We start from the raw sequence: 72,089 nt of genomic DNA on the forward strand, positions 1-72,089 counted from the left end.
TTTTAGAGGACTTTAGATCATTCACTTGGAATGTCACCCGATTAAAAGATTTACAAATGACTATTAGGTCAACCTTAATCCAAATGATTTATCCTAGACTGATACAATGATTAGAGAGTAACAATAAGGCTTGATATGATAACAACTTATAACACACTTGTAGATTATAGATCTTTGTTTTAGTCCTCCATTCTGCTTAGCTTTCATACACTTTAGCTTTGATAGCTTGTTAACCCTTCAAGCATCCATACCCTCAAGCCTTCTTGCTTTGTTTGCCAATGTAGTCTCTTCTCTTTGTTTACTGAATGAAGCAATACCCTAGACTAACATGACAACCCTTGCTTCTGACCAACCATCTCTATAAAAAGAGAATTAAGATATTTTGTCATTCATCCTCCATGATCCATTTTAGGGTTAGGTTAGATTAGGTAAGATTCAATGAATCTACCCCTCATTTCATTTCATTCCCTTATAGAAACTTCTCCTTCATTTCTCTTTGAATTCACCCTTAAAATGGTTCACCATGAATTCTGTGCCACAAGCTCATCAACCTTATCTTCTACTCGGTTCACATAATCCAAGAAATCAAACTTGTCAGCTCAGATTCATCAAATTCTTGATCTTTCTTATAATGTTGACACTCAACATTAACTGGCTTCTAGTGCTCGACACATACTGCGTTGCTTGGCATCCAATGTCAAAACACTTAGCACAAACTAAAGTTTACTAGTGCTCGACATCAACTAAACTTTACTCGACTTACACTGTTTCACTCAACTTACACTAAAATTGACTTTGCTAGGCTCCAACTAATTTTTTGCTCGGCTTACACCAACTTTGGTTGGCACCTGTTGTCAACTTGATCAAGATTGGCAAGAAAATTTCATTTAACTTGTTCTTCTAGACTTACTCAATGTAATCCAACCTTTGCAACCTTAAGTAGATTATCAGTGCACTATAATATCACTATCTTAACTTATTATTGTACTCCTTTTCATATCATAACTTAATCTTTCCTCTAGGTGCTATTGTTACCTCATTTGATCAAATCCTCTTCATCAATCAAATAAATGATAGTACTTAAATTATATAAGAAATTGTCTTACCAACAAGTAGCAAGTTTGACATCAGTGGGAAAAAATGATTGAAACACATTTATCATACTTATATCAACCTATTTTCAACAATTTCTCTCTTTGGCATTGATGGCAAACCAAACTGACTAGACTTAATCAGTAAGACCAACAAAATACCAAAAAGAAAATAATTCTTTGTATTGAAATCTCTCCCTTTATCAACAACTTCCATTTATGTCCTATCACCATAGGTGTACTTACTGGCTTGAAATATTTCAATCCAAAAGTTTTTAGTGTCTCCTTTACATACTTTGACTGAGTGATGTATATACCATATTTCATTTGATGTACTTTCAAAATCACAAAGAACTTGACCTCTCCAAACATAGACATCTCAAATTCTTACGTCATTTAATTATTAGAAGCCTTACATAAAGTATCTTGACCTCCAAATATGATATATCAACAAAAATCTTAGATATCAAAATACCTTTGCCTTTCTCTGTCTTCAAGTACAGATTGCTATTATCATCAATCCTCTCAAATCCAATTTTCACTAGATAATTATGTAGTCTCTCATATCATACTCTTGGTGCTTACTTCAAACCATATAAAGCTTTGTGTAGTCTACATACCATGTTTTTATTGTTAGCATCAACAAATCCTTTTGGCTGTTCTATATAAACCTCTTCCTCCAATATATCATTCAGAAATACAGACTTAAAATCCATTTGATAAAATTTGAAACCTTTGTATGCAGAGTAAGCAAGCAGAGTTCTTACTCCTTCCAATATTGCAACAAGAGCAAATGTCTCTCCATAGTCTATCCCTTCTTCTTGTGCATATCCTTTACAAACTAATCTTTCCTTGTTCCTTGTGACTTCACCATTTTCATCTAGCTTGTTTTTGTAGACCCACTTGGTACCAATCACATTTTTCTCTGTTGGTCTAGGAACTAGAGTCCATGTCTTATTTTTCTCAATTTGTTCAATCTCTTCTTCCATGGCTTTACTCTGATCCACATCTTCTAAGGCATCTTTCACTATTTTAGGCTCTTGCATGCTAAAAAAATATGTATCATTTTTCAACTTGTTCCTTGTCATAGGTCTAGCATCTTTATCTCCAATGATTTGTGCAATAGGATGATGTCTCTTGACATACTTGGACAATCTTGATTTAACTCTGGCTTCTACATTTGGTCTCTCAACTTTTGAATCACTATGTACCTCTGTATCAGGTAGTTCAACATCTCTTTCATGTACACTAATTTTAGAATCAGAATGTGCCTCAACTTCATTCTGTAACTCAGCACCTGAATGTAGCTCGATTCTTGAGTGCAACTCAACATTCATAATATGTGACTCAGTAGTCAGTAAAACTTGTTGTTGGTTTGCAACTTGATTTACAACATCTTCATTAGTAGGCATACCTTCATAAAAGTATACAAATGATTTGTATTCTTCTAGTTCCTTCATAGGTTTAGCCTCATATACTTTTGTATATTCATCAAATTTCACATTTACACTTTCCACAACTTTTTTAGTGTTAGTATTTAAACACTTTAGAAGCTTTACTTCTTGTGGAATAACCAAGAAATATTTCCTCTTCACTTTTTGCATCTAGTTTACTATTCCTAAAATCTTTAAAAATATAGCATTTGCTTTCAAATACCTTAAAATATTTTACATTGGATGAGTATCCATACCATAGTTCAAAAGGTGTTGAATGAGTACCTTTCTTGACCTGTACACAATTTAAGGTATAGACAGTTTTAGTTACAACTTCTCTCTAGTATTTCAAAGCAATATTTTTCTCCATCATGAGTGTCCTAGCACAATCCATTACAAACTTGTTCCTCCTTTCAGCAATTCCATCTTGTGGAGGGGTTCTAGGAGCATATGTCTGTCTTTTGATTTCTTTGTCATTACAAAACACCTCAAACTCATTTGATGTAAATTCTCCTCCTCTGTTAGAGCTCAAACATTTTACACTTTTACTTGTTTCCGTACCAACACTTGCTAAGTACCACTTAAACATTCAGAAAGCATCAGATTTATGTTTCAGAAACATAATCGCCATCATTCTAGAATAATCATCAACAAGAAGCATAATGTACGTATCTCCTTCGTAGCTTTGCACTTCAATTGGTCCACACAAGTCAGTATGAACAATCTCTAATATTCCTTTAGATGTATGAGTCTTACTCTTAAAACTTGATATTGTCATTTTGCCTAACTGAAATTTGCAAATTATAGGCTTCTTCAACTTAAGCAAACCTTTGACTCTTCTCATGTTACTAATAGTAACCAAGTTATCAAAATTAACATGACATAACCTCTTGCACCATAGCCACACATCATCACATTCTACAACTAAACAAGTAGCATCCTCTATATCAAGGTAGAATAGATTACCTCTAGTTTGATCACCTTTCCAATCAATTTTTCATCAATATCATATATCTTAGCAATTTTGTTCTCAAACTCAACCTTACATCCCAAATTATTTATTTGTGACACTCTCAACAAATTATAGTTAAGTCCTTCAACATAGTGAGCATTGTCACATAAAATATTTTCTAAGAGCTTAATAGAACCTTGTCCTTTTATCAGACATGGTGCATCATTACCAAACCTTACACTATTTCCATCATAATATTTCAAGGTAATAAACTTAATTTTATCTCCAGTCATGTAATGTGAACACCCACTGTCAATGATCCATCTATCATTCTCGTTCACACAAGACACTAGTGCAGTTGCCTCATCCTCATCAGATTCATCCTTCATTACAACATACACCACTTCATTATCATGATCTTCATATCCATCTTTTGTTTCCTCTTCATCAATGTAGCAAGACTTCTTGCCTTTTTTTTTGTAGTCTTTGTTTTCTTCATCTCTTCTACTTTTGTACTTGTCACCGTCTCTAAAATTCTTCTTCTTTGGACATCTAACAACAATATGACCAACCTCATTGCAATTGAAACACATGATATGTAACTTACCTTTAAACTTGCCTTTTCCCTTTGTGAAATCTCCTTGCTAATAGTGCTTCAAGTTGGTCTACATCTTCCTCATTTGTATCACTATCACTTGACACATATTTTGTCTTTTCCTTCTTCTTGTCATCAGGTTCCTTTAATGACAACTTAGCTTTGAAAGTAGATTCAATATTTTTAGGTCTGTAATTATCCAAGTTGGATAGTTCAAAAGTAGTGAGCCTACCTACCAGACCTTCAAGAGTTAGATCATTCCCTAGCATACATTTCAGTTCTTGTATATCTTGATTTATAGATACAATTAGTAATTTGATATCACAACATGGTGAATAACATGGAAACTCTAAAGGTAACATTAATATCTTACTTACAAATAATACATGTTTAAACAATGATGCAATCCTAGACTTTGATCTTCTATATTGAACATTGCTATTTGTGTCATCTATTTCTCATGATGAGTTCCTATTAGTTTTTTTGTTATTAAAAAAGAAAAGTTTGATAGGGAGAGAGATGTGAGAGACCTAGATAGGGAGAGAGAGTGGTGAGATATATGTAGGAGTGCTACAAGATTTAATTTTATACCAACCTTCATATTCATAATGAAATCATGTTGAGGTATGCATATCTCTTTTACTTGAAGATTAATGTTATGACATATCTTCCTCAAATAACTCTCCCTCTCTCCTTTTTCATTCTATGCTTCTTCCCCACCTCTTTCCCTTGTTTCACTCTTGTCTTCTATCTATCCATATCCACTTCTCCTTTATTCTCTTACTCATCTACACCACCTTCTTTCTCCCACTCTCATGCCTCTATCTCTACCTTAGTCTATTTATCTATACCTAATTATGTCTATCTATTTATCTATACCTAATTATGTCTAGCTAATTAATAATCATTAGAGAGGTGGAGGGGGAGACAAGGAGAAAGGGGAGGGTGACAGAGGGACAGATAAAGAGGATGGGGAAAGAGAGGGGTGAGATATATGGAGGTGGAATAAAAGAGTATTCCTACCCTCTCTCATGTGACATAATAATTGAGAAAATAAGAGAAAATAATTGGGTAAACCACAAGCCCAAAAGCTCTCTATTTTGTGGACGTAGCCTAGGACAGGATAAACCACAAGCCCAACAGATGTCTATTTTGTGGATGTAGCCTATGATTGGATAAACCACTAGCCAAAAAGATTTTTATTTTGTGGATGTATCCTACGATTGGGTAGACCAAGATTGGGTAAACCAACACTATATTACCATTTGTGGATATAGCCTAAGATTGAGCAAACCTATTTCTTTAGACATCTACTCCTTTATATTTTTATCTCTCTCTAACCAACACTATATTATCATTTCTTTTTAAACATTTTTATTGTATTATGTGTGCTAAGGGGTCCTTGGATCCCTTAGGACACACATTATGTGATCGAATGGGTTAAGGGAATACATTTAATTAACTAATTCAAGATAACATATAAATAATTCACCAATTCAAGATAACATATAAATAATTCTCAATGGTAACACAAAGACATCAAGCCTATGTATTTGAAATCCATAGGATGATTATTTCCTTTGTTATGAGAATGATATCAAAAATTTATTGTTGGCCATTTTTGCCCTCTATTCAGCCCATCCCTAATAATCGATCTGAGAAATCTTCAATGGGCTGGATTCTTTGTTGTGGGTTAACACACAATTTTTAGGAGTTAGCATTCGTGTTAACCATTTTCACTATTTTAGAAAGTGATTGTCATGCCCTTTCCAAAATAGTGAAATTCTCTATTTCGGAAGGCTTCCTTTATTGCCTTTTCAAAAGAGAGAATTTTGCTATTTTGGAGAGCTTCTTTCCTTGTCTCCACAAAATAGAGACATTGGGTTGTGACAAATGGGCTTGTGCCACGTAGCGGTGGGAAAACTTGTGTATTATCCTAGTTTTTTGTCATTTTAGAAGGGTCATTTTTTGCAACCCATGAAATCACAAAATTGATTATGCCTCTTCCACTGTGCATTTGGAAATGTTCCATCCAATAGGTTTTTTCCATGTGGCACTGGGAAAACATTTTGTGTTATCCCATTAATGGTCCTAGCGAAATGGAAAAACAAGTTAGGCTCTTCCTTCCTTATATGTCATATGTAGGTTAACACACACTACAGATGGTTAACATGTCGGGTGTCTCATTTTTGCTATTTCGTAGTACCATTTTCATGCCCTTTGCAAAAAATAGTTAAATTTAGCTATTTCATGAAGCTTCCTTCCTTGCCTTTATGAAATAGTGAAATTTTGTTATTTTGTGAAGCTTCCTTTCTTGCCTTTGCAAAATAGCAAAAGCTTCATTCCTTATATATCATAGGTGAGTTAACACACACAATCAATGATTAACATGTTGTGTTGTCCATTTTCACTATAATAATTTTAATAATCTTTTATTTTTATTTTATGGGTTGGATTCTTTGTTGTGGGTTAACATGCGATTTATCAAGGGTTAACATTTGTGTTAACCATTTTCACAATTTCAGAAAGTGATTGTCATGCCCTTTCCGAAATAGTGAAATTCACTATTTCAAAAGGCTTTCTTTCAATGCTGGCTCTTCCACCATGCATTCAAAAATGTGCCAACCAATTTTTTTATGCCACGTGGCATTGGGAAAATATTTCGCATTATCCCATTAATGCTCCTAACAAAATGGCAAAACTAGTTAGGCTCTTCCTTCCTTATATGTCATAGGTGCATTAACATGTACTATTGGTGGTTAACATGTCAGTTCTATTTTCTATATTTTGCGGTGCCACTTTCATGACCTTTGTGAAAAATAGCTAAATTTATCTATTTCACGAAGCTTCCTTCCTTTCCTTTGTGAAATAACAAAAGCTTCCTTCCTTATATGTCATAGGTGGGTTAACATGCATAATTGGTAGTTAACATGTTGTGATTAATATTTTTGCTATAATAATTTCAATAATCTTTTATGTTCCTAAGGATGGAAAAAAATTGATGGTAAGGAGAACTTTGTGTGGTGAAACAATTGATGAAGAATCTATTGGCTATTTTCACACAATTAGGTTCATGGATAGTTTAAGGCCCCATAAGATCATATTTTTAAAGATAGATAAGAGAAAGAGAAAGATGAACCCCACATTTCCTTGTATGTCTCTTTATCTCCCTTACCCATATCTCTCTCCCCCTCACTCTCTCCCTAATCTCTTCACTCTCTTTTCCTACTATTGCATATCTAAGATACAACTTCCTTCAAGTTAAAAATCTCCAATACATGACCAAATACAACCATATTAGAAACTACTTAACAACTCATTTTTCTTCTTAAATGGAAAGCATATTTGGACACCTTAATTAGAGTTGGTTATGAGATCACCATATGTTGGGAAAATTCAACAATCTATTCTTCTTCTTTATTGGAGAGGATATCTAAGGGACCTTTGTGTGTGTGTGTGTGTGTGTGTGTGTGTGAGAGAGAGAGAGAGAGAGAGAGAGAGAGAGAGATGGTACTACTCTTACATCATTGCTTCTCTCTTATTTAAGGTTTATGGTTATAGAGTTTTATGTGTGTGTATCTAAGAGAGATGAGGGTATTTAAATAGAAAAAAATAGAGAGAAGTGAAATTATCTAAAAATAATTGAGAGTAATAAGGGAGAAATATACTCTCTCTCTTTCTCTCTTTCTCTCTATTTTCCTATATCTGATTATTAATGAACTTGTCTAAACGTCTACACATATCTCCCTTCCCGCTATCTCTACATCTCTTTATATCTCTATATCTATGTCACAATGTATAGATTAGGTTTTATAACTAAAGAGAGTGATAGGGGAGAGGGTTAAGGGCCTAGGGATTAAAGTATCTGGTGCTAAGCAACTATTATGTGGTTTACAGTTTAAGGTTGAGGGTATCTAATGTCTACACCTCCCAACCTCTCTCCCTATCTACCCCATCATAGAATAAGATTATGTAGAAGTCAATATATTACATCATTGTAGATAGGGATTTATACATGGGTATATACATCTCCTTCCCCCTCTACCACTCTCTCCCTATTTAAATTTGCTCCCTCTTACCTATCACTCTATCCCTCTTCTCCATCACTCTCTCCCTCTCTTCCTCTCCCCAACCTCTCTCCCACAACATCCTACCATACACTATCTCTTTCCTCCATGATCCCTTTAATGTATTTCTTTTCTCATCTCTCACTCTCTCCCTCTCTCATCCATCATCCTACTAAAGTGAATCTAAAGTTAATGAATAGCACATGAAATGGGATTTTCTTGTACACACACACACACATATCTACTTATTTATGTTTTCCTATTTGTCTATATCTCTCATGATAAGTTCCTATTGGTTTCTTTGTTATTAAACAAGAGACGTTTGATCTATTTCTAATGTCTTGATATATTTTGAAGACCTCTTTCTCTTGTATTTAATGAAAACATTCAAAAAATTTGTCTTCTTCAATAGAAAGAATATCTAGGGAACCTTTCTTGGAGTTGGTTATGAGATATGGTTAGAAAGATGGGTAATTATTTGGATAGGTGAGAGACCAAGGGGGACACAACTAAGGTTATGGTTATGGATACAATAACCATATCACACTCTCTTTCTCTCTACCTCTTCTCCTTATCACTCTCTCACTCTCTCCCCCTATGTCCTTACCACTTTATTTTCTATCGCTACCAGTTGTACCATCAATCTTCCCATATAGAATAGAGAAAGAGAGGCAAGGAGGGTGGGGAAAATATATAGGGGGAGAGAAATAAGGTAGGAGGAATCCTATTTCTCACTATTTAATATTTTCCATTTCATTTTATCTATCTCTATATCTACAACTCTCTCCCTCTCTTCCTCTCCCTAACCTCTCTCCCTCTTTCCCCCATCATCCTACCATACACTCTCTCTTTCCAATTATCCCTTTCCCCTCTTTCTTTAGCCATCTCTCACTTTCACCCCCATCATTCTACCCTACACTCGCTATTTCCTCAAAGGTCTTTCTAGTGATTTTTGGCTTTATCCTCTTTGGAACTTCCTCTTTCCCCATATCTCTCTATCACTCCATAAATATCTTTATCTCTTTAGTATACTTTTCTATCTCTTTATATCATCCTCTCTCTCCCACTCTATGTCTCAAGGTATGCATGCCTCTTTTTCTTGAATTTGTAGATAGGATTAAGAAAACCAAAGAAATGATCTAGGAAATGAGTCAAAAGAGGGGCAGAACATAAAATAGAGAGATAGAAGTAAATAATACACACAACTCCGTCACTCACCCATAACTATAAAATACACACAATAACACAAACTATTTGTTGCAAAATAGCGCCAACCATCTTAATTAATTTGAGGTGAAATCAAATGATAGAAAAGTAAACACCTTTCTCTTTTTCTATACCTCTCTCTCTTTCCTTTCCCATAAGGAGTGGATATGATATCACTTTCATAAGGTTGAATTACATGTCCAAAAGTTTTAATTACATGTCCACAATCTTCCTCTTTGACATTGATGGTAACACCTTAAGTTAGCATGCAATCCAAAAGTGTTCTCTCTAAATTTCACTATACAGCTCCCTCTGTGTTAAGTAGCAATGTGGATCTTCATTAATATCCTTCATTTCATTCTTATTATCATCCATCATCCATATCAAACCATCAACAATGTTAGAGTTGATTCTCCATGCTTAATGCTTATACGAAATGTAATCATCAATTTCCAATTTCCTCTTTCATTCTATACTTCTCTCCCTTTCCTATATATATATATATATATATATATATATATATATATATATATATATATATATATATATATATATATATATATATATATATATATATATATATATATATATATATATCCCTCTATTTATTTTTTTAGTTAGTTGTCTCCTCCCATTCTCACTCTCCCTCTCTTTCCCTTATCTCTCTCTTCCTATCTCACTCTCTCCCTCTTTTCCCTCCATGGTTAGAAAGATGGGTATGTCATTCCCTCCATACTACTTTCCCCCTATTTCTATTCTCTACCTATTTACCATCCCTTTCTCCCTCTTGCCCATCTCCTTATCTCTCTCTCACTAGGGTTTTTCTTATTCCCACTTTGGGTCATTCCTATTGGTATTTTTCCACCAATACAATATATCTGCCATCACCAAATCATAGACTCGTGGATATAATTATACTCTTGAAAGCTCAAAGGGTTGAATACTTGAATGCTCATGTATGGTTGATGAAGATCTAATTCCTCGATGAACCACTCCACTAATGAAGAAATAAGATATATCTTGAGGGGAAAGTGCATAAATGATTAAGACTCCTAGGAACACATGGTCTCATGTGGTTGGTCAGAGGGGGTCATAGGGTTTAGGGATTATGGCCAAGTATATAGTTTAGAGATTATGAATTTATAGAACTTGGGGTTCTAAGAATAGGTAGGGTTTAGCATTTCCCTATCCCTCTACCCATCTCTTCCTTCAACTTCTCAAATTAAATTAGAGAATAATTTATTTTCCCTAAAGCTTGTGAAATCAACATTGAACCCTAAACCCTATCAAGAAAGGGCGAGGGAGATATAAAGAGGTGATGTGAGAAAGAAGAGGAAGATAGGGGTAAGGGTTTTGAGTAGGGAGGTCTAGAGAGAGGAAGATAAATAAAGAGGGGGTAGATACATAGGGATTTTTATGTGAGTATATTACCTCTAGATAGATAGAGAGAGAGAGAGAGAGAGAGAGAGAGAGAGAGAGAGAGAGAGAGAGAGAGAGGCATAAGAAGATATGGAATGAGAGGTAGACATGGAGGGGGTGAGAGACTAAGGGAGAGACATGATAGAAAGAACTTGAGAGAGAGACTAAAGAGAAAGCTTGTGATATTCAACTTTTAATCAAATAATATCTTTACTCACAAAGGTCCACCTCTCTCTAGCTCTCTCTAAACCCTAAAAGTACTAAAGCCAAAAACCCTAAACCCTATAACCATAAACTCTAAAATCTAAGTAATTTCTCCCTCTTCTAGTCTTAATCGATTTGATAACTAATCTAAGAAATTTTTAATGGGCTGGATTCTTTTCTGTGGGTTAACACGCAATTTTTTGGGGGCTAACATTTCGTGTTAACCATTTTTGCTATTTTGCAAAATGATTGTCATGCCCTTTTCGAAATAAAGAAATTCACTATTTTGAAAGCCTTTCTTTCTTGCCTTTCTGAAATAGCGAATTTCTCTATTTCAGAGAGCTTCTTTCCTTGCCTCTACAAAATAGCGACATTGAGTTATGATAAATGGGCTTATGCTAGGTGGTGGTGGGAAAACTTGCATGTTCTCCCCATTTTTGTTGACCCGCAAAATTATGAAATTGATGCTGCCTCTTCCACTATGCATTGGGAAATGTGTCAACCAAAATTTTGTGCCATGTGGCATTACTAGGAAAACATTTTGTGTTACCCCATTTTCACTCCTAGCAAAATAGTGAAACTAGTTAGGCTCTTACATGTGGCAAGGTTTACATTGCATGTTATCTCATCTCACAATTTCTTTTGTTGATTGTGTAACTACCTCTAATCAATAGAGTCTTGGTAGATCATCATGTGGTGATGAAAAAGAAGATAAAGAGATTAAGCATCAACTAAGTGTAGGAGTCATAGAGGTGTTAACACGTGTTTTAGTAGGGGTTAACATTTCATGTTAACCATTTTCGCTATTTTGGAAAGTGATTGTCATGCCTTTTCCGAAAAAGTAAAATTCGCTATTTCGAAAGGCTTCCTTTTTTGCCTTTCCAAAATATAAATTTTTTCTATTTTGGATATCTTCATTCCTCGTCTCTATTAAATAGCGACATCGAGTTATGACAAGTGTGCTTGTACTACGTAGCGGTGGGAAAACTTGCGTGTTATCCCCATTTTTGCCATTTCACAAGGGTCATTTTTGGTGACTCACAAAATCCTAAAATTGATGGTGCCTCTTCCACCAGACATTCGCAAATGTGCCAACCAACAGGTTTGTGCCACTCCTCTTTCCTTCCTATATATCTTTATCCCCTTCTCTTGTTCTTCATATTTGTTGTATCTCCCTCTCTCTATTTATAATGTCTATGCCTACTTATTTATGTTTTCCTATTTGTCTATATCTCTCATGATGAGTCCCTATTGGTTTATTTGTTATTAAACAAGAAATTTTTGATCTATTTCTAATGTCTTGATCTATTTTCAAGACCTCTTTCTCTTGTATTAAATAACATCATTCAATAATTTTGTCTACTTCTTCAAAAGAAAGAATATCTAGGGAACCTTTTTTGGAGTTGGTTATTAGATATAGTTAGAAAGTTGGGTATGTCATTTCCTCCCTACTACTCTCCCCATATTTATATTCTCTACCTATTTACCATCCCTCTCTCCCTTTTCCCCATCCCTCTTTCCCTCTCTTCTTGTCCCCAACCTCTCACCCTATCTACACCATTATCCTACCATACATTCTCTTTTCTCCATGATCCCTTTCCCCACTTTATTTATCTGTCTGTCACTCTCTCCCTTTCTTCCCCATCTCTCTCTCTCTCTCTCTCTCTCTCTCTCTCTCTCTCTCTCTCTCTGTCTCTCTCTCTCTCTCTAGGGGATATAAAAGAGTAATAAGAGATTAAAGAGAGGTATTATTTGAGGGATTTAGAGACCTAGGAAAAAAATTGGTAATTATTTGGTAATTTTGAGGTATCATTTCTTTGTTGTATGTATTTATAATAGGAGATTTTGTTTGATTAATCTTTTATCTCTTTTGTTTCACCTTGATGGGTATAATGAATGCATGAGGAAAAGAGTAGGAAAGAGTAAAAATGGAGAAAGGTGAAAGGATTTAAGGTTTAGAGATTATGGTAATACGATTTAGGGTTATATGTACTAATATATAGTTTAGACCTCTGGGCTGGATGGTTTAGGAAGTTAGGCTTAGGTAGGCTTTAGGTTTTAGGGGACCAAGAGATGGGTATGTGGCCCAAGATTGGGTAAAACCACTTTTAATCTTTGTGTATTATATTCAATTTAAGTATGCTTTATTCCTTTGTAGTATTGGTTATGGTTGTATATGAATTGGATGAGATTTACTCCAAGAATAAGATAGATGTACAAGTTAATATATTACATCATCATAGAACTAAATGTGTGAATCCTGAAACACATGAGATGTAGTTCACCTTAGTACTTCATACTTACAACCGAACCCTATTGAGGTGCACACAAGTCTCTTTTAACTAAAGAGAAAGGTTGTGATATCCAACTTTCAATCAAATAATAACTTTACCCACAAAGGTCCACCTCTCTCGCTCTCTAAACCCTAAAAGTACTAAAGCCTAAAGCCCAAAACCCTATAATGACAATCTTTAAAATCTAAGTCATTTCTCCCTCTTCCCCACCTCTCTCCATGTCTCACTCCATCCTTCATATCCCTCTCCCTCCTCCCCTTCCCCCCCTCCCCCCCCCCCCCCCTCTCTCTCTCTCCCCCTCTTTCTCTCTTTCTCTACACCACAAGCCCTAAAATTTAAATTATTTCTCCCTTTCACCCTATAATATTTTCTCTCTCTTTCTCTCTCCCTATGCAAGTTGTATCTTCCCTTGATGATAGGGTTAAGGTTAAATATTGATGGTACAAGGTCTAGGGAACATAAATAATTCACTAATTCAAGATAGCATATAAATAATTCACCAATTCAAGATAGTATATAAATAATTCACCAATTCAAGATAACATATAAATAATTGACCAATTCAAGATAGCACATAAATAATTATCAATGGTAACACAAAACCATCAAGCCTTTGTATTTGAAATCTATAGGATGGTTATTGTCTTTGTTTTGAGAATGATCTCCAAAATTTATTGTTGGCCATTTTTGCCCCCCATTCAACCCATCCCTGATAACCGATCTAAGAAATCTTCAATGGGTTGGATTCTTTGTTGTGGGTTAACACATAATTTGTCAAGGGTTAATATTTTGTGTTAAATATTTTTTCTATTTGGGAAAGTGATTGTCATTCCCTTTCTAAAATAGTGAAATTCACTATTTCGAAAGGCTTCCTTTCTTGCCTTTCTAAAATAGTGAATTTCAGTATTTCAAAGAGTTTCTTTCCTTGCCTCTACGAAATAGCAACATCGGGTTATGACAAATGGGCTTGTGCCATGTGGCGATGGGAAAACTTGCACGTTATCCCCATTTTTGCCATTTTTCAAGGGTCATTTTTGGTGACCCGCAAAATTGTGAAATTGATGTTGCCTCTTCCACTGTGCATTGAGAAATCAACCAATAGGTTTGTGTCACATGGTATTGGGAAAGCATTTTATGTTATACCATTTTTTCTCCTAGCAAAATGGCAAAACTAGTTAGGCTTTTCCTTCCTTATATGTCATAGGTGGGTTAACACGCACAATTGGTGGTTAACATGTTGTGTTGTCCATTTTCATTCGCAATGCCACTTTCATGCCCTTTGTAAAAAATATTAAATTTTTGCTATTTCACAAAGCTTCCTTCCTTGCCTTTGTCAAATAGTTTCACTATTTCGCAAAGCTTCCTTCCTTATATGTCATAGGTGGGTTAACACACATAGTCAGAGGTTAACATGTCCTATTGTCCGTTTTCTCTATTTTACAGTGCCACTTCCATGCCCTTTGTGAAATAACAGAAAAAATTTATTTCGTGAAGCTTCCTTCCTTGCCTTTAGCAAAGATTCCTTTAGTATATGTCATAGGTGGGTTAACATGCACAATTGATAGTTAACATGTTGTGTTGTCTGCTTTCACTATTTTGTAGTGCAACTTTCATACCCTTTGTGAAATAGAAATATTTTGTTCTTTTGCAAAGCTTTCTTCCTTGCATTTGTGAAATAGAGAAGTTTTTCTATTTCACAAAACTTCCTTCCTTATATGTCATACACGGGCTAACATCCACAATCGATGGTTAACATGTCATCTTGTCCATTTTCTCTATTTCATAGTGCCACTTTCATGCCCTTTGTGAAATATAATTTTTTTGCAATTTCAAGAAGCTTCCTTCCTTGCCTTTACAAAATAGAAAATTTGTTTTGCTATTTCACAAAGCTTCCTTCGTTGCCTTTACAAAATTGATGTAGGAGCATCTTGCATCCAAAATAAAGGGGGAGCATGTTGAATGTAAAATTTAAAATTAAAAAAAATAAAATAAAAAATTGTGGAGGAGAGAGAAAGTGACGAAAATAGAAAGAAAAATTTAAAAAAATAGAAAATGGAAAAAAGGGAGAAAAGAGGAATTTCTATTTTCAAGGTGCATAGGTGGCATAAATAGAAAAATAAGAAAAATAGTTGTCATTCCATTAATCGAGGTGTGTAGGTGAATCTTAGAAGCTTTTGGAAAGTTCCTTAAATCATTCATTTAATATTTGTTGTGATCTATAAAGGAAATGTAATTTTCCTAATTGGACCACATGGTGGTGCTTAGTTTTATTTAGGTGGAATTCTAGAAAGTTGTGGATAATGTAGAAGGTTGTGGATATTGTAGGTGGAATTCTAGAAGGTTGTGGATAAATCATGCATTGGGTGGTAAGTGCCTATTTAAGCAAGGCATATGAGCATTTCTAATCAAGCTTGGGAAGGTGAAAGCTTTGGAAGGTCAAGTAGAAGTTCTTGGGTGGAAGCTTTGGAGGAGAAGGCTCTTAGTTGGGAAGTTCTTCTTGGTGAAGCTCTTGGTGTGAAGACTCTTATTTGGGATTTCTCTTATGTTGAAGAATTTGTAAACTTCTTTTTGAAGAAGTCATATCTATGATATCATCTTGTGGATGTTGTAAGAATTTTTAAGTATAATAAAATTGTTTGGGAAGCATTTTGTCTCTCTTTGTCTCCATATTGTTGCACTCTTGGTTATGAGTCGGTAGGGTGGTGTGGCCCTTCATCAAGTGGTATCAGAGCGGGAGTTCTTGAGTGTGTGGACAGATCGTCGAATGTGAGGCCGTTTACACCAAGATTTGCAAAGAAGGTTGATCTTGTGGCTGATTGATCTTTTAGATTGGTGGATTTGTTGCTTGGGGTTTGCTAATTTTTTTGGAAGATGCCTCCAAGAAGATTGGACCCTAAGGAAAATGATGACCTTAGTGAAGCTATGGAAGAAAGGATCTTAGAGAAGATAAGAGCAGAGCTCAAATCAAAGATTACATTGATGAAGAGTGACATAATTGTTGAAATTGTAAGTGCTTTGGGTGGTGTACCTAGGCATGTGGGTACTGAAGGCAGTTATGACGAAGTTGCCGAAGACTTTGAAGCTGCTAGTGAGGATAGAAGTGATTGTGAGGAGAGACCTAATGGAATTAGGGCTAGTTAGTTTGCTCGACCTGGATCTCAGTTGAAGCTGAAGCATAAGATGGAGGTTTCTAATTTTTCAAGTACTTTGAATCTTGAAGACCTGATTGATTGGATTGGTGAATTAGAGGACTACTTTGAGCTTGAGGGTATTGAAGATCCATTGAGAGTAAGGTTGGCACAAACTAAGTTGAAGGGACATGCTGCTCTTTGGTGGAAGGAACTACAAAGAGATAGAGAAGAGGAAGGTGAAATGAAGATGACTAGATGAAAATTGATGGTGACTAAGTTGAAGGCTAAGTTCATTCCTGCTGATTATGAACTTGAATTGTTTAAGAGGTTGCAGAATCTGAAACAGAAGGATATGACTGTGAAGGATTACACCAAGGAGTTCTACAAGTTGACTATTCGATCTGGGCATAGAGAATTGTCAAAGGAGAAGGTAGCATGGTACATTAATGGTTTGAGATTCAATATTCAGGATGAGGTTGGTATGCTAAATATTTCCTTAGTTGAGGATGCTTATCAGTATGCTTTGAGAGCAGAGGAGAAGCTAAAGAGGAAGAATCAAGGTAGTTCCCAAGCGAAGGAGAAGCAAGATAGTTCGGTACAAGCTAAACCAAAAGCAAAAGGTGAACCAAAACCTATTGAACAAAGAAGAAAGATAATTGTTTCAAGTGTGGTCAAGAAGGGCATAGATCTTTTGAATGTTCTATTGGTAGGACGGCTACTATTGTGAATGAGGTTGAAGTCCAAGAAAGTCAGCCTGAGGAAGGAGAATTTTTTTTGTCTTGGCGAGTACTAATGGGTAAGAAGACATTGGATTCTTGTTAGAGGACTAGTTTGTTCAAAACTTGTTGTAAGTCTGGTGGGAAAATCTGCAAGGTGATTATAGATGGTGGTAGTACTGATAACCTTGTTGCTGAGGAGATGGTTCAAAAACTTGGTTTGAAGAGATTAAGACATCCTTGTCCTTATAGGATTGGCTGGTTGCAAGGTGAGCATGCTTTGGAAGTGAGGGAGCAATGCCTTGTTGATTTCTAGATTAGGCAGTATAAGGATCAAGTATTGTGTGATATTGTGGATATGAACAGTTGCCATGTATTACTTGGTAGACCTTGGCAGTATGATTGCAGGGCTATGCATGATTATGTTAGGAATGTATTTACTATTGAGAAAGGTGGTAGGAAGTTTTCCTTGATTCCTTTGCAGAATGAAGCGCTTGGTAGGAGAAACCTGAGTATTGGCAGTCGAGTTGAGTTGGCAGATTTTGAGAAGATTGAAAATTAGCGTGGGAAGCATACCTATGGGACACTTGTGGTGGATGTGAAGGAGAAGAAGAAAAACAAGGGAAAGAGTGTGCAAGTTGAAGATTTGGAGGACATATATGTAAAGAACCAGTTTGGGATTTATGCACTGAATCCCAAAAGATATTCTTCCAGTTATTAGAACATCTTTTCGGACCTGGGGAGTCTGATGCAGGAGCATCTTGCATCCACAATAAAGGGGGAGCATGTTGAATGTAAAATTAAAAATCAAAAATAATAATAATAATAAAATTTAAAAAAAATTGTGGAGGAGAGAGAAAGTGACGAAAATAGAAAGAAAAATTAAAAAAATAGAAAATGGAAAAAAGGGAGAAAAGAGGAATTTCTATTTTCAAGGTGCATAGGTGGCATAAATAGAAAAATAAGAAAAATAGTTGTCATTCCATTAATCAAGGTGTGTAGGTGAATCTTAGAAGCTTTTAGAAAGTTCCTTAAATCATGCATTTAATATTTGTTGTGATCTATAAAGGAAATGTAATTTTCCTAATTGGACCACGTGGTGGTGCTTACTTTTATTTAGGTGGAATTCTAGAAAGTTGTGGATATTGTAGAAGGTTGTGGATATTGTAGGTGGAATTCTAGAAGGTTGTGGATAAATCATGTATTGGGTGGTAAGTGCCTATTTAAGCAAGGCATATGAGCATTTCTAATTAAGCTTGGGAAGGTGAAAGCTTTGGAAGGTCAAGTAGAAGTTCTTGGGTGGAAGCTTTGGAGGAGAAGGCTCTTAGTTGGGAAGTTCTTCTTGGTGAAGCTCTTGGTGTGAAGACTCTTATTTGGGATTTCTCTTATGTTGAAGAATTTGTAAACTTCTTTTTGAAGAAGTCATATTTATGATATCATCTTGTGGATGTTGTAAGGATTTTTAAGTATAATAAAATTGTTTGGGAAGCATTTTGTCTCTCTTTGTCTCCATATTGTTGCACTCTTGGTTATGAGTTGGTAGGGTGTTGTGGCCCTTCATCAAAAATAGAGAAATGGGATAACACGAAGGTTATGGAAGATACCCTAATGTGTTAACCCAATTAGTAAAATAAATTATGGGATGGGATAACATGGAGTGTTAATCCTACTATGTGGAGAAACCTAACTTGTTTGGCAATCACTAGAAGGAATTGCAGGATGAGATAACAGGCAATGTTAATCCTAACATGTGGAGAGGCCTAAATTGTTTCACCATTTTGATATGAAGAATGTCTACTGAAATAGAACCTAACCAGGTAGAGAAGACTATAATTTGCATGGGTTCTCGTAGAAGATAGTGTTTAAATGAGGAAGGTGAAGATATACATAGGCAAGGGAGTAATAGTGTTCTCTTAGTAAATAATTAGCAATAAAGTATCCAATAAAAGCTTAAGACATTGGTGAATAAGAAATAAAGATAATGAAAAATATGATAGAGAAGCATAAAGATGTAGAGAGGAGGAAGGGAGAGAGCGTGGAGTGAATTTTTTTGGAAGAAGTATAAATAAATAAATACAAATATATGAAGAGAAAGAGAGGATGAAAGAGATATGTGGGATAAAAGAGTACGTGTATGGTAAGATGATAGGGGGGGGGAGAGAGAGTGAGAGGTGGGTAAAGAAAGAGTATGTATTATGTATTTCAACAAATATATATTATAATATTGATATATGAACAATTAATATTAGTATTACAACTAATGGTATCCAAAGTGAAGACAACATGTAATGTTATCCAAAGTTTATTGCTAAGAAGTCATGTTACCCCCCTAAGCTTTGTGCCTCACTTTGTTGTGTAGTTCTACCTAATGCTTTGTAGCTTAGCTTGTGGATGTGCAAGGTAAAGGTGGTGAAATGATTTGTTTAAGACATGTTTAAGGATTATTGATGAATTATAGTGTGTTTCTCAATATATTTTAAGAAAAAAATTCAAATTTCAATTAAAAATAATATTTAAGAGGTTTCTTAAAAATAAGAACAAACTTTACCACTCGTGGGGCCACTCACTTCACAATTTGTTCCACAAATTTTTTAGCAATTGTTGCTAAAAAGAAACTAATCAATAGCATGAGGACCTTCCCTTAGAAAGAATATTGAACTTAAGTCTCAATAATCCAAGGCTATAATAGCATAATGTACATATTGATTTATTTTTATATAAGGGTACATGTGGTTTAGGAAGGCGATTTTATGGATACATATTTGGTAGGCAACTTGCTTGGAAGATCACTAGTGAAAAATGTACTATTTTGGGGGAAATCAATGGCTAAGTAAGCAAAATATTACTTATCCAATACTAAGGAAAAAACACTCTAATAAACATGATTTTACTACATAGATTATGCTCAGACATTGGAGTAAAATTCATGGTAATAAGGATCAATTGTGTACTAGAGTGCCACAATATTAACAAAGATCCCTATGATCTTTTATGCTTGCATGAAGGATATGATGTTTAGTTTCACTTCACATTTTACATATAATGAAGAATAGAAAGGTACAAATTTAGAAGTTTAACACCTTGAAAAGTGTTGTTGATTCATTGACTTCAAAATTCAAATTCAAAATCATCCTCTAACATATCAAATATGCACTTACATGGCTAAACCACACATTGAAAATCATCCTCTTTAGAATCCAATTCAATATTATTTTAATTTTTACATTAATTATACTAATTTATTAATCCTAACTCATCATCCCTATTTGTCATTGTGATTCAATAGTTTACCTAACATATTTTAATTTATGTAAGTAATTTATTTTTTCTTACACTTCTAAATGAAATAAATATTGAATTTTAAGATTTATGAATGTAATAAATCATTAAACTATCATTTATTTTTTGCCATAAATCTATCAATTGTATTGGTATTGTTATAATAGTATATTTAGTTTAAACATACAGATCAATATTATAAATCGTTTAAATGGATGTTGGTTCAGTCCATGGTGAAACAAGCTTAATGAATGACTAATCTTGAAGGCAACTCTATAGCTACAATGAGTATTAAGTATTTCATTCATTATCATGAAAGATAAATTCTTGGAAACAATTGTTAATAAAATATAAATCAATAAATTTTATTAAAAACTACTCAACTAAATGTAATTACCAATATTACAATGTAACTTATTTTCCAATAATTATATAAAAAAATTCAACAAGGTCCTCTAAGCCAAACTTGCATTAAATGAAACATTCAAATAAATAAATTACACATTTGTCATTGTTCAAGGCTACTTGAAAAATCATCAATGTAGTATCTCGTTCCTCTTGCAATATGCAAATATTTACCAAACTGATATCAAATGGAAAATGACTTCATCTTAGAAAGATATTCAACTAAGAGATGTATACGTTGATAGCACTTCTCTATATAAATAATTCTTACATATCATGGATTTGAAGGATAAAAAAGCTTACAATCAAAATAATATTTTGAAGTTTCTGAATCAAATGTATTATGGAGAAGCCTCTGCTATACTTTCCTTGTCATCTTCACTGAGATTATGGCTACCTATAATCTGACTCTTGAAATGTAATAGAATCTTCTGAGCATTGCTTCATTTATTTAACGGGAAAGACTTGACAATATTGACATTTAATGTAATGGCCTTCGCTCCTCTGTTCTTTTTAGCTATGACCCAAATAAACCCAAAATCCAAAATCAATGCCAATTCACAAACTATCAAACAGATCCTAATTCACACAATCCACCAAATGGGTATCTATCTCACCTTTTTGGTAGTGTGACTGACATTCCATATTCTCCAGCACAGATTTTCAAGTCTCTTGTTCTACTCCTCTGTGTTTTTTTGTTTTCGTGACCTGAAAAACCCTAGCATCTTAACAAATCCATGAAATAATGAAAAAAATATCCTAGCATTAAAAAAAATTGCATTGACCTTGAAATGACGAAGATAAATCTCATCAAAACCATTAACAACATCATTGCAGGATTAAAATTCAACTATTGCAAGACAAAACCAGACTCAAGGTCTTCTTCAACGAACCACGTAATTTCTGTGCACATTATAGATTCAGACAAAACTCAGCAAAAAATCCATTTATTCCAAAATGTGACAGCGAAAATAATAATGAAGAATGATTAAAATATTTCAATAAGAACTCCCTCTGATGTGTATTCGCACCAGACATTTTTGTTCTGAATTCCATGGAAAGCTGGTGGAGAATCACATAGAGCTGCTCCATCTGGCATTGCTATTCTACAAAATCATAAACCTACAGGCATTGCAATTTGAAATTATGCTCGGTGGGATTCAAATTTAATTTATGTTGGGCAAGATATATTTAAAATTCAAAATATGCTTTCTGTTTTCGTCTCCGTTTATGCTGCCTATCTAGTCAGTGTGTCATGTCAATGATGGATGCCATCCGAAGTCCATGCCAAACGATGCTTAAGACATAAGAAGCCATGTCATTTTTTGCGTTAGAATAGCTAGCGCCATGGAAGCACACATGACATGTGAATGCACTTTCAAATAAAAAACATAAACTTCTGATGCTACTCTGGGTCTCATCGAATGTCATGATTGGAGGCTTTTAGGAGGTTTAAACAACAATAGAAATTGTTAAACAAATGTGAATGCAAATTTGGTTGTAGCCTTATGCACATGGTTCACTCTTTTAAGGCGCCTTCGGTGATTCAAATGACAAGTGGAGAAGTAAAATAATGTTTAGCATTATTAGCCGATAGGCTTTCACCTGGGCGATAGCGCACCGGGAATTCCTCACGCTGCTGCCTGCGTTGCTGCTTGTTTTGGAGTTTTGCTACCACCACCGGGATGTCCATGCCGGAGTTGTGGTTGCAGCTGTGTCGACAGACAGCTGCTTGCAACAGGGATGGAGGGTCCACGGGTGTCACCACAGACATTCGAATTGCAGACGGATGGAGGCCACGAGTCTACTGTTAGGGCATCACCGGCTCTGCAGATATGGCATAAACATTCGTTTTGTAGACCGATGGAGGCCACGGGTCTACTGTTAGGGCAGATTCGCGTGCCCAACTTCATGGGAACCTTCTCTTCCCTGGGTTTTTGTGTGTATAAATCCACTGCATCTTTGAACCGTCTTTCAACCAGACTATACCTATGCCATTTGAGCATTTCAATTTCAGCAGGGGAAGGGAAAACACACAACTCGTCTAATATTTGTTTGGAATCATCTGGCTTTGTATGGTCTCTGAAAGCTAGGAAACTTGATTGGGATCGAATTCTTTGCGCAATCAACTGGGGAAGGGGGAAAACAACCCTCGAAGTTGGAAGTTTGATTGAAATCGATTTTTTCTCTGAAAGTAGAACATTTGATTGGGATCGAATCCGCAACCTACTTAATAATGAGTTCGTCAATTAGATTAGATCATGGCGGCGAGCCATGGACGGGCAGCCTGCGGCAGGGGAGCACCAGATTGTTTGAGAGAAGCAGCAGCGTTTTCTCTCTCCCAACACACCACGAAGATGATGTTGAGGCGCTCAAATGGGCCACCATTGAGAAGCTTCCCACCTATAATCGCCTCGGAACTTCCATTCTCAAGAATCTCAGTTAGAATGACGGTAAAATTCACAGTCTGAATGAGATAGATGTGAGGAATATGGAGTTCGAGACTTGGCAGCAACTGATGGACAGGCTTGTCAAAGTTGCAGACCAGGATAATGAACAGCTTCTGCAAAGGCTTCGCCAAAGGATCAACAGGTTTGAAATTTTCAGAACGGTCTCAATGTTTTACTCTGTTTTTCATTTTTTTCAAGAAATTCAAAGTGGGTAGGGATATTTGAGTTTTTTTTTGCCACATTCAAGATTTGGACTCCATGACTACAGTTGGTGCTCTTTGTGGTGTCTTAACTACTCTTTGACTCTTGCAGTCAAGAGTTTGGTCTCCACTGTGACTTTGTTTTCTATGGAGGGAAGGAGGGATTAGTTGGTAGAAGATTCTTTGCATTTCCTGAGGCTCTAAGAAAAATAATTTAATTGTTTGAATCATGGGAAATGGAAAGGCCTTTTGTTGCCTTCTCCATCTGCAATCCAAGTATCCCTATAGACGCAGGTTTTGTGGTCCTTTTTTATTAGTTGCAGTCTTTGAGATCTAGGCTGAAGCCTTCCTTAAGCACAACTTATAGAAACAAAGTATATTGTAATCGACACAGTTGCAAGAACTGTACCTAAAAAAACATTTAAAAGAAATTGAGAGAACAATTAAGCTGGCCAAAAATTTAGTGCATTACAAGAAGTCTGTTTCATGCTGTTATAAAAAAGTCTGATTGCTTGAGAAAAATAAAATCTTTAAGAAATTGTGAAAAAAATAAAAAATAATATCCAGTAAGTTTTTGCCTTAGTCTAGCGAACTTGTATTATGGTGGGCAAAGCCTAACTGTCCTAGCAAAGTTGTATAATGGCAAAGCTTTGCTGTAGTTAACTTATGCGTCATTATGTAGGCAGGGCAGAAATGATAATGCAATTGTATTATGTTGCTCATTAATAGTCTACTTTTCTTTTTTCAGGCCCTCAAATCATATAATATAACAATATATTGAGGACAGAACAACATAAGTTTTACAGTTGAATGATAGAACAAGTTGTGAAGCATCAAATACAGAAATATCAAATTGGCCTCTCCTCTGAACCAATGTCAAGACAATTAATCCTAAACATCTATTAGGAATCGCTATACGCAAGACATTCATTACCCAGTTTCTAAATCCAAACATCAACAATTAAGGAAGGATTAATAGTATGTTTGATTGCTTTACTTAAATTAACCCTGATGCACATCCTTACTGCATAGGTGGATAACTAATCAACCCATGTGGTGCTCAAACTTAAGACAGGCTCCCCTGAGAAGTTGCCAACAAATTTGAAAATTTCCCAGATAAACAAAGTTCATGGGGAAGTTTTATACATTCAGATCCAAATGGGGCATTTTAAACCTTCCCACAATATAGAACCAAAAATTATGAAACTAAAAGAACCAATATAAAAAAGATGATGTCCTATATGTTCAAGACTACTGCAAGAGACGAAAGTTTCTCTAGTTAGGACAAAAGAGGTTTCTTAAGAAGAGGATTCCTTTAAATTGCCACCCAAGGATGGCTTGATCAAAGAAAACACAAGTGAATCCGATAGAAAACAAGGAAACTGAAATACAACACCTAAATTTATAAAGAATAATTTCCTAGAGCTTAATGTTTATTATGAATAAAGAAGCAAAAGCATAAGATCTTTGAATGAGGAATAACAAAGAATCTAGAAGATATATACTAGAGGGTGACTCCCAGATAATGACAAGATCTGCTGTTTAGGACTAGAATAAGTTGTGAAATATCAAACCAATGTCATGGCATAAATTTGTACACTGTAGGATTTTTTTTATCTCTCTCTACGCATTCCCTGCTTATCAGATTCTCAATTCTCATTTTTATTTTCTTTTCATCTGGCTTGATCCAGTCTTTAACCTGCTCAGCAAGTTCCATCAGTAACTCCATATGAGGTAATGATTTTCTTTTTTTCATAATTCTTACGATGGAAGCATCAATTATATGGCGTTCATCTTGTATTACAGCCTTCCGAACATTTTCTTTCACATTGGCTGTGGGTGCCGGAAGTCTGATCTTTCTCGTGTTACTGCATGAAAAATTTGCGTTGACTTCAAAATAATCTGTTTCTGTCACAGATTGGGTATCTGGTAATTTTCTTAGGATTTTGTATTTTGAGCATGCAAGGGATTTCAACAATTCAATTGTATCTTCAACTTTCAAATTCAACAGGGATTTGACTTGTGAAAAGCTTAACCTCTCTGTTTCGTTGAACAACAACAGTGCACTTGCATGACAAGGTGTTCCAACTAGTTGAATTTCACCTTGTTCAAATCTTCCAATCATGTGACACACTCCAAGATTGTGTTTCCAAGTTAGCCTTCTGTTCATTTTTACTGTGTTATAAAACTCTTTGAATGATTCTAAATGTCTCATCATTTCATCAGGGAGAACAAGTGATTCAGGTGATCCATAGCTTTGCCAGAAGCCAGATGTCAAAACTGTGACACAGAATTCTATTCCAGAACATGGATGAGGATGATTCTGTCTGAGGTATTCCTCATAATCTGATTGGGATTTCATTGACAATGCCCAATTGGTAAGCATGCTCTCCATTATAAATGTAAATTGTTTTCCATAAATACACTTCAGCTTATCTAACATGCTTTTTTCATGATCAGAATTTGAATTTTTCTTACACAAAAGCCTTTCTCTGAGCTTTTTTCCTATAAGCTTCTGCAATCTGATCAATGGTGTCTTCCTTATAAACATAGGGAAATAGTTCTACAACCTTCTTAAGGGCATCCTCAACATCTACGGATGTCATGCTCCTGTTTGTCAAAATGCTGTCACAAAAACTAACAAGCAACTTCCAAATGCTGTATCCTGCAACTTGTTCATTGCAAAAACCCTGAAAGGTTGCTGCAAGTGCATTTTTGAAATGGAAGTGATTCATAATGGAAGTGATTCATAAGTTTCTCCTCGACACATTGCAAGTATTTGTGATGCAACTGGGAAAGACTCCTCACAAACTGATATTTTTTACTTGCAATTACATCTTTCCGATTATTTTCCTTAATTGCCTCTGCCACCATCTGTGCTCCATGTTTAACCAATGATGTAGAATGCCTGTTAACATGCTGTCTAAATATTTGGCCATGAGCTGAATGCCTTTATCTATTCCCGAACACAACTTAATCACTTCAGGAAGATCATCCATCTCATCATTTCTCAATAATGGATGACAATCCAAAAGTTGGTTATTATGCTTGCAAAGAAGTTCATCTTCTACCATTTCTATATACCTATCTTGGATATGCTGATGATGCACAAAATACTTCGCAATCATTTCTTTCTCCACCCTCATAAACCCAACAATCTTCAGCAAGTAGTCTAGACAGGAACACTCACATAGCCATGAAGAAGTCTTGCCACAAAAATATGCTTATGACTAAAATGGACCGAAGCAATACGGGAAACATAATTTCACTTGAGTTTTGAATAACTATTATTGTTCATCACAACTAAAAGGCTCATTGGTGGTTTTGGGAAACATAATTTCACTTGAGTTTTGAATAACTATTATTTTTCATCACAACTAAAAGGCTCATTGGTGGTTTTGGGAAACATAATTTCACTTGAGTTTTGAAGAACTATTATTGTTCATCACAACTAAAAGGCTCATTGGTGGTTTTGGACGAACTTGTTGATGAAGAAAGGAAAGAAGCAGAGTATTTTGGGAAACATAATTTCACTTGAGTTTTGAAGAACTATTATTGTTCATCACAACTAAAAGGCTCATTGGTGGTTTTGGGAAACATAATTTCACTTGAGTTTTGAAGAACTAGTTTTGTGAAACATAATTTCACTTGAGTTTTGAAGAACTATTATTGTTCATCACAACTAAAAGGCTCATTGGTGGTTTTGGACGAACTTGTTGATGAAGAAAGGAAAGAAGCAGAGTATTTTGGGAAACATAATTTCACTTGAGTTTTGAATAACTATTATTGTTCATCACAACTAAAAGGCTCATTGGTGGTTTTGGGAAACATAATTTCACTTGAGTTTTGAAGAACTATTATTGTTCATCACAACTGAAAGGCTCATTGGTGGTTTTGGACGAACTTGTTGATGAAGAAAGGAAAGAAGCAGAGTATTTTGGGAAACATAATTTCACTTGAGTTTTGAAGAACTATTATTGTTCATCACAACTAAAAGGCTCATTGGTGGTTTTGGACGAACTTGTTGATGAAGAAAGGAAAGAAGCAGAGTATTTTGAGGTAATGAAACTGATCAAGGCGGTGCAGATCATAATTCTCCCATCGGAGGCAGCTCACCATCACACTTTTTCATATTGTCCTAGCTTGTTCGTCGTGAGAAATTTAACTTTGCTACTGTTCTTGCTCCCTGGCTGTGGCTACTTTCCAGAACTTGCTAAAGTGCATGATCAAATTATATCTGGCTTAGTATTTTCTTATTTTTAGTTATGCTAAGGTGATTCAGACCCCCTGCAGAGAACCATCATGCACCTGTAGAGTAATGTTCGGGTAGTGCATCCATAGGTGAATCGGTTGATGGGTTGTGAAGATAAATGCTGTGGGCCAAGTTTTGAAATTCTTGGAATACTTTAGCTAGCATACAGAAATGTAACTGTAATTTATAAGTGCTGTGGACCAAGTTTTGAAATTCTTGGAATACTTTAGCTAGCATACAGAAATGTAACTGTAATTTTCAAAATAACAAAATCAATTACAGCTTATGCACAAAAAATGGCTTTGTTGCCAAATTTTCATGACCTATCTGATTCTTACATAAATCATAATTAGAGGCTTACATAGATAGAATGGTCACCCACATAAGCTCAACACAATCCACCCATACAGCCTCCCATACAGCCTTATGACTTACTGTCAAAAGAGGCCAAAATGTCGTCCTTAATTCATTCAAATACAAGATCAGATCTGAACATCCGGGTTTGATCAAATTCAAAAATTGGTTTGCCCTCTGCATCAAACTCTTCACGACTTAAGGAATATTGTACAGTTAAACGAATGCTCTGTTGTCACCTCCACTCCACATTACAACAAACTAATGCTCTGTTGTCACCTCCACTCGACATTACAACAAACTAATGCTCTGTTGTCACCTCCAGTCCACATTACAACAGCAATGCCTATCGGCTGTACCCTTGGACCCTGCCAGGCTACAAGCGCTAGTTTTAACGCCTTTCATGTGCCTTTTGGAGCTAGAGATGTGTAGGAGATGCTAGAAATAGAGTAAAGTCTTTTACCAAAATTTAAGACTTTTAAGTGCGAAAAATAATTTAATCATGTCTTAGGGAGATGTAGACGTATCTCCCAATTTCAATGTGATTTAAGGAGTTTTTCCTTGTCAAAAACTATTTATAGGTCACACAATTATAAAGAAGATGAGTGAAATGGTATTAGACGTTGATAATCAAATGGACACATCTTCTAAAATTAACAATTATCACAACTTACAAGACTTTTCTAGTTATAAGAAAAACACTTTTTTTGATTGACAATAATGCACGATATGTAAGATACGAGCATATTAATGCTGTTTTTAGACATTCAATTCACACTCTACTTGACCAATTCCAAATGACTTTAGAATCGATTTATCTATACACACAATATGACTAAAGAATTAGAGAACACCGTTGCAAGCTAAGAGTGTGCTTACAAATGAACTAGACTAATGTTTTTTCTAATTTTTATATATAAAAACGTATTGTTCCAAATGATTGATTGTGTTGATCCTCTCTTATATTATAGACAATCATATATATACTCGATAGTGTGGTTTTACTACATCTTCAAGCATCATATTTGCATAATTTATTTGTAATTTGTACAATGATTACATTCGTTGCGTTCTACATTGTCATCAAAGGTTCCATTCAAGGATATGTCATTTCCTAATGTTTGGGTTTAAGTGGATGCAATAGTATGCCATCTACAACATCAAATTAGAGGATATAATGGTAACTATAACGATTTCATTTTTTATACGCATATTGTCCAGTAATTGGATGATACCATTCTCTAGTTAACCTTGCATCAAAGTGCTTGATGATCCATTCAATCTAACTATTAAGGAAATTGGTCACAAGATTTAGAATGTAGTGAAGAGTATCATGTTTTGCATTTGCCTTGTGAGAAAGACATTAGGTAGAATAATGTTTTCTTAAAATGGACTAAAAGTTGTGATAAGCTTATCCAAACTATGAAATCTAATAGGAATTTTTTAAGTAATATGCCTCAACTAGATGATGATATGAGCTTACTTGTATTTGATGAACCAATTGCTTTATGACCTTTAACCACTCTAGTCAAATTAGGAGATAAAGCATGGATTCCTTCGGTGTCTAGTATAATTTGAATGTGATCTTCATCCTTCATTTGAAATATAGAAGTAGGATTATAAAATAAATAATCTTCCAATCTTTTCCTATTACATTCATTAAGAAGATCATTGATTTTTTATAGATCATTGATTTTTTTTGTATGGTAGAAGATTATGATATTTTTGGAAAATATTTATAGTTGTATAAAATCTTTCAATCATGTAAAAAAGGTTTTATCTTGATGAATATGAAATGATTTTCTTTCTTTATGAATTCTAACACAATAGACACTTGTGAAATGATTTTTTAAGACAAATCCATCCTAAATTAAGATCAATATTTTTATCTTCATGTTAGAAACAAAATTGGTAAGTTGACTCTTTTAAATTTATCAGAATATTAAAGGCCTTTTCTTATGTCTTGCCATACTAAGATCTTATTAAAAAAAAAATTGTGTTTGGAATATAAAAAGGGTACAACATGACCTTTTAAGTTTTTTTGATATCATTCAGTAAATTCATCTCATGAATGTACATATTATTGTAAGGTATTTGTAGTTAAAGAAATTGAAGAATTTTCTTATTATTAGTTTTGCCATTGTGTTGGAGTAAAAAATAATTTGGATGTGCCTATTATAGATGGAGAAACATTGAATACCCTATAGGATCAATGGTTGTCACTAGAACATGGCTTGGAGGGTGCCTAGTGAAAAATTCTAATATGCGGTTGTTGGAGTTTGAGGCACATAGGATGATCTTCATTATTCTAAGCTTTTTGTGGCATCAAACATTCATTTGATGAAATATAAGGGTAGACTATCAAATTTGAACTTCTGGAGGTTTGCAAGTCTAAATACTAGGTAATACTTAACACAATAAAGAGTAGTTTAGATCTAGATTGTTCATTGGTTTGATTGTAAATGAAATCTTTTGTAATCTTAACCTTATTTGTGTACATGTACATATGATTTGTATTTGTATAATTGAAATTGTTGTTCCTTATATAAAAGCACATGTCTTGCGACATACTTATGTGATTTACAAATTTAAAATATAATATAATAAAAGGAAGTGAAAAAATGAATTATAAAAGGTAAATGTGAAATATCATTAATGAATAGGTAGGAAAATTACTTACTCTATAAGATATCACTAACAATTTATAAAATCCAAAGTTAATTTTGAAGGTAACTTTTCTAATAATTATTACAATTCATTGTCATTAATCACTAGTACATTAGGCCCCCATTTTCGACCAAAATTTTTGACCAAAGGCCTATTTGGGTTGTTAAATTCATTTTTTTTGAAAAAATGGGCCCGATATGGTCGAAATTTCGACCAAATTTCGACTATGGTAAAATTGTTTAAATTTCGACCTTCAGAACATAAGAAAAAAGGTCACAGCAATGTTAATTTTGTTTTGGGGTACACCGTGACTGCAATGGGTGAGAGTTTGATGCTGGGTCAACAGGAGAGGAGAAAGGAGGTAAGAATTTGGTCATTAGATATCATTCCAAGTTTGTTATCTATCAGAAAGTTGCAGAGGCGGGTTCCAAAGCTATTCAATGCTTTTAGATTTTATCTTTCTCTTTTACTCATCGCAATTTAAAAAACAGAGCCACTGTTAATTCTTTCAGGTCACAAAGTTGTTTTATAGATGATGTTTAGGTTCGGGGTTAACATATATTTAAGTGCAAGGATAAAGCTGTGGAAAATTTATATTTATGATATAATGCACTATTCGTTTTTTGTATTTCTTTTGCATGCAGGGAATCTCGAGATGTCTTGGTGTTGGAAAACTTTGGATCGGAAACAAAGAATGTAATATGCCATAGCTGCTCCCATTTTCTTTTTCACTCAAATTAGCAGCATTACCTCTGACAGAATTTGATCCAAACCCATTCACACAAGTTTGTGGCCATTCTACTATAGATTGCTTTACAAGACATTAAACAAGAACTCAATCTTTGGGAGGATTGATATATTGTAGAACATCTGTATCTGCATTCCTTTCCTCTTCATTCCAGTAGTTTATTTTCATCTTTCTATATGGCTTGCATCCACAACATGACCTTGTTGAGTCAAGAGTCTTTTTCACTACTTTATTTAAAGAAGAAAGGAAGCTTAGCTTGCAAGTTTTCAAAAGAACTTCATTGTAGAGTTTGGAGCCCCGGCAATGTAAATACTATGAGGAAACTATACGAGATGCATTGTTATAAGTTATACAAGCTTTCCTAGTGCAATCTAGAAGTACCATTTTAAGGAATTGTTTCTCCAAAATAGAAAATGTAATGTAGTGATTCTAGCAGATGACGTGCAGATGGGTATGCTTGTGTGGGAGAAAAAAGAAGAAGAAAAGAAGCAATTTGCTTTATCATCTCTGGCTAAAGACGCAACTCATACTCTTGAAGCTGTGTTATATTCTCTCATAGATAGTCCTGCTATAAATAATTATTCATTTTTTCCCTCATGCTTGTGCTTTGAATGATTAGGAGTAGCGTGTATCTTGTTGGTGTTTCAAACTGCTAAAACTATCAAGCAACAAAATGCTTAATATCACGTGAAATGACTCACACAATCTAAGGATTAGCCAGTTCCCAATATCAACTATATGAATGAATCACTATAACCCAAATTCAACAAAACCAAACGATGGTTTCCTACTCTTCTGGCTTTGCTAAACCAAGGCGGGTATACCTAGGGATAATTCTAATGCAACTGTGTATGAAATTATCTTAGTTTCATTCTAATTCTCATCTGTTACCTTCACATACATACACAGCTCACTTCAATTCTTCAATGCTCTCAAACTTATACACATCCCTATTCTAATTCTCATCTGTTACCTTCACATACATACACAGCTCACTTCAATTCTTCAATGCTCTCAAACTTATACACATCCCTTATCAACAAATCTGGTCATAATTCTCCTAAAATTTATAAATATTCTTGGAAATAACAGCTACCTAAGACTAAGGAATTATATATAAATGAGTTGAGACCAGCATTTATAATTCTTGAACTGGATTGAAATAATTTTGATTTTATAAGATGACTTGATATGCAGCAACAAAATTCATCCTTGTTTACTTCTGATTTATAGGACCAATGCCTTATCCATTGGGCAAGAAATTGACTATTAGCAGGAGATCTAATTCAAATAACTTGTATAAGAATTAATCAACTGCAATCACCCATCTCCATTCTTATGCAATATCCCTTTTATGAATTCATAAACCCTACTAATTTAGTGAAGCATTTATATAATTGCTTGAATTAAAAGCAACAATAAAACTAGCATACAACCCATCCAAACTGCATTCAGCCAAATAAACCTTGTTTAAATGACTTCAAAGTAAACAAACCCATAAATTGGAGATAGAAATTGATGAATTAGGCAGGCTTCAAGATTTAAGTTTCTAGATATTTATTTGACACCATTTCCCTATAGCCTACTTCCACTCTCCCAACTGCACCTAAAAACTACCAACTACACCCTTTAGGACCCCAACTACACCATGGATGTAATATTCATTGTCTAAGCACAATTGGGGGAATCTTGAGTCATTTTGGTCTTTTGGGGTGTAATCTGCTCTATCAGAGCTCATTTGGTTCACAGAAAGCACCTATTTTGATCAAAATTCACATCTAGGGTTTCAATTTCATGTTAGGACCTAGAGTAGATGAATTTTTGTTACTGATGGTCTATTTACAATATGTGGCAATCATTGGGAGAACACATTCATTGAAAAACTACTAATGCTTGTTTGCAGGATGTTATTGAAGACTTGTGTGCTTGTTCAAACTCTATGCATGGTTTTTGTGGATTAGATAACACTTTATTTGGTTCACCAAAATTAACTTTCTATACTACTTGGTGTTTATGCATTGTTTAGAACCCTAGGAGTTGCATGGACATATCATCTCCCATCGTTATTCATAGATCTTGGGTGCAAGAGAAATTTGTGCAATTTCTATAGAGAGGCCTATCTTGGACACAAGACTCATCACTTGGTGAGCCCCAGGGAGCAACCTTGAAGTGGTGATGGGCCAAAACTAGGTTTCAACATTCCAACCACTATAATAGACTTGATACAATTAATGTCATGTCAATGGTATTGTTGTGTGATAGCTCTCCTCTAGTATTTGTGTGGTGTATCAAACCCTAGTTCTTAGGGCTCGAAGACCTTCTGAGGAAGTTTATCATTCACTTTCCAAATGAAATGACCACACTAAATACCTTGTTTTAGAGACCAAAATCATTTCTACCCACTAGCTCAAGGGGTCACTAATGCCCATGAAGACATCCCATATTCTCACATCCTTAGTAGAGACAATAGTCCCTAGGGAAGTAATGCCCCTTGGAAACCAAATCTTGGTAGCCCCAAGAAGTGAGTTCACTATAAGGGAGAGCCTATGGTGCCAAGATTCTAAGTTGTCCACTCTAGATAAGCATGGATGAACTTCGGTTCAAGTGGGAATTCAAAGGAATATACAGTCTTAAATCCTAGGTTGTGATGTAAAACTATTCTTGTCTTATTGTGCCTTGTGTGTGTGTAAAACATTAATCAAGATAAAGAAAAATTTGCAAATTTACACCTTGGATACTATTCAAACACTTGTCAAAAAATTTCAACATTATCAAGACATTGTAAACTTTGGTCCAAAACACTTGAAACCTTGAAAATATGGAGACTTGTAACCTTAGGAGTGCTTGGCATGACTTAGATTACACCTTTGCATAGCATCCACTTACATTTATCATTCTTTGATCTTCATGCTTGCATCCTGTTAGTAAACAGATTTGTCCTTTGGATAGAAAAATAAAAGAGAACTCAACATGCCCAACTACGAAAGACAAAATACACTAATAGTTGGATCAGTTATCATTGATTGATAACTATCCTCTAAATTAAGAGGTATAGCTCCATCATTTATATATTTGCAATGAATTTAATGATAGGATATACCTTTAATCCAAAGGTACTAAGGTTTTCTAACATTTATCCATAGACATAGGATGAATACGATTGCTAGATTTATAAACTCAATAGGAAGAGAAAGCCAAATAAGTAGCCACAAGACTATCTAACCAATGATTTGTATTATAGGGGAGAGAGAGAGAGAGAGAGAGAGAGAGAGAGAGAGAGAGAGAGAGCTAAAATTGTTATGTTCTGAAGGCAATTTTTGTATAGTTACTTTTATTTGTTTTTGTTATGTATGATATCATTTTGGGACTTAGAAATTTTTTCCCAAATGTTTCCATCGATGCCAAAGGAGGAGATTATTGGAAATATGGTCAGCTATATGTCTTGATGGTTTTCATTTATGGAAACATACATTCAACATTTCATTTATGCATTTAAAGATAGAAATTGTTTAAGTATTAAATAGTTTGCAGCAATTCAGAGAATAGATCTTAAGAGTATGGATGATGCGTTGAGAGTTATCTTATGTGTAGTTGAGGAAAGCTTCATGAAACTATCATGATGATGTGTTCCATTGCATAGATGTGTATGAACAGTACGACACAAGTTATAGTAAGAAAAAAAGTGTGGGTATTTAATAGTGCAAAACATAGCATAGCAGTAAAAAAAGTTGTATGACTTAAGGAATTATTTTGGTTACAAAATAATTACTAAGTTATGTTGAGCTGACTATGTGGATATTATTCCATAAGTTATTTTATATTATATCAAGCATGTGAAGACATGAAGGTTGCCAGTGCAGAGTTTTGTTAATGTGAAAGGTATAAGTAAAGATCTTATCTTGTGCAGAGAAGGAGGAACTTGTGTGATTAGATGTGACATGCAAACTATTATGAGAAATATCTGCAAGTTTTATGTGATGTGAAATCTGATGTAAGATCGAAGCAATTTTGAGTTATAATAGCCAAGAAAGTATTGTATGTATACCTATTTTGTGAAGGAATTGAATTGTATAATTGCATGTTAGGGCAGTGAGATATTCTTGCGTGTAATAGTTATACCAACTCCTAACAAGGTTGTAGCAACTCCTAATAGGGTGGAGGCTTCTAACAAGGCTTAGTCCTCTATCAAGGACTTGAAATAATATATGTACTCCATAGACTCCTAATAGGGTCAATACCCTTAATAGGATCCTATTGTTTAGTGAATCATCTAGTGGGTACCGTCCCCACCAGGGTTTTCCCTTGGCCAGGGTTTCCCTAGTTAACAAATAATGGTGTTATGAGTTCTCTATGTGCATGTTTATATTTACTATTCAACAATTATGGTTTACTTCCATATGCAAGTTAGAAAGTAATTAACAATATCTTGTTGTGCGCAAAAGTTTGTAGAATATTGATTCACCACCCCCCCTCTCAGTATTATCTATTTCTAGTATAATAAAGATCTTTCCAAAAATATAAATAAGAATATATACTTTGAATATATATGCATATATTTCATTTTCATTAATATATAGAATATATTAAATGCAAGATATATATGTTAATATATATACTCCCACACATGACATTAGCAAAAATTTAAATAGAAATAAGGAATGGGAATGATCATTAGCAATAAATTATGCATTTATACCTACCTACCTTTAATGTGTCTAACTTATTTCCTTCTCATGTATGGCCACACCACCTAGTTAAACACCTAGTGTACTTTTCTACTAACATATATACACTTAGGTCACTTTTAGAGTGGTCTACCTTTTTTTAATTTATATGCCCAAATGCTTATATTCTAGGTGATAAGGACCAGTCAAAGATGCAAACTTGAATGATGTACATGATGTGAATATAACACCAAACCCTTAAATGGGTCCAATCCAAGTGCCTTAATGTGCCTTGATTTTCACCATCAATATCAATTATTATAGTTAGAAGGCCTCCCCTTGTCTTTACTAAAAAGATTAATGATGACACGTCACTTATTTTATAACTAGCCAGAGAGTAAAGTAATTCATCCTTATGTGTCTCTCGTAATATAGGAGGAACTAATACATCATCTAAATGAGTGATAGGAGTGCATGAAATAAAGATCTTCTGCATTGTATTCAATCAGAGAGCATGATAATCTTTATGTAGAGGCATCATCTTGGTTTATATAGAATAGAGAAAATTTGTAGAGTTTTTAAAGTGATTCTTATTGCTTTCCACTCTACATATTGTTAATCTACATCTACTACCAGTGTGTGTGATTAGCAGAGAACCATTATATATATATATATATATATATATATATATATATATATATATATATATATATATATATATATATATATATATATATATATATATATATATATATGTTACTCCCTTATTCATTTCACACCCCATCACAATCATTAGATGAGAGTCTTTCACTGCAATCCATTTGGTGTCAATCTTCCATTGGGATTCATTTGGTATGAGTATTCATTTGTTTCTAACCCACATTATGATGCATAATGTCAAGTTGCAAAACACCAACGCTGCCACAATACTCTTTGTAAATGTTGGAGATAGACCTTTGTGGACCTCAATTGTAGAGATCCAATATCATTCATTAAAAAATATATTAAAGGAACCCTCTTCTTAGAGGAACAAGAAAGTGGTTCATTGTCCATCCATTTACTAGAGCTCTGTATTGAAAAAAATGGGTTTGTTCTTCATATAGAATATTGCACTGAACATCCTTTAAGGTAGTTTGTAGTGAAGCACTCCTAAGCATCCTTGAGTTCACACACTTGTGAGTTGGATGGGAAGTCTAGAAAGGATGCTTAGAATATTCAAAATATTCTTTTATTTTCTTGCATTTACAGTTAGGCTTTGATACCATGTTGAGTAACATGGATCATTTTCTATAAATGTAATAACATTGCCAATGTTATTAATGATTTCAAAATGCAAATTTGGATCTCATATAAATATGAGAGGAGGAGACATGTCTCTATTGTTAATCATCATTATATTAATAATATAAATAACTATATGTATAACTCATCTTTAAGCATATATGTAATATGTTATTATATTATTATATAATAATATATAATGTATATTATATTAAAAAATATATTACATTACATATAAAATATATAGGATATTTATCTTAAAGATGTTTTACCATCAAATCAATCTGACAGAAGCTACAACCTTAACAAAATGAATCATGACCTCATCACCAACTTCAAAAGCATGATGTCTCTTAGACTTATCAACATTCACTATATACTTTTGATTACTTTTTTCCAAGTTCAACTTCACTTCTTCATGAAAAGACTTCATAAAATCAGAAAATTCTTCCCCTTTTCTCTTCTATTCACTAGCAACATCCCTCAAATCTAATATACCTCTAGGTTACATTCTAATAACAATCTCAAAACATGTTTTTTCTGTACTCCTATTCACAAAATTATTATATGCAAACTCATCTTGTGCCACTACAATATCCCAATCGCTTGGCTTATCTCCAAATAAACATCTCAAAAAATTGCCCAAGCTTCTATTTACAACCTTTGCCTTTCCATCTATCTGTAGATGGAATGTAGAACTAAATCTCAACTCAGTACCCATCTTCTTCCACAAAGTCCTCCAAAAGTAACCAACAAACTTACAATCTCTGTTAGAAATAACACTTTTTGGGAATCCATGCAATCTAACAATATCTTTGAAGAAAATCTTAGCAATATGCACAACATCTCATGTCTTCTTACATGGTATGAAATTTTCCATCTTAGAAAATCTATCCAAAACAACAAATATGGAATCATACCCTCTTGCTATCTTAGGTAATATAAGAACAAAATTCATACTAATGTCACGAGGTATATAAAAACTAGTAATCTAACTTACTCCTTTTGCAATTTGACAAATTCCACAAATCGTTACAAAATTCTAAACATCATTATACATATTTTGTTGATATAACTTATCCTTAAGCAAAAGAAAACTCAATGTCTTATCAATTCCAAAATGTCCATCCAAACCACCACAATGTTTTTTGTTAATCAAATTAACTCTCATAGGACTTCTTGGTATACACAACTAATTATCTTTGAACACTATACTTTCTTGAATGAAATACTCATCATACTTACTTATTTGATCTGATAGATTTGGTGCTCCGCACTCTCTCCACACTTTAGAAAAATAGGGGTAGTATCAAAAAATTCCTTCATTTCATCAAAACCAATAACTTCAACCTTCATCTTGATCATCAAAGAACATCTTATGCTCAATGCATTAGAAACTCGATTAGTAACTCCACTCCTATGCTTGATCACAAATGTAAAAATCTGCAAGTATTCAACCCACTTCAGATGTCTTTGATTCAACTTATATTGACTTCCCAAATACTATAAAGCTTTATGATCAATATACTACATAAACTCCTTAGGAATCAAATAATGTCTCCACTTCTTCAAGGCTTTAACAATAGCATACAACTCTTGATCATACACATAATACTTCCTTTTAGCACATAGATATAGTGTAAATACCTTGTTGTATTATCCTTTTCATATGACTAATACAATAACCAATAGAAAACCAATTGAATGCCTAGAATAGATTTTCATTTCTGTCATTTCAATTTGCTTATCAAAAAGTACAATGGAAGCAAACTCAAAACCCCTGCATACTATTGGATCAACTATATATGTACTCTTCTTGAAAGAAAAAAAAAGTTACACAAGTCTCGGACCATCACAATGCCTTGAAAACTCATTTATATAGATATGAGTTGCAACAAGCAAAGGGAAAATGTGATTGAGAGGTGTCCAAGGAACAAAACATTACACAAAAGACAAAAAGGTCACAAAAGAATGTCAGGTGTATCAAATATTCTTTTAGGTAGGCCCGTTCCTATTACTGTTGTACTTATCAACTTCTGATTTGTCTCTTATTGTTTCGGATCCTCAGAATATGTGGCTGCCAGGCTAGCCAATGAGGGGTGATCTTGTGATGCCTTCAGATCAGTTGTTCCTGTGGGTTTTCACTGCTTTCACCTTGAGTAGGCACTATTTCCTTTTCACTTTCTTCTTCCTTCAATTTTGGTGCTAATGTATCAATGACCTGCACCTCATCTTCCTATTCCCTATCATTATCTGAATTCCCTTCCTCCAATTGCTAGTCCAAAGGAATATCTGCCATCCATGTGTTAAACTGTATGTCATCCGACCAGCTGAATCGCAGGATATCATCTTGTTTCTTTAATATATAATCAGCCTCCTTTTCAAAACCAACAAATTCTTGCCTCAAAGAATAAAAAATTAATTAGACTTTAACCAATTCCTTTGTCATGGTGGCCCACCAGGCATGCCCCTTTTCATTAACAACTTTATTTATCCTTATGCAGAAAAGGTCATCCAGTTCTTTACTCCATTCATCCTTATTTTTCAATTGGTTCTTTCTATCCAAAACACAAGGAAACAAATCAAATTTTTGGTTCTTGTATTTATTCAAATAAGAAACAATTTTTAGTTGCAAAGCAACTCTCCTGTTATCAAAATCTGTCAAGTCATTAGCAGTATCATATAATTTTTCATTATGGTCATTTGAAGACCTTATAACTAAATAACATAAAAGGGTATTTCTTTTTCCCTTTTCCCCCACTTGTTAACAATAGGCTTGAGGATTTCATCATGGGTTTTCAGTTGATCCCATATACTTATTACTCTTGCCAACTAATAAAAAAACAAGGGCCATTCAATCTTATCTACCAAATACATTAGGGTCTTTCTAAGCTTATCCTCATATTGCGTATTTAACTCTACATCTAAAGCCCATAGCTTATTTTTTTCTTCTTCAAAATCCTCAGCTGTATAATATTTTGGCCTTTGAGGCGTGTCTGGTAGTTCTACAAGGGGGGTGGATTTAAAAGGTTCCACTGGAGGATGGGGGTATGTTATTCTTAGCCTTGTGGACTTCCCCATTACCTTGTTTTCAAATTCAATTCTCCTTTTTACCTCCCTATTATAGGCCTCAAGAAGTGTTTCATATTTACCCTGTAACTCAGACATGGCCTGTTCCTCGTTCTTTGCAGTATCCAAAAGAAACTTGGAAGATTCCACATTCCAAGATGCTGCCCGCACATGTGAGGTATCAGCAACTCTTCTCACAATTAAGCTTCCCATCAAGCCAGAGTCATCTGACTACGATGATGTGGCTCTAGATCCTCTTCTCAGTGACCAACTGACCAATGCAACTTGATCTTCAATGAATGCAGTGCCTTGAAAGTTCTCTTTATTTTGGTCTTGCAAAGTCAATTTATTTGAAACAGAACTAAAAACTAAAGCATCAGCAATATCCCAATTTGGCAACAATAAAATGTTAGATGCCTTGACCATTTTCCTCCCTTCCTCAGGGCTTATATTTTGCAATTATTTTATCATTTCTTCTTTAGTTTGGTTCTGAATGGAAGTTTCTTCCATTTATGGATGCTCTGTTTTCATCTTTTTACATTTCTCCTCAAAAAATTTCATGTTTTCCCTCCATGCAAACTGCTAAAAAGCCCTAGATTTAACAAAACTGTCATCAGTCAAAAATTTATGACTTGCCTGCTCTAAGACAGGGTCCAATTCCCTGCCACTATAATCTGCTACAGTTAGATCCAAACTTGGGAGGGAAGGTTCTGGAGGGTTACACTCATCTAATTCTGCTTGAGTAATAAAAATACCTCCCTATGATCCCATCTGTTCAATCTGTTCACCAGTGAGATGTTCTTCTCCAATCCTCAGAGGGGACTGAGTGGGCAAATATTCCTCAACTTGAGGCCTTTCTTCTGTTATTACCTTCTACCTCTTAGGACTAGGCTCATCAGGTCTCTCCTCTTGGGCTATACTAGTGGATCCTTTTATTTGTTTGCCCTTATCTATAGGAACCCTTTTATTCCAAATTATAGTATACCCAGGCCTCTTTTGTACAATTATTTTACCAGCTCCCACATTTGGGGTGAAAGCCAATCTCCTTATGACCTCTCTGGCCTTATCAGGATAGGAATCAATAAAAATTTGTTTCTTTTCATTCATGAATTCCATTATTTTAGGGAAGGTATTCATGAGTTTACTTATTTTGTCAGCCTTTGTAACAACATTATCTAAAGGATCATATTTATTATCAAAACAATGAATGAATTCTAAGACCCGGGAATAAACTTTCCACTTTTCCTTTTTAGTTTCCTGCTCCTGCAATGAGAATTCATTCCTTATAATGTCCTCTGGATAATAAGAATCGTGCTTGACCGGTCCCAACTTGATTCTATGCCTCAACATCTGATTGAAAAATCCCTCAAAATCACAAAAATGGGGATGAGAGATAGCCATCATATACTGCTCCAAAATTTTATGCAAAAAGAGCCATCCCCCTTTTGTAATCACAAACTGATGGACCACTGTGCAAGTAGGAAAAATTGACCCGAATTGCCTTTTCAACAAAAACATTTCTTCAACTCCCCCTAACTGCCACAAAACTTCAGCCACTCCTACCTTCAAAGGTACTTGGTAAGGCAAAACATGAGGACTCCCTTTAAAACCATATATTCTAAAAATAATAGAAATAGAGTAAGGGATGATATCTCCCCAATTATGTGAAACTTTCAAGTCATGGGGGTTATCCATGGGCCTAATGAGACTCATTAGTGCTTTAGGGATTCTGGGATTGTCACTCAATATAAGACACCTAGCTTAGAAGCAAAATATCTATCAAATCTGATAGAACTAGCATTACTTGCATCCCAGGTCATATCTACACTCCACAACTGGACTGGCAGTATTTCCCCATTCTCCTCTCTATTTAGTTCCATCTCATTACCAAAATATGTCACTCCTTTGAACAAAAACATATGCATTAATAAAGAGTAGTGACCAAAAGTTTTTTCCAACTTGCCCTTCGCAATCCCAACTAAACCAATGTGAATTTCTTCAGCCAAAAAGGAAGCAAAATCAAAAATAACATCTACACCAAAGGAAGCAATCTGAACCATCATGTACATGAAACCAATGGGCATAAGTTCTTGCTCATCTTCACCAAAAACTCGGCATAAGGTCCTGTATATCTCTACAGCCCGAGAAGTAAAAAGACTCTTCTTAAAAGGCTCTCTAGAGGCTGCAGTAATTACTGGAAAAGTTCTTGTTGTACCAATATGTGCCCTTAGTGCACCTCCCCTGATGACAACCTTCTTTGCTTTATATTCATTCTCTAATTCTAGCAGATTGATTTGCACATGGTAATCTGATAATGGTTCCAGGTGAAAAACCTCTCTAATTTCTTTAGGAGTAATCGAGACCAGAGGCACACCATCCTTTCTTCTTACAACCCTAATGGCTTGGTCATAATTCTTAGCAATGGCTTCAAGCAAATCATAATCCATGAAAACACTTGGGACTACTAACTTTCCCAAATCAAAATTCCAGACATTAGCATGCAGGACAAACAACTTCCTTTCTAAAAACCACTTTTTAAATAGGATAAGACCAGTTCGAGTAATTGTTGCATCCCTTACCCAATTCCCCTTGTCATACAGGCCATCCGCAATTTTAAGCCTAGGGTTTAAGGAAATCAATTTTTTAACTTGTGCAAGCTCTACAGTAGACTCTGGGAGTAATTCTAATCAATCATCATGGACATTCCTATCCATATAGTTAATTTGCCCAGAAAATGGCTTCTTAGGAGGCATTTTGACAGTATTGAGAGAACTGGAATGCCATAGAGGTTATAGTATGAGTACTTACTTGACTTGCTAAACTTGTTCTTCTCTGAACCTCTGTAATTGATCTCGAACAACTAAGGAATAGTTTTCACGTTCTTACCAAGCTTAACATGACGAAATCAATAGGCTCTTGTGCTCAGAAAATTTGCAATCTTTGTTCGCGTGGGACTGGAATTAATGAAAATCTCCTGTATTATACTCTATTTTTTCCACACACGAAGCTTTCATTTATCATAAATGCGCAGGACAGAAAAACAGAGTGGCATCGCATTTCCTTTTTTAAACTTGCGCCGTTGATCCATGAAAAATCCTACGACCTGGGAATGACAACTAGGCTGACTCAACTTTCTTCTTAACACATTAGCAGTCAAACCAATGAAATACATCCATCTGTACCTTTCCTTCAAGGCTGGGGCTTCAAACTGGGCCCACAGATGACCACGAACACGTGTCATCAACTCACTAACTCGTTATAGATAATTCTCGAGCACCTTTCCATAGCAAATTAGCGATAACCACTAATCTTACTTTAATCATGTGGCAGATAATTGAAACAACCTTTATGAACACAATGGTGGGTCCCTTGCTCATTAACTCGCTATACTTATTTATTGTACATCTCCTCATAGCGAGTTAATGAGCGTCGTCGATCTAGATTTGATCTTGCGGTCAGTAATTTACTGTAAGAGTGGTGGGCCACCACTTGCCAACTCGCTATACATAACTTCCAAGCACTTCTTCATAGCGAGCTAACGATGGCCTTTGATCTTGGCTCGATCTCATGATCAAAAATCTTTGTACTTTATACACGGGAAGTGGGTCCATGATACCACTGTCGCTGAGCTGGCTCAACACGCTAGCACATATATATATTTAAAAATCTCTTGATGACATCACATGCATTTTTATGACTTTCAGGTGGGTCACTATGTCGCTATTGGCAAAAAAAACAACAATTTGGCTAGCAACATGGTGAGCTCCGAAGAATCAAAGTTTTTCGGCTCAAAGATATTTCAATAGGACACCACCATGTAATTTGATCTACACAGCTCAGCCTTATCACGTCACTCATACAGGGCCCACCTTTGAGGTTTTTTTAGTTACATTACCATTTTTTGAGCAATCACTACATTGCTACCGGCATAAAAACCACAAATCTAGCTAGTGATATGGTGAGTTCTGGTAAGCACTTTAAAAAAAATGCTCGAAAAAAGAAACTACAAAAGACAATAACCTGCAGAGGGACAAAAGTGAAACATGTAGCATATCTTCCTCGGGATCCTCAAAATTACTTCTGATCTCAGAAAGATGTCATCTTTGGAAAATCTGAGCATTCGCTATATCGCCACTGGCAAGTCGCAATTGTTTTCAGTTAGCAACTTGGCAAATTGCCGGATAAAATTAAACTCTGGTGACACCACTTGCAAATATTTCCATGTGCCTTTTGAAACTTACTAGTCTGGGACATAGTACATGGTCAATAGATCTTCTCGCCAACACATTTTGCAACACTGAACTCCACTTTTTAGCATCACACATAATTCTTTGATGGTCGCTACCTTGCTATGCATAACATACGAGCATCTTACCATAGCGAACATGCAACAATCGTAGATTCAAATCAGATCAGACGGCAAGATTAAAACCCCTTTTTCAAAAGACTTAACAACGGCGATCAAGCAGGCGAGAAAAGAATATTCGCTCCTTGTTGTTTGTTTTTTCTTTTTTTTTAAAAAAAATTTGCACCAAGAAAAACTTAAAAGGACAATTCTAAGGCTTTTCACAGATTTTTCAAAGGTATCGAAATATACTATGCCAAAACCTAAAGCCCTATGACTTATCAGAAACTTCTCATCTGATTTTTTTTATGATCCTAAGAAGATTTGATTCACAAAAAATCAAACCAACATATCTGATGTACTCATTAAAAGATACTTTGTCCTCAACTGAGGGATCATTTTTGTACAATTTAATGCGAATAGCACACAAATTGTATTGCACATTTATCTGCTAGATGTTGGGTATGTTGACTTGACATAATAAATTTCTTAGAGGATATAGAAACTTACTGACTATAAACAACAGGTATGTTCTTAGAAAAAAAAACCCATACTCATTGTAAACAACAGGTATGGACTTAATGCATATTTCATGAGTTGTGGTTCATAAAAACCCATACTCATCAGCTTGAATTGTTTGTTTAATACCCAATGCATTGAGGTGACGCTTACAATTTGAATTCATAACAACTATTTCTCATCAACTTAAATTGTTTGTTTAGTATCCATTGCATTGACATGACACTTACAAGGTTGAAGTATTGCAACTTCCTAGAAGGTCTGCCTACTCAATTCCATGATGATCCAACTTTCCTTGATCCTTGGGAGAATGATGTAGGAGCATCAAGGTCAAGGTTGAAGGCATGAGAAGACATTAAGGTCTCAAGATAACCAACATGACCATGTTAAAACAATTGATGTAATAAGACCCTGTGAAAGTCCTTTTTGATATGTTTGTAATGATTTTAGTTACATTTGAAAACATTAATTAACAAAAACCATATTTGCAGATATAAACATTAATCACAACATGTCCAATTTATTTGTAGGTATATTTTCCTATGAAGAAAGACCATGCCTGACAATATGAACCCAGAACAAAATAATGAGACAATGGTTGCATTGTGGGCTCAGTTTCGAAGAAAATCTAATAAATGTTATTGTCCTTGCAAATAGTGTAAGGGCTTAAAGAATCGAAGAATTCTAATCACAACAGCCCAGAGTCATTGTAGGCAATATGGTCATGTTGAAGGGGGCCACGATTTTCGTCCATTGCTGAATGTGGATTTCCTATTGGAGGAACATGGAGGTGTGAATATCCAAGTTGAGGATAACACTCCCATGGAAGAAGATGATAATGTGCCAGAGGACATGATTGAAGAAAATGGTATTGAGGCAAGTGATGAAGAGGCTCACAATAATGGTACTAGCGAATCTGATAATAATGATGAAGATGGTCTTGATATACCTTTACTTGAGAAGGCACACGAGCCCTTATATGAAGGCTCCCAAACAACTCTATTGTCGGCTATAGTGTTGTTGGTGAACTTAAAGGTTATGAATAGTATATCCAATGTAGCAATGTCACGTATGCTAAGGTATGTCATTTTTGTCATCTTCAATGTTAGCATACAATTACTATTCATTATATTAACAATGCATATTTGTTGTTGTAGGTTGATTAGTGAGTTTTTCTTACCACCATCAAACATTTTGCCTCATTCATACCAAGAATTATCTAACATTATGCATCAGATTGGAATGAAGTATCAGACAATACATGCATGGCCCAATGATCACATTCTATATCATAAACAAAATGAATTTACAACAGAATGCCCTGATTGTCATGTTAGTAAATATTGGTCAGATCAAATAACAAAAAAAGTGCATCACAAGGTTCTTCGGTACATTCCCATTATTCCACGTCTTGAACGATTATTCAGGTGCACTAGCTTGGCACAATTTATGGATTATCATGCACACAATAGAAGTCAGGATGACATTACGCGAATGCCTGTCGATGGTTATGCATTTAAAGAGATAGAAGAAATATGGTCACACTTTAAAGAAGAACTTCATAATCTGAAACTTTCATTGGCGGCGGACGGTGTCAATCCATATGGAGATATGAGATCTGTTTACTTAGTATGGCCTATTTTTTGTTATTAACAATAACATTCCTCCTTGGATGTCCATAAAGAGGGAGCACATAATGTTGTCAATGATTGTGTCAAGTATTTTTTTATCTAAATTAATTTATAAATAGTGCATGAAAATGGTTATAATAATTATGTAATGTTTATGTTGATTCAATTGCTAGGTAAATACCAAGTTAAAGATATGAACATGTATATTGAGCCCCTAATTGACAAGTTCTTGAAGTTATGGAATGGCATCACTATGTATGACATCTCTAGACCGATAGGACATCGACAATTTCAATTCCATGCAATGCTTGTATGGACAATACATGATGGCCCTGGGCTAACTCATTTTTGCGGTATGTTATATTGTTAAGATTAAATATTTTTGGTATGTTATAGTGGTTACACATTACCATCGAATGCTTAAGTTGCACGTGATCATTGTATATGATCCAATTATACATGTTTTTTTAGGTCTTTAGACAAAAAGAAAATTTGCATGTCCAGTTTGTGGTCCGAAGATGAAATGTCGTCATTTGAGAAGTTTAGGAAAGCAGGTGTTTGATGAGTTTAGACACTTTTTCCACCATAATCATAAGTATCGAATTGCCGAAAAACATCTTTTCAATGGGAAAGAAGAGACATCATCAAGGCCACGAAGAATGACACCTCATTTATGGAAGTTGGAATACGATCGACTAAATCATCGAGGTAATGTCCAATTGATCATCCGAAGTTTACAATTTGTATTTCGATATTGTCTTATATTTACTAATGCTATAACTGATGCTCGTGAAGGTCGTCAAGGCATCAATGACCAACTTCCTAGAGGAATGAAAATTTATCCTATTCAATTTAGTAGGTTACCATACTACAAGGATCTCTCAATCACGCATTTTTTTGATGCTATGCATATTGGAAAGAATGTAACAGAGACACTATGGAAAATGTTGGATGAAAGGCGTGATAGAGAACAAATTGCTAAAATTTGTACCGACATTCATGAATCTAATCATGCACTAAAAGTTTTCATTGAATCAAATAGGAATGAAGACCACATAAATACAAGTGCCCTTCCTTGGTTACTAACGGAGCAACAAAGTGATGCATTAAAAAAAGTCATAAAAAAAACAAAATTTCCAACAGGATTTGCTGCAAATATAAGCACTCTTCTATCAAAGAAAGGTGATTTTGGGCCAGGGTTGAAGACACATGATTGGCATACCTTCCTCAAGGTAAGTCATGTTTTCTATTTGCAGTATATTTGTAAGATTGAATGTAGTACCAGTTGCATTATTTAATAATATATTGAAATGATCATTTTTTAATGATTACAGTTCGTCCTACCTCTATCCCTTCCACAACAGTTTGACAATAGTATTAAACAAGTTATATATGATCTTGGAAAATATATGAGGTTAGAAGAGGGTTTTTTCTTAGATTTGTAGCTTTTTATTTGAAATCTATTGTATAATTTTATTTGAAATCTCCTCTATGTGTTTTTGCGTGTCGAATCTCTTTTAGGTGGTTATTATCTAAAGAAATTGATAAAAAAGATATAAAATATTGGAAGAGAAAAATTTCACAGCTTATATGTGAAATGCAAAAGTGTTTACCTCCAATGTTTTTCAATACTCAAGAACACTACCTCATACATCAAGTTGAGGAGATTGAATTGTGTGGACCTGTACAAGCTAGATCAATGTGGATGGTTGAGAGCCACTTGAAATTTATGAAGGGCTTGGTTCGACAAAGAGAACATCTTGAGGGTTCTATGATAGAGAGATATATGATATACCAGACCATGGTGTATATCAGTGAATATCTTCTAAAGTTTGCAGTAGGTATCCATGTAGATCGCATTTGGGATCCCAACTGTAAAGACAAATTCAAAGGGGAGTACCTGACGGGGAAAGGTAGATTGAGGAGGGTGATAGGTAATTATAAGTTTTTTTTTTTAATTTAAGAATTCTTATCCATCATCAATATATATAAGTTGTTTCTAACTGGTGTAACTTTCTTCTTTATAGTTGGTCGTGAGTGGGATGCACTACACTTGTACATTGCAAACAATCTTGATTGGATGACAGTGTGGATTGAACAGTCTCAAGAAAATGGTCGCTCATTAAGATGGGATGGTTTTACATCGTTGGTTAAAGAAGCTCATCGTAATGGAGATCTCAATGTTATGCTAATGGTACTTGATCTAATATATGGCTTAAGAGATACAAAGGTATGCATAAGATTACTAATCATGAGACATAAGTTTAATATCAACTCACAGATCAATGAGAAGATTCTTGACATGTTTGAATAATTTTAGGTCAAACACCACAAAGCTATGTACTACCATGGCTATAAATTCTGTACAAAAAAGTTAGATGAAACAAAGAAAATGTGTGATTTTGGGATAAGTGTTGTCTTTGCGGTCACCAATATTTCATCTAGAATTGACATACATCCTCAACAATCTGAAAATCGATACTATGGCATTTTGGATGATATGCTTGAGTGTGACTTTGATTCATTCAAAATAGTTCTATTTTTCATCAAATGGTTTAGGTTACAACTGAATTGAAATGATCTCGATAGGACTATTATTGAACACGATAGTGGATTTACTATGATTAATACAAAGTCATTTGAGCAAGTCAGAGATGAGCCCTATGTTCTTCCAAGTCAATGCGAGCAAGTGTTTTACTTTGGTGTTCTAGACAAACTAGGTTGGTCATTTTTTGTTAGACATGACCCAAGAGGAAGGTCAGTAAAGTATAATGTGATCGAAGAAGAAGATATTGAAGAAGCACAAGAGGAAGTAAATGATTATTAGGAACGACAGTTACCCAGTGATGAAGAAGAAGAAGATGGTGATGATTTTGGTCATGCTAATGATAATAGCGATAATGATGATGATAATGTTGATGACGATCATGATCATGGTGATGAAGATGGTGATGATCATGGCGATGATGGTCATGATGATGATAGTAATCAAGAGGATGATGATGGTGATGAAGATGGTGGTGGTGATGACGACGATCAAAGTGACAAGTTCTATGATGATGATGATGATGATAATGACATGGATGAAGATCATGATGATCAATGAAATCTTCAGATACGATCAATGTCAACTATGATAGTGTCTTGTATGACCAAATATTTCTTTCCAAACCATATGTGCACATATAAACATTAAGTAGAACATGTCAAATATTTTTTTAGATATAAACATTAGTTATGCTAAATTTTTAACTTAAGACAAATGATTTACATATACAATCTACTTTATTATTAATATTTTTTTTGGTAAGTCTATTACTTTAATTTCGTTGCTGATTTCTAAGAGTTACTAATTTTTTTCACAGGGCGATATGGATGCACCATCTCAGACACCTTCAATAGAGGTAAACATTAATTATTGTAAATTTTAATGTTAATAGAGAAACAAATGTCCTATTATTATGTTCTTTTCTTTATGGCTTTGGAGTTATTTTGATGAAAGTATACGAATATTTGATGTCACAAATGATAGGAAAAAGCTACAATGATCACTGATCAAATGCAATCTGAAATATGGGCATCATATCTACATGACATTGGCCTTAGTACTGACCCTGTATTCATCACCCAAAAAATTACACAAAGATACACTGATGAGCTTGTTAGAATTATGATCAAGGGTGACAGAAGTGAGGAGAAAGAGGCACTGAGAATAGAATTGGACCGCAGAATCCAATCTTTGAAAGTAAGCAGTAATAGAAGTTAAATAGATATTAATCTTTTATAGTATCTTATGGATCATGATCTCTAATTTTATGTGTTCTTGTATAGACATATGTGCCAGTTGCGAGGTCACATGGTGAACATGGTCAGGATTGTTGCGCAGTACCTTCGTGTAAGTAACACTTTGTTTGTTTTGATCAACATTATAACACTTACCTTTTTTTTCGTGGATGTTTCTCGCTAGTATCCCATTTGATATTTATCCATTGCAAATGTCTTTGCTAACAATATTCTATTCTTCAGCTCATGATGAAGTGCAGACTCCTCCTTCAGTTGGCGGTCCACTATTGTCCGTTGCATTGTCAGTAACAAGGACCATGCAAACATCATCGTCTATGCCCAGTAGAACTAGTAAAACCTTGTTTTGCTATATTTTGTAATGTGTTATATTTTGTAATGTCTTTCTACAAGTGGATGAACAATGAAGTAGCATATTAGTGCTTAAATGATGTCTACAAAAGCTTGCATACACACAAACACATGCATACACACACCACGCATACATACATATATACATATATATATAACCACACATAGATAGACATGGACATAGGTAGGGAGGTAGACAAACAAAGAGCAATACTAAAATTGTCATTTAATTGTATGATGTTTCAGTTAATAGAGCAACAGAGAGCAGTACTACTGAAGCTGATCCATTTCCTAGAGCAGTTCGTGTGATTAGTATTGGTTCGTATGGAGGGACATTGTTGTTGAATAAGAAAACTATGTTTCTATTAAGAGAATGAAAGCTTCCAGGTGCTTTAAGAAAACTATGTTTCCATTACTCATTTTGGACTGATAAATCCTTTATGTTTTTGTAGGTAATAATGCTTTCTTTGAACATCTTTTTCATATGACATTGAGACTATTTGGACCCACCATACATAAAAGGTACATAGTTTCATATCATTGCTACATAATTTTTGTTTTCTTCTATTTATTGTAATATATTAAATTTATTAATCTAACAATCTATTTGTTTTTAAAAAGGTGGAATTTACAAGCTGTGGAATTAAAAAATCAGCTGATTGCATCCATTGAGGAGAAATTTGGGAAAAACATTTTTGACACTGGCCTACTTCTGAAAAGAGCAACAAAGCATATAAAGACTATGAGGGATCAATATAGAAGGGAGCTTAAGGATAACCCAAAGTACGACCATCCTCCTATGATTCCACCGATGGAGTGGAATGAAATAATAGAAGATGCAAAGGAGAAAAGGCTATGTGGAGATAGAGATAATGAAGTAGCACAGGGCAAAAAGAAGTATGTCATTATAGTATTAAGTACATTGTAATCATGCACTAATTATTGATATTTGTAAATATATAATCTAAGATGTTTGAAATTGTTCATAGATTGCAGGACACATCCATGGCTACAAAAGCGAGAATAGAAAAGGTTGGCCAACACAAACTTGGCTCTGGTGGCTATATGAATCTGCAGTCTCGAGTTGTAAGTAGAGAAATGAATTTTGTATTTTTTTTAATATAATGTTGCAAACAGTTTTGTTTAATGAAACCATACATGGATAACTAACATTATCAAGCAAAAAACACAGGGCACAGATTTCAATGTGGAGGTCACAGATGAAGATAGAAAAATTGCCTTGAAGGAAGGCTATAAAGTTGTGGTTGCATGCATACATGAAGAATCTGTAAGCCTTGCCCAACAATCTAGTGCACCAAATGATATCTCACAGGTAAATTGGTCAGATGAAAAGTAAATGAAATTAAATAGTTGAGAAGATTCTTTTTTGTTATTAGTTTTAAACATAAATTGACTACATGACAATGTGCATAACATTTTACTGCAGCCTTCATATCCTACCACATAACTTGTTCCTGACAAAGGCCATGATGTGCATTATAGTGGTGGAGGTATTAATTTGCTATTGGAAATTAATTATGCAATTATGAATACAATTTAACATCTTCAATTGGAATTTGATGTGTATCCTTTTTTTGAATACTTCAGAGCATGTTGAACATCATGTTGAAGCAGTGGACCATGTTCCAAGTATTCAACATGTTGACGTGGTGGCAGATCAAAATGTTAATGTAGATGATGTGGCATTGTCAGGTAAGAAAAATGCATTTTATGTTGTACTCATACTTAATTACAAACTTGTAATAGTTAGAAAAAGAAAAAGAGTATGCTAATTTATCGCATTCACTTGTTCTTGCAACAGAGCCCCCTTTAGTGCAGCAACCTCTTGCTCCTCCAAAAAGAAGGAGCCATCGTAATTTGACATTACACGTGCTAGAAGAGGAGGAGAATGAAGCAGATATGGATGCTCCTATGAGCGCTTTTCTTAAGAGAGCTCATAAAAACAAAAAAAAGAAATGATGTTTTAAAAATCTTCTTTGATAAACCTTGTTGGATAATGAAAGAACTTTGTTTTAAGTAATTTTGTATAAATGATGTGTATTAATAGCGATTTTTAGTTTATGTTAATGAATATTGTTATGTGTTAATGAAGTTTTGATTAGTATTGTGTATTAATGAATTTTATATCATATTAATGAATGTTATGTGATTGTATTGATTGAATGTTATAGTTCATAAATGGATGAATGAATGAATGAAGTATGTAATTAAATGATAATGGGTACTTTAGATTGGTGTTAGGGGAAGGGGGGTGAGGCCAGATGAGCTTCCACCTTCATGTGGTTGGCCTTGTTAAGTAGAGAATATTATAGTATTCTTGAAACCAAGTGAAGCTCAAATTTGTTAAGTCTTCAAACACACATCCCAATTCTCTTTAACGAGACTGAAGTTTTTTCGCTTGTAATAGTCTCATTGCAGTCATCTTTTGGTTCCTTGAACATATAGTTCTTGGTTAGTTTAAATCCCAATTATTAGATATTTTTCCACATTGGAGTTAGTTTGGCATAGAAAATTGCATATTTTATTATATATATTTAGTCAACTGAAAGCAATGTAGAAAGCATTCACATAGTTGATGTCTAACAAAAGAAGACAAGATGCATATACTATTTAGCATGGAAATCCTTGTAGGTGAATTGTGTGTGTATGTACACACACACACATATATGTATGTATGTATATAACTTCAAACAAATGTGTAGACTCAATTAGCAAGAGACACCAACCTCAAATCCTGCAATGCAGAAGGAACTGACCTTTGAAATGCAAAGTGTTTATAATGTAGGTAGATTTGCCTTAGATATCCTTCGAGGTCTTCAACAATTCTGCCTTGTACTTATGAATAATCCACCAAGATTTGAAATAATGTTTTTCAATAAATGCTCTAAACTTGGAATATACCTCCATAAAATTTTTGCCTTAGATCTACTCATCATATTCAAAATAAGCCTTCACATGTCTGTTCACTTAGGTCTGATTTAGTTCTTCCACAAATTTGGCTTATAATTATGCTCTTGAATCTCTTAAAATCTTCTTTGTATTCAAATGATATTTAACGAATTTATTGATACAAATTTCCTCATACTTGAATCCAAATATCATTCTCATTTTCAAACATAACACAGACATAAAATCATTTTGGTTATTCGCTTGTTATACAAGTTAGTCTTATCTTTTTGGTTTTCACAAGTCATGCACTTATGCATCTTTGGGATATCCACAAGCTATTAGAGATGTTTGGATGGTTCATGTCCTTATTTTTTTTGTGTTGTTTGTAGATTTTTTGCCATGAAGTCGAAGGACAGACGTGTTGGATGTTTGTGATAGACATGTCCACCTATAAGAAAAGTATCAAATGTAGAAGAAATGCAAAGAAAAGCTTGTAAGGGTTTTAGGTGTCTTTAGGCCTAGTACAACTTGTAAGGGTTTTAGGTGTCTTTGGAAGGGTTAGTGAAGCTATAAAACCTTTTAAAATCTTAGTGAAATATATTAAAGGCATATATGATTGTAAGTTGTCGAAGTTGACACTTTGTGTCAACTTAGACAACAAATTTCAATTTATAACTAATTGGTAACAGTCAGATAGTTAGACAGCAGTGGTTGTTTACTGTTGTTTGGTTATTTAGAAGGGATTTTTTGAGTGTTTGGGGGAGAAGTAGAGTTGGTGTGGTGAGACAAGGCATTGTGAAAAAAAATTAATCAATAAAATAATCATGTTCTCTGCAATTCAATATCTGTCCCATGGAACAGTGAGTTCCTATGATGTATCAAATGCATTTTGACTAATATTTAATGTGAGAACATTTTATTATTTTTGTTATCTTGTCCACTCATTCTTTTAATTTTCATTGTGGGTTGAGTAAGGAATAATAGACTGGTGCATTCAAACCAGTGACTGGTTAGGCACAATCAACTGTACTTATTCTGAAGTTTCCAATGTAGATTCTCTCCTACCACCTGTAGTCACTGTTATTGGTGGGAGACAATGAGGTTGTGATAATTTATTTGTACTATATTAACCAAATGCAGGAGAGTGGGAAAACTTGGTGTAAGTGCAGTGTTGGATGGTAATTGCTGATGGAGGTTTAGCCTGGATTAGACACCGGTCTAATAGACAGTGGATCATTTCACGTTTGAAGATGTTTGGGGGGTGAATCCTTCATCTTTGGGGGGTGTCTCTGTTACCAAAAATGAGACAGTAGAGCACTACTAGTGTTATGATGGGCAAAATATGTCTTTCATTGTGATAGACTATTTCTAAGTCATCTGTGTTGTTTCTTGCTATTGTCAAGCAGTCTTTGTTTTCCTTGAGACCATGAACAAAATTATCTACCATTTTTGCTAATGATAAACTTTTGACTTGAACAATGATAAATTTTATTATTAATCATTATAGTGGAACAACTTTTAACTTGTTCAAAAATTTTAGTTGAAGGTGTTGGAATTGATAGTGAACCCCAAGCTCCTAGAAATCACCTGCAACCAAAATGCATGTTACATCTGTGTCTGAGAGAGAATATGATCCAAAAAGAATGCCTACTTTGGTGATTTGGCTATTATTGCAGCACTACAAAGTGTCTTATAGTGTTTCTCATTTTCTTAAATAATAGGCAATTAGTTCATGATTTCATCATATCTTATAGTGGAACAACTCCAAGAATCTTGGGTAAATTTCTTGCTATAAGACTTTCTTGTATAGGACACTCAATAATGTGGGCTAAGTGGTAGGCACAAAAAGGAACAAGAAAGGATCTCTACAAGTGCACAGTGCAGTAGAATTCAAAAATGAAATTAAAGTGCTCTCATATATTCATTATAAGAATCTAGTCAGGCAAATTGGCTTTCATCTCCATTCATGATGGAACTTACAATGATGCATATCCACAACAATCTTTAACTTTTAGCAAACAAGTTAAACCTGAAGATAAGCTGTTTGAAGACCTGGTTGACTTTGCCAAGGAAAAAAGTAAAACTTTACCCAGTAAAAGCGAAAGTTTTTAAAAATTAGAGGTTGTTCTCTGGGTGGTTTGTACTACATATCTTCAAGTAGCTTGCTACAAGTGATGGTTTAGGTGTAGCATCAGTTTTATTGAAGCCACTGTATAGTCTTTTGTTCAATTGAGGTTTAGTATTCATTATGTGTTATATTATTCCTAGTGCACTGCAATTTAATTTATTTCTTGTTACTTTTTTTTTCTAATATGAAATTCCTTTTGAAGATTTGCATATTGAAACAAACTTATGTTCTTACCTAGAAGGTAAACGATTTTAGTAACAGTGCCAAAAGATCCATATATATATATATATATATATATATTGCAATGTATTGCTGAAGCTTGTTCTATTTCAGATCTCAAGTAGTGTGTGAGCTGTTGGTGTTTCAAACTACTAAAACTATCAAGCAACAAAATGCTTAATATCACAGTGAAATGACTCACACAATCTAGGGATTAACCAATTCCCAATATCAACTATATGAATGAATCACTATAACCCAACTTCAAAAAAACTAAAGGATGGTTTCCTACTCTTTTGGCTCTACTAAACCAAGGTAGGTATACCTAGGGATAATTCTAATGCAATTGTGTATGAAATTATCTTAGTTTCATTCTGATTCTCATTTGTTACCCTCACATACATAAACAGCTCACTTCAATTCTTCAATGCTCTCAAACTTATACACATCCCTTATCGGCAGATCTGGTCATAATTCTCCTAAAATTTACAAATATTCCTAGAAATAGCAACTACCTAAGACTCAGGAATTAGATATAAATCAGTTGAGACCAGCATTTATAAGTCTTGAACAGGATTGAAAATAATTTTGATTTTGTAAGATGATTTGATATGTAGCAACAGAATTCATCCTTGTTTACTTTTGATTTATAGGACCAGTGCCTTATCCATTGGGTAATAAATTGACTATTGGCAAGAGATCTAATTCAAATAACTTGTATAAGAATTAATCAACTACAATCACCCATCTCCATTCTTATGCAATATCCCTTTTATGAACTCATAAACCCTACTGATTTACTAAAGCATTTATATAATTTCTTGAATTAAAAGCAACAATAAAACCAGCATACAACCCATCCAGACTGCATTCAGCCAAATAAACCTTATTTAAATGACTTCAAAGTAAACAAACCCATATAATGGAGATAGAAATTGATGACATAGATATAGTGTAAATACCCCTTTGTATTATCCTTTTCAAATGACTAATACAATAACCAATAGAAAACCAATTGAATGGCCAGAATACATTGCCATTTTTGTCATTTCAATTTGCTTATTAGATAGTACAATGGAAGCAAACTCAAAACCTTTGCATACTATTTTGACTGAATATGTACTCTTCTTGAAAGAAACAAAAAATTGCACAAGTCTCAGACCATCACAATGCCTTGAAAACTCATTTATATAGCATGAGTTGCAACAAGCAAAGGGCAATTGTGATCTGACAAGTGTCCAAGGAACAAAGCATCATACAAAAGACAAAAACAATCACAACAGAATGCCAGGCGTATCAAACAGGTAGGCCCGTTCCAGTTTCTGTTGTGAATCATCAACTTCTAATTTGTCTCTCATTATTCCAGCTCCTCAGAATACATGGCTACCAATCTAGCCAAAGAAGGATGATCTTGTGATACCTCCAAATCAGTTTTCTCCTGCAGGTTCTCATTGCTTTCACCCTGAGCAGGCATTATTACCTTTTCCCCTTCTTCTTTTTTAAGTTCTGGTGCAAAGGTGTCAATAACTGGCACCTCGCCTTCTTGTTTCTCATCATCATCTAAATTATCCTCCTTTAACTACTTGTCCAACAGAAGATCTGCCATCCAAGTGTCAAATTGTATATCATCCGGCCAGCTGAACTGTAGGATATCATTTTACTTTTTTAAAATATAACCAACCTTCTTTTCAAAATCAACAAATTCTTGCTTCAAAGAATCAAAAAATAATTGGACTTTAACCAATTCCTCTATCATGGTGGCCCACCAAGCATGCCCCTTTTCATTAATAACTTTATTTATCCTTATGCACAAAAGGTCATCCAATTCTTTACTCCACTCTTCCTTATTTTTCAATTTCTTCTTTCTATCCAAGACACAAGGAAATAGATCAAATTTTTTATTCTTGTACTTATTCAAATAAGAAACAATTTTTAGTTGTAGAGCAACTCTCCTGTTATCAAAATTTGATAGGTCTTTAGCAATATCATACAATTTTTCAACATGGTCATTGAAAGACTTTATAACTGAATAACATAGAAGGGTGATTTCATTTTCCCTTCCTCCCCATTTATTAACAATAGGCTTCAAGGTATCATCATGAGTTTTCAATTCCTCCCATATACCTATTACTTTTACCAACTGATCAAAGAATAAGGGCCACTCAATTTTGTCCACTAAATACATTAGAGCCTTTCTAAGCTGATCCTCATACTGTGTATTTAACTCTACATGTAAGGCCCATAGTTTGCTCTTCTCTTCTTCAAATTCCTCATCTGTATAATATTTAGGCCTTTGAGGTGTGTCTGGTATTTCTACAAGGGGGGTGGATTTAAAAGGTTCCACTAGAGGATGGGGGCATGTTATTCTTGGCCTTGTGGATTTCCCCATTGCCTTGTTTTCAAGTTCAATTCTCCTTTTTACCTCCCTATTATAGGCCTCAAGAAGTGTTTCATATTTATTTTGTAACTTAGACATAACCTGTTCCTCATTCTTAGTAGTGGCCAACACAATCTTAGAAGAATCCACATTCCAATATGCTACTTGTACATGTGAAGTGTCAACAACCCTTCTTACAAGTATATTTTTGATCAACCTAGACTCATCTGATTGAGATGGTGTGGCTCTAGATCCCTTTCTCAACGACCAACTAACCAATGCAACTTGATCTTCAATGAATGAAGTGCCTTGGAAGTCTCTTCTATTTGGGTCTTGCAACTCCAATCTACTTGAAACAAAATTGAAAATTAATGCATATGCAATATCCCAATTGGGCAATAATAAAATGTTAGATGCCTTTATCAATTTCCTCCCCTCGTCAGGGCTTATATTCTGTAATTCCTTCATCATTTCTTCTTTAATTTGGTTTTGAATGGAAGTTTCATCCATTTCTAGATGCTCTGTTTTCATCTTTTTACATTTCTCCTCAAAAAAGTTCATGTTTGTCCTCCATGCAAACTGCTGAAAAGCCCTTGATTTCACAAAACTGTCATCAGTCAAAAATTGCTGACTTGCCTGCTCTAATACAAGGTCCAACTCCCTACCTCTATAATCAACTATTGTTAGATCCAAACTTGGGAGAGGAAGTTCTGGAGGGTTACCCTCATCTAATTCTGCTTGAGTAATAAAAATATCTCCCTGTGATCCCATTTGTTCAACCTGTTCCCCAGTGAGCTTCTCTTCTCCAATCCTCAAAGGGGACTAGGTGGGTGAATATTCCTCATCTTGAGGCCTTTCTTCTATCATTACCTTTTGCCTCTTAGGACTAGGCTCTTCAGGTCTCTCCTCTTGGGCTATACTGGTAGATCCTATTATTTGTTTGCCCTTGTCTATAGGAACCCTTTTATTCTGAATTATAGTATATCTGGGCCTCTTTTGTACAATTATTTTATCAATTTTCACATTTGGAGTGAAAGCCAACCTCCTCATGACCTCTCTGGCCTTATCAAGATATGAATCAATAAAAATTTGTTTCTTTTTATTCATGACCTCCATTATTTCAGGGAAGGTATTCATGAGCTTACTTATTTTGTCAGCCTCTGTAATAGCATTATCCAAAGGATCATATTTATTATCAAAACAATGAATGAATTCTAAGACTCGGGAATAAACTCTCTATTTTTCCTTTTTAGTTTCCTGCTCTTGTAATGAGAATTCATTCCTTATAATATCCTCTGGATAATAAGAATCGTGCTTGACCGGTCCCAACTTGATTCTATGCCTCAACATCTGATTGAAAAATCCCCCAGAATCACAAAAACGGGGATGAGAGACAACCATCATATACTGCTCCAAAATTTTATGCAAAAAGATCCATCCCCCTTTTGAAATCACAAACTGATGGGCCACTGTGCAAGTAGGGAAAATTGACCCTAATTTCCTTTTCAACAAAAACATTTCTTCCACTCCCCCTAACTACCATAAAACTTTAACCATTCCCACCTTCAAAGGAACTTGGTAAGGCAAAACATGAGTGTTCTCCTTGAAACCATAAATTCTAAAAATAGTAGAAACAGGGTAGGGGATGATATCTCCCCAATTATGTGAAACTTTCAAGTCATGGGGGTTATCCATAGGCTTGATGAGACTCATTAGTACCCTAGGGATTCTGGGATTGTCACTCAATATGAGGCATCTCAATTTAGCAGCAAAATATCTATCAGATCTGACAAAACTAGCATTACTTGCATCCCAGGTCATATCTGCACTCCACAACTGGACTGGCATTATTTCCCCATTCTCCTCTCTATTTAGTTCCATCTCATTACCAAAATATGTCACTCCTTTGAAGAAAAACATATGCATTAATAGAGAGTAGTGACCAAAAGTTTTTTCCACCTTGCCCTTCGCAATCCCAACTAAACCAATGTGAATTTATTCAGCCAAAAAGGAAGCAAAATCAAAAATAACATCTACACCAAAGAAAGCAATATGAACCATCATGTACATGAAACCAATGGGCATAAATTCTTGCTCATCTTCACCAAAAACTCGGCATAAGGTCCTGTATATCTCTATAGCCCGGGAAGTGAAAAGACTCTTCTTAAAAGGCTCTCTAGAGGCTACAGTAATTACTGGCAAAGTTCCTATTGTACCAATATGTGCCCTTAGTGCACCTCCCCTAACTACATCCTTCTTTGCTTTATATTCATTCTCTAATTCTAGTAGATTGATTTGCACATGGTAGTCTGATAATGGTTCCAAGTGAAAAACCTCTCTAATTTCTTTAGGAGTAATCGAGACCAGAGGCACACCATCCTTTCTTCTTACAACCCTAATGGCTTGGTCATAATTCTTAGCAATGGCTTCAAGCAAATCATAATCCATGAAAACACTTGGGACTACTAACTTTCCCAAATCAAAATTCTAGACATTAGCATGCGGGGAAAACAACTTTCTTTCTGAAAACCACTTTTTAAACAAGATAAGGCCAATTTGAGTAGTTGTTGCATCCCTAACCTAGTTCCCCTTGTCATATAGGTGATCACCAATTTTAAGCCTAGGGTTTAAGGAAATTAACATTTTAACTTGTGCAGGCTGTACAGTAGATTCTGGGAGTAATTCTAATAAATCATCTTGGACATTCCTATCCATATAATTAATTTGCCCAGAGAATGTTTTCTTAGGAGGCATTTTGACAGTATTGAGAGAATTGGAATGCCACAAAGGTTATAATATGAGTACTTACTTGACTTGCTGAACTTGTTCTTCTCTAAACTTCTAAAATTTCTCTGCAATGACAGAAGAATAGTTTCACGTCTTTACTAGGCTTAACACGAAATAATCAATCAGGCTCTTCTGCTCAAAGAATTTGCAATCTCTGTTCATGTGGGACTAGAATTAATGAAAATCTCTGTGTTATACTTTGTTTCTCCCACACGCGAAGCTTTCACTTATCATAAATGTGCCAAACAAAAAAATAGAGTGGCGTCGCACTTTCTTTTTTAAACTTGTGTCATTAATCCTTGAAAAATCCTACTATCTTGGAATGACAACTAAGCTAACTTAGCTTTCTTCTTAACACATTGGCAGTCAAGCCAATAAAACACCTCCAACTGTACCTTTCCTTCAAGGCTAGCGCTTCAAACCGAGCCCATGGATGACTATGAACACGTGTCATCAACTTGCTAACTTGTTATACATAATTCTTGAGCACCTTTCCATAGAGAGCTAGCGATGATCACTGATCTTACTTTAATCGTGTGGTAGACAATTGAAACAACCTTTAAGAACACGATGGTGGGTCCATTGCTCGTTAACTTGCTATACCTAATTTTTGCACATCTCTTTATAGCGAGTCAACGAGCATCGTCGATCCAGACTTGATCTAGTGGACAACAATTTTACTTCAATAGTGGTGGGCCACACTCGCTAACTCGTTATACTTAACTTTCAAGCACTTCTTCATAGTGAGTCAAAGCCACCCTTTGATCTCGGCTCGATCTCACGATCATAAATCTTTGTACTCAGTACATGGGAAGTGGGTCCATGATATCGCTGTCACACACATATATATATATTTTCTAATCTCTACATGACTCGCCATGTCTATGACTTTCAGGTGGATTGCTATATCGCTACCGGCATAAAAACCAAAAATTCGGCTAGCGATATGGCGAGTTCCGACGAATCAAAATAAGTGTGCAGATTTGTGTATTAATTTAGTCCATTCTCTTTGTAATGTTGCATGTTTTAGTTTCAATTTTTTTATAAATTATAATAAATATTTAGCATCTAAGATAAAATTAATTCAATTAAATAATGAGAATATGCAATAATTAGTATTGTAATGATAAAAATGATTTTTAATTTATCTTTATATTAATTTGAGCTACTCATTTTTTTGTTATGTGTATAGTTATAAATGCTATAATTTGTTTATTTTATTTTTTTTGTTAATTGATTAATTATATATATTTATTATATATATAAACATGTATATTATCTTAGTTTAATTTATTTTCTTATAGTATTTGAATATTAAATCAATTAAAATAATCTCTATTAGTAATCTGATGTACAGTTCCTTACTCCTAACATTTTCTACTAACCATTCCTAAACTATACTATAACTATCCCTTACATCTTGCTTTACTTCCTACCACCCCTTATCTAATTTTACCACTAATTCCCTATCCACTAGCCATTAACCCTTATATCCTTTAAAAAATAACAATATTTAAGCCAAATCTTTTATTTACTACATTTTACTTTACTTATACATCTCCCCATACAAATAACATTAATCCACTTAACGTCCCTATAATCCCAACTTGACACCAACCTTCCCAGAATTCATGTGACATGGGGTCAAGTGAATCATTAATTTTTTTGTTTTGTGTTTAATGAAATTGACTTACTGCAGGGAGGTTTGTCAATAAATATATGATAATACTAAGTCCCATAAAATACTTGAAAACTTCATCCTTAAAATCATTCACTACACATCCATCTCACAATCTATGCATGTAAACTAAAATACCAAATTAAGCATAACTATTCATAGCTTGAAAGTAAATAAACATTCACACATATGACACAAGATATGATTACCCATAAACCCTCTAATGAGAAGGTAAAACTGGGGTGGGGATGACACCCATACATCTTCACTACTACATTTATAAAGTATATCCAATGAATGTTACAATGTTTGATCATGAAATATGATCTACCCTGTTAAAGGTATGCCCTGTTAAAGGATTACAAAGCCTATTACATCTTACCCTATTAAAGGATTTCAAGACCCTATTAGAAGTGTGCCTAGTAAGAGGACTTCAACTTACAATGAAGTAAGCACCCTATTCAAGGATTTATCTCAGCATGTTAGGACTACTCTGTTAAGAGATTTAAATGATTCACCTATTAAAATGTCTCAACAATGATCCTTTGTTAGCACTCTACTACTTGATGTTAGATCACCTCTTTGCATGTATTCTTGATCCTTCTTTGATTAGATGTATCTCTTCTATCCTCTAACTCCTTTACTATGTTCTCCTCTAACATATTCTATAATTCATTTCTCTAGATCACAATTCCTTAGTCACACCTTTATTCTCTTTTTGCTTGCACAAAATTCTCTCTCTACTCATCTCCTTGATTACATTCTATATTAGGGTTTACCCTCCTTGTGAAGATCTTGGTGACTTAGGGTTAGGTATGAATCAACGATTGTGATTCACCTATTGCTTAATCCTTCTCTTTTTTTTGATTGGTTGTGTGTGTTGCATTGGGATAATCAATCAAGATTCATTGTTATCATCTAGGATCTCAAAATATATCCTTAAGTTGGTTCCAAAATAATTTACATAGGATTTTGTGCCATTACAAACAACTATATCAAAACTATATAACTCAACATCCTTTGATTACTCAGTTCTTGAATCACTCGACATCATCTATCTACTCGACACTTGAGTGGATTGGCACCAACTATTTACTCAACATACACTAAGAATCTCACTTGATATGCACTATCTGACATGTTATGCTCCAAATGTATTACTTGTTCAACATGAACTAATCTTGTAAATGACTTAAGTGTATAAACACTCATATGTCAAAACCAATTTGAGATTAACAATCTCCCCCTTTGACATGAGTGGAAAAACACTTCATCATGCATGAATATCTTTAACTTATAAGCATAACTAAGATAATCTCCATCTTTACTCGGTATAATACTAAATTTCAAAATTTCAAAATTTTGCAAAACTTGACTTTACTATCATACCTCAAAATCTTATAAATCCCCTTGAGTTGATTATTATATCTTGAATCTTGAATCAATACTATTGCTAAGTAAATATGCATATGCTATACTTTGTTTATGTCTTTGACTCCCCCTTTATTTTGTCTCCCCCAAAATTGTATCTATTCATCACTTGGAGTCAATGTCACTAACAAACTTATTATGGTCCCCCTTTCTTATTTCTCCTCTTATCTTATTACTCCCCCTTTTTGACACTTATGTCAAAGGGTTATACCTAAATAGTGTGTTTATCCAAAAAAGATTTATGGATCTCAAGTATTAGCTTCAAAGCTACATCCCAATTATCGCAACCTACCTCCAATGATTTGATTTGGATGGCCAAATTGGCAACAAGATAAACTAAGCCTTCTAGTATTGAAAGATGGGGATCTTTTTGCATTAGTGTCTCTACAAAGGCTAGCTCCTTGTGAAGTATTTCCATGTGTGGGTCAACATGGATTGGATGCTAATCAGTGTGGCCCAAATATTTTCTTCTTGAGCATGCAGGTCAACCAATTGACCTTGGGAATTCATCAAATTCTTGAAGTGCTTCTAACTCTAAGCTAGAGAATTGGGTAGAGTAATACATGTTAGCTTCATTTTTTCCTCCAAATTGTCAATATGGCACTATACTTCTTGTGTGAACAAATTTTTATCACACAAATTGGCGTAAAGTAAGAAAATATTCTCTAAGATTTTATTTACACTTTTTTTTCTTGGTTGCTAACTCAACCAAGACTAAAAGTGTAATAGAACTTGATACCTTGTCATTTACCTTTCCTTGAAATTTTCTCTCAAACCATTCAAGTAGTTTGACATTTGAATCTAGGTCTGCATCATTGATGTGTTCTACAATGAATACCAAATATTCCATGATAGGCTTGTCTTCTTTAGGTGCTGGCAGGCTGAATGCATCAATAAATATATTCTTGATGTCTTGCAATGCTTGCTTCTAGCTATGCTCCCTTCTGAGTAGCTCTTGATGCTTTTTCCTTGCAAGTGCATCTTGTAGTATGCCCATTTGTTCAATTATGATTGTTGCAAGGTCAAACTTTGGTAGGACAATCACTTCGTCCAAGTTGACATCAATAAATGATGTAACCTCACCTACCTTGGATGTACTAGACCTTGGTGATTATAATGGTGTCGCTTCTATACTTGACCTTTGAAGTGCTTGACTTGGAAGAGTAGTAGTTGCTGGTAAGGTAACCAGTGTTTTTATTGACAATTTCTCCTCATGCTTATTAGAAACAATAGTCCACCAAGATAATTGAGGGGAGCTGGGGGGGGGGGAGGGGGGTGAATTAGTTATCCAATAATTAGAACACTTATCTTCTTTAAACAAACTTAACCATTCAACAAAAGTAAATAGCAACAATAGAAAGATTAACATAAACAAATACACTAGATATTTTGACTAGGGAAACCCTTGATCAGAGGGAAAACCCCAGTGGGAATGATGCCCACAAGATGATGTACAAATATAAATATTCCTTGTTAGAGTATAGACCCTATTAGGAGTCTGTTACAACATTTAGTAAAATTAGTCCCTGTTAGGAGACTTTGAATCCTTTTTAGGAGATTCCAACCCTATTAGGAGTTGTGCTCACCCTGTTAGGAGTTGTGGTGCAATGTATGCAAGAAGATCCCATTGCCAAAACATGCAATTTCAACTACGAGAAGAGCTCATTGCTCAAACAAGTTATTTACTATTATTTATCTTTCTTGCTTTTTCTTTCCTCTATCCTATCAACAAGACCAATTACTATTAGACCTTGTAGACCAAGTCATAAACCTCAAATCCAAATACCAAACCTTGGATCACTCAGAAAAACCTTGGCAATGAAGTTTCCTTTACTTCAGCACTACTTTGCTCAACTTCACATTCCATACTCTCTGCTACTTTCCAAACATTCATAATTCACATATATCCATGTTATGATAAAGGAAAATATCCTTCCTTTATACCAAGTCCATTAAAAAATTCCTTGAGTTGGTTGTTAATCCTTCTCAATTAATTATTATAGGACCACATTAAGAGCATGTTACACTTAGCAATAACACAAATCTTCCACCTTGCAACTTGAATAACTTTTTGTAGACATAAAATTATTACAAGTGACATTAGCCATGCCATCCTTAACATGTCTTCTCCAAGTCCTCAACCTTGATCCTCAATATATCAAATCTACTAAGAGATATAACAAGTTTACCCAAACATGCCTCTATAAACTCTATCTTAGAACAAACATTAACAAAAATTACATAACTTCTTCTAGACTTAGCCTTTCTACTTCCGATGTTAACTGAATATGCTAGATACTCAAATGTATCTCTCATAACCATGAGTGGTTGTTATGTTCAACTAGTCAAGTATATCAAATTGATCTTTCTATTGTTCTTCTATCAGATACCACATAAGACATCAAACATGCTATATTGACATCAATGACAAACTCAGTCATGAGTGTTACATATTATCATCAAACCAATATTCCAAAAATCTCTCCAATCTTCAAATAAGGCTATGTATTCAAGTTTGAATCTTCCATCTTTCATCTTCTTTCTTTTCAATTTCAATTGCATCTTGAACTTCTGTTGTAGGTAGATGAGTATCTACCTGTCTTATTTGAACTTGTGTTCCATCCCGTGCTTGAGTAGAAACTTTTGGTACTAAAAAATTTTGCACCAATTTTTTGATGTTAGCCATGGTGGTTGTTTCTTTCCTTTGATACACTACAATGGGTAATGTAGGTTGCATCATAGTAAATTAAGGGGTTTTTGATGTCTCGAGTTTCCACCTCTATAAATATCTTCTTTGCCTCCTTAAGTTCATCTACACTCACCAATATAGGGTGACTACATAAGTTTTCCTTGGTGGTGGTGTCTAGTAGTATCTTCTTCATGTCCTCCTCTATTAGTGAATTAATGTATTGAGTCATAGTGTCAGAAAAATCCTTGACCTATATGATTTTAGTGTCTACTTTTGTCACATGCAGTGGATTGGCACTCAACATTTGTATATCTGGTATACTCTATTCTAATTGCTACTCATCTTTAGTTATTGCCTATTTTTGTTCCCATTCTTCAGTGCCTTCCATATGTTCATCCTTCTCAATATCAACTTTAGTAACCTCAATTAATTCTTGCTCATCTTTATCTTCACCCACCTTAATAGGTTTCTCCTCAATTACCTTAGATGTTGTCAGCCCATAAATTACCTTCCAGATTTGGGTACTTTGCTAAACAACATCTTGAATTTTAGTTTGGAGAATATTAAATGAATGATACTTAGGAGAAAATCTCCCTGCATACTTCTTTATGGCTTTAGTCATCTTAGCTTTACCTAAATCTGGCATCACTCTTACAAGTGTAGTCTCTCTAATATTCCTTTCTATTTTAAGACTATATTTCCATCTTTTCTCAACTCTATCATATAAAGTATTTGGTAGAGAGTTTGAAATCTCAATTAGAGTCATCTTAAATTTTACCATCATGGCATATACTAACTCTTCTACTTTATCCATTTCTAGCTTTCCAAGTCTATCAAATCCAATATGTGAAAATTGCACTCAAATCTACATTATTCTTTATATTTTCACATAGATAATCTAAATCAGAAGGACTGTGACTTACCACTTTAAATTGGCTTTTATCATCAAATTCTATCCTCTCTTCATATGATTTAGTTGGAGAAATGTACTTTCTCCTTTGTCTCTTCTCAGACACATCAACTTGTATAGCTTTCCTAGCTTTGTTTTGTTTTTTCTTGGCTACTTGTTGAGCTTTCTTAGTAGTAGGTCTTGTGCTAGTTTGTGTAGCTAGAATTGCAGGCTTAGCTTTTACAACCTTCTTTAATTGTTGACTACTAAGGCTTTATATTTTATTTTCTTCTCTATGGCTATAGGTTCTTCACTAACTTCTTCTCCTTTGACACCTTCTTCAAGCTCGACTTCCTCTTCTCCTTGATCTTCTCCCTGACCTTGTGTTAGGGCCAATGGTGCTTGGGCTCGTACTTCTTCTTCTTCATCATCATTATCATCTTAATCATCTTCCTTTGCCCCTTCACCATATTTTTCTTTCAATTTCTTGACAATCTTGTTCTTCTTCCTTATCACTAATGTTGTCTTTAGATCCATAGTTATCTTTGATTTGGCAACATCACGATTTACAAAGTCAGTAGCCTTATTATCTACTTCTTCTTCTGAAAGAAATGATGCAATTACTATAGATGCCTCATCCACATTGACTTCATATCCTAGTGATCTCAACCATTGACCCTTGGAGCTACAACTTGTACATTTGTGAAATCAGTATCAACTAGAAAGAAAACCTCATTGAAATGTTTCTCAACTATTGACACTGGTATCTTGTTTCTTTGTTTCATTGACTACTTAAATTCCTCAAAATAGATAGTCATAATAGACTCAAAGCTCTCTCCCATTTTCTCAATGAATTCTCCTATTTGTACTACAATGGATTTGTTTGGCTTCCATGAAACTTTTCCAAAGGAAGGAAATGTGTTCTACACATAGAAAAATATACATACAAGTATTGATCCAAACTTGCATTGTGCACTCTTGGTTTTCATCATAGCTCAGTATCAACTAGATTTCACTCGACAACTTAAGTGAAAATTTTCATGCTTGACAATAACATGAAAATTGAAAAACTAAAAGATTTCTTCAAGATTCTAAACAAAACTTTGCATCTTTCTTCATGAAAATATAATCTTTTAAAAACTAAGTCCTTGGAAATAATTATGATATATTATTTAAATATCAGTCCCATGCATACCTCTTGATTTCTTAGTTGGAGGTGGTGTCATCAACTGACCCATTGGGTGAAGAGATCCCATCAAAACTTGATGTGCTACAATCTTCCTTTCTCTTCCATGTATTTTTCATTTCATCTTTGACATTCTCAACATTTGCCTTTTCTTTGCCTTTGTTGAATCACTGCTTGGCACTTTTGACCTTGTTGGGGCAATTCTTACTTATGTGACCAATCTTCAACCAACTAAAACATGTAGTTGACTCAACCATTTTTTGTAGTCACTTCTAAAGTGTGTTCTTATGCAATTCTTAGGAACATGTCCATACTCTTGATAGTAGTGACAACTATACCTAGTATTGTAATCCTAATTATAAGATTTTCCATTGTGATTTACCTTTGTCTATTTGTTTGATGACCACTTAGGCTTGGATATGAACTCATATGCTCTATCTCCATACTTCTGATAGTTATAGGAGTATCCTTCAAATCTTTGTGCGCTCAAGGTCTTGGTTTTGCATTCATGTGCCTGATGTCCTTTTTGTTGCATTTGTGGCAGTGACCCATGAACTTCTGCTTAGGATTCTAATTTGCAGTCTTGCTCTTGCAAACATTAGTAGTAAACTTGTAATAAATTAAATTTTAAATAGGAAATTAGGATATTTGGCAATAATTTTAGTATTATGAGTTGTTAATGAGTAGTATCAGATTTTAGATAGGGAAGTTTATTATATAAATTTCTTCTTAAAATAATTAAAAATAATTAAATTTAATAATTAGAGTATAAAATAAGTTTATTAAAGTTTCAGCTAAATATTATATCATTTTTTATTAAAAAAACTATTCGCATAGATTTAGCATAGTAGTTCTCCAAGAGTTTATATCAATTAAATTTTAGAAAATTTATTTCAAAAATTTCCTATTTAAAATTTAATTTATTACAAGTTTACAACTTCACTATATTAACTATTAGTTTTTTTTTGATAAAATTTAATTGAAAATAAGAATTAATAATATTTATATAATTGTCAAGATATATTATAAAGGTAAATAGATAAGTAAATTTATTATTGTGTAAGAAGAGATAATTATATGTTGAATTTGGTCTATAAGATACAATCCTAAAAAATAAATTAACAATGATACTATTTAATAATACTAACACAACTATGCTTTTAAAGCAATTATATTTGATTCCACTAAAAAAAAATATACTAATTAACATCATTAAACTAACACTTTATTTAATACAAAACAAACAACTCTATTGCCAAATATCCTAATTTAACACCATACTAAAAACCTAAATTTTTAAAAAACTATCTAAAATCTTATACTACTCATTAACAACTCATAATACTAAAATTAATAAAAAGTGAAAATAAAAATTAAGACATTAACACTACTAACTTAACTTTCAAACAATAAATTTTCAATGTTTTAAAACATTTAAATTAAACTACCTAACAATTAAAATCTAAATTTTAAACTTATTTTAAATAACTAATCTATCTTTAAACCAAAACTAAATTAATTATCACAAACAATAAATTTAATTAAGAACTAAAAACTAAATTAAATTTATACTACCTTAAAATTAAACTAATCTAATACTAATTTAAATTTAAAACTACTCTTAATTTAATATTAATTTAAATAATTTTAAATAAAAACAAACTAACTTAATTCTAAACTAATTTTTAAAAGACACATATTAATTAAATTATATATATATATATATATATATATATATATATATATATATATATATATATATATATATATATATATAAACTAACTTATACTAAAACTAGAACTTACACTATAACCCCAAACCCCTAACACTAACTGCCCACGACCACAAACTTCCAACTTTCAACCACATGGGCTCAGGGCCCCATAAATATTTTTCCCCACCCTCACGCTACCCCAAGCCTATTTAAAAGGACATAGCCCAAAATCGTGCAAGGCAGTACATTTTGTAGGAGCTAATGGCACATGCTATTTAGCCAGTGCATTTTCGTGGCTATTTAGCCAGTATCCGGGCATTCGCTATATCGCCACCAAAAAATCGCAAGTATTTCCCGTTAGTGACTTGGCGAATCACCGGATAATTTTGAACTCCGGTGACACCACTTGCAAGTTTTTTCCCACATGCATTCCTTCTTGAAATTGACAGGTCTGGGACGTATCACGTGGTCATAAGATCATCCTTTGAAAACATTTCGCGGCATCGGATTCCACTTTTCAGTATCACAGGTAATTTTCCATTGATCGCTATCTCGCTATGTGTAACATATGAACATCTTGCCATAGCGAGTATGCAACAACCATGGATTCAAATCGGATCCAACGGTAGGACTAAAACCCTTTTTCATAAGACTCAACCATGACATCCAAATAGGCGGGAGAAGAATATCCATTCTTAAACCCTTTTTTCAAAAAGAATTCACGCCAGGGTAAATTTTAAAAGCCAAACCTAGGGTTTTTCACAGACTTTCAAAGGTATCAAAATACACTAGACAAAAACCTAAAACCCTATGACTTACCAGAGGATTCTCATCTGATTTTTTTTATGATTCAAAGAAAATTTGATATGCAAAAAATCAGACCAACATGAGCATTATCTTTTCTTATCATAGTATTTGTGGGAAGTAATTGCCTGTGTGGCCTTTAACTATTCTCT

General features: G+C 34.3%; 2 protein-coding genes and 1 long non-coding RNA gene across 7 annotated transcripts; 2 read left to right on the forward strand and 1 right to left on the reverse strand.

Moving 5' to 3' along the window:
- Positions 1-21,121: 21,121 nt before the first annotated feature.
- LOC149562909 (uncharacterized) lies at positions 21,122-21,937 on the reverse strand. Its single transcript, XR_016363530.1, has 3 exons — positions 21,824-21,937; positions 21,410-21,500; positions 21,122-21,309 (listed from the first exon to the last, which is right to left on the reverse strand). It is a non-coding gene; the product is annotated as an uncharacterized LOC149562909 (long non-coding RNA).
- Positions 21,938-22,030: 93 nt separating this feature from the next.
- LOC149562910 (uncharacterized) lies at positions 22,031-50,639 on the forward strand. Of its 5 annotated transcripts, XR_016363532.1 has the most exons (3): positions 22,031-23,384; positions 50,338-50,376; positions 50,505-50,639. XR_016363532.1 is itself a non-coding variant. In XM_089823942.1 (2 exons), exons 1-2 carry the CDS (start codon positions 23,284-23,286, stop codon positions 31,454-31,456), a joined length of 198 nt encoding a protein of 65 aa, XP_089680068.1. In that variant the 5' UTR covers positions 22,031-23,283; the 3' UTR covers positions 31,457-31,856. The 5 variants fall into 4 exon arrangements, 2 of the variants coding, with proteins under 2 accessions (XP_089680068.1, XP_089680067.1); XR_016363531.1 differs by lacking the exons at positions 50,338-50,376; positions 50,505-50,639 and adding an exon at positions 31,360-31,856; XR_016363533.1 differs by lacking the exons at positions 50,338-50,376; positions 50,505-50,639 and adding an exon at positions 23,555-23,735.
- Positions 50,640-51,814: 1,175 nt separating this feature from the next.
- LOC149562911 (uncharacterized) lies at positions 51,815-52,592 on the forward strand. The gene is made up of 4 exons (XM_089828036.1): positions 51,815-52,021; positions 52,114-52,210; positions 52,317-52,457; positions 52,572-52,592. Exons 1-4 carry the CDS (start codon positions 51,867-51,869, stop codon positions 52,590-52,592), a joined length of 414 nt encoding a protein of 137 aa, XP_089684162.1. The 5' UTR covers positions 51,815-51,866.
- The last annotated feature ends 19,497 nt before the right edge of the window (positions 52,593-72,089 follow it).

The sequence above is a fragment of the Cupressus sempervirens genome, chromosome 4, assembly GCF_028749045.1.
Source record: "Cupressus sempervirens isolate cs-2001-9-10 chromosome 4, ASM2874904v1, whole genome shotgun sequence".
Classification (NCBI taxonomy): Eukaryota; Viridiplantae; Streptophyta; class Pinopsida; order Cupressales; family Cupressaceae; genus Cupressus; species Cupressus sempervirens.

What these genes read in the sequence shown, in the direction of transcription:
- LOC149562910 (XM_089823941.1), top strand. Translation starts at nt 23,284, where the DNA reads ATGGAGTTCGAGACTTGGCAGCAACTGATGGACAGGCTTGTCAAAGTT. An exon ending in CTTCGCCAAAGGATCAACAG is followed by an intron (nt 23,385 to 23,554) that starts GTTTGAAATTTT and finishes TGACTCTTGCAG; the next exon opens with TCAAGAGTTTGGTCTCCACT.
- LOC149562911 (XM_089828036.1), top strand. Translation starts at nt 51,867, where the DNA reads ATGAGGGATCAATATAGAAGGGAGCTTAAGGATAACCCAAAGTACGAC. An exon ending in GTAGCACAGGGCAAAAAGAA is followed by an intron (nt 52,022 to 52,113) that starts GTATGTCATTAT and finishes AATTGTTCATAG; the next exon opens with ATTGCAGGACACATCCATGG. An exon ending in CACCAAATGATATCTCACAG is followed by an intron (nt 52,458 to 52,571) that starts GTAAATTGGTCA and finishes ATTTTACTGCAG; the next exon opens with CCTTCATATCCTACCACATA.